The sequence below is a fragment of the Myxine glutinosa genome, chromosome 11 (assembly GCF_964187855.1).
Source record: "Myxine glutinosa chromosome 11, kmMyxGlut1.1, whole genome shotgun sequence".
In the NCBI taxonomy this organism is placed as follows: domain Eukaryota; kingdom Metazoa; phylum Chordata; class Myxini; order Myxiniformes; family Myxinidae; genus Myxine; species Myxine glutinosa.
The window spans coordinates 81,155,481-81,227,569 of NC_136271.1; the positions used below are offsets into that span (position 1 = coordinate 81,155,481).

At 44.8% G+C, this 72,089-nt stretch overlaps 2 long non-coding RNA genes across 2 annotated transcripts; one reads left to right on the top strand and one right to left on the bottom strand.

Moving 5' to 3' along the window:
• Positions 1-15,790: 15,790 nt before the first annotated feature.
• LOC137436246 (uncharacterized) lies at positions 15,791-26,373 on the bottom strand. Its single transcript, XR_010986217.2, has 3 exons — positions 26,361-26,373; positions 20,214-20,265; positions 15,791-17,246 (listed from the first exon to the last, which is right to left on the bottom strand). It is a non-coding gene; the product is annotated as an uncharacterized LOC137436246 (long non-coding RNA).
• Positions 26,374-27,058: 685 nt separating this feature from the next.
• Positions 27,059-30,126, top strand: LOC137436247 (uncharacterized). Its single transcript, XR_010986219.2, has 3 exons — positions 27,059-27,120; positions 27,848-27,994; positions 29,501-30,126. It is a non-coding gene; the product is annotated as an uncharacterized LOC137436247 (long non-coding RNA).
• Positions 30,127-72,089: the final 41,963 nt, after the last annotated feature.

Sequence of the window (72,089 nt, forward strand, 5' to 3'; positions counted from 1 at the left end):
ACATGTTTGACCAGTCTGTGATTTTGTCCAGGTCTTCAGAGAGTGAGGAGGCTGCAGACTGCCGATCTGAGGGAAGAGGAATGGAGCGGCAGAGAGTGGAGTCATCAGCAAAGAGATACAGAGGATTTTCCAGAGAGTCGGAGAGATCATTGATAAAGACCAGAAAAAGCACAGGGCCCAGCACACTGCCTTGGGGAACTCCAGCCTGAACGGGAAGGGGAGATGAGAGAAATCCATTCAGGGCCACACGTTGACTACGACCAGAGAGGAAGTCCGCAAGCCATGCATGGAGATTTCCATGGATACCATAGGAGGAGAGTTTGGTGAGCAGAGCTGGGTGCCAGACCGTATCGAAGGCACGTGATATGTCAAGGGAGACAGCTCTGATTTCCTGTTTGGCATTGAGGACCTCCATCCATTGTTGAGACAGCAGAAGCAGCATGTCCAGAGTAGAGTGACCTGGTCTGAAACCAAATTGATGATCAGAGATCAAGCCATTGGAGAAGAGGAAAGATTTCATATCCGAAGCAATGATGGATTCCATGACTTTGCTGATAATTGGGAGCAGGCTGATTGGTCTGTAGTTGCAAGGATCTGTTTTTGCACCTTTTTTGTGTAATGCGGTAATGTTTGCTGATTTCCAGGATGCTGGCAGATGACCTTGAGCAAAGGATAGGGTGAAAAGAACAGAGAGAGGGTGAGATAAAGCGGCAGAGCAGGATTTTAGGACCCGTGGGCTGATGCCATCTGGTCCAGTTGCAGAATCAGAGTCGAGGTTTGACAAAAACTCCTCCACCTTGTCAGGAGAGAAGGTCACAGAGTCCAGGAGCAGTTTGGTTCGACTGGGAAAGGTTGGAACAGAGAGAGATGGGTTTGGGAATAAGGATTTTGAGGCCAACACAGAGTTGAGGCATTCAGCTTTGTCACGTGCGATGTCAACTGTGTGGCCATTTGAGGTAAGGGAGGGGATGGAGGGGGAACAAACACCAGAAACGGATTTGACCAGACGCCACCAGGATTTGGAGGAAGGAGACAGGTTTGAGAGTTCATTCTTGAGTGAGGAGAGATAGTGCTTCCTGGCACTCCTGAGGGTAGACACACACTTGTTCCGAGCTTGGTGGAAGGAACTGAGATTTCCTTCAGTTGGATTAGCCTTCCAAGAGGCAAAGGCAAGTTGTTTCAGGGCAACTGCCTCACCACAAGATTCAGTGTACCATGGACGGGAGGAAGGGTAAGACAACTGAAGGCGAGATGGGATAAATCTGTGCATGAGAGAGATCAGTTTGCTTTGGAAGAATTCCCAGGAAGAATTGATGTCAGAGGCAGTGGAGATGGGAGACCAATCCAGACGATTGATGGCTGCTTGAAGACCGTCCCAGTCGGCCTGAGTGAAATGCCAGACTCGTCGACGCTGAGGAGGCTCTCTGAGAATGGCCAGAGAGATGTCCACTTTGACAAGCACATGATCAGAAGAACCGATTGGAGCAGAAGAAGAGCAGCAGACATTAGCAGGGAAGTTAGTCATAACCAAGTCTAGAAGAGAAGATACTCCATTGGCTGAGATCCGGGTCGGGAAATTGACAGATTGTGTCAATCCCAGTGAGTCACAGAAGTCCTTTGCTGAGGTGCCATGACTGGTGAGAGAGGAACCCACACCCAACCAGGTGGCATGATGACAATTGAAGTCACCACATATGAGGAAGAGAGAGTTGGGATGAGTGGATAGAAGTTGGTCCATGTTGTCAGACAGTGAAATGTAGATGGAGTCATCACTGTTTGGGGGATGGTACAGAACACATATGAACAAAAGGTGGGAGCGGAGAGGAAGCCGTAGCCAGAGGTACTCCTGGGGGTGAGGAGGAGAGAGGGCAGTGCAAGGAGAGTGAGGAAGAGAGTTTTTGATAAAGATAGCCACCCCACCACCAGGCCGAGGCTCAGGTCTATCATACCGGAGGAGGGAGTAACCAGGAAGAGATACTAAGGAATCAGAGACATCTTGAAGGTGGAAAGTCTCTGTTAAGCAGATCAAGTCTGGATTGTCAGAAGCAACCTGTATGGAGAGATCAGTCAGGTTTGAGCGAAGGCCCCGGATGTTTGAGGTCCATACCGTTAATGAAGAGAGAGGGGGAGCATCGGGTACAGGACAGGGGAGGGGAGGAGTACGGTAAGATGAAGGATGAGAGGGGGAGGTAGGGAGAGCAGTTGTTAGTGTGTCAGCGATTGCAGAAGAGTTCCAAGAAAGGGAAGGATGAGGAGGATGAAAGGTTTGAAGGTGAAGGGATGAGGCACAGAGAGGGGTTGTTTGAGGGGGGGGCAGAGGAAAGAAGAAGGTTGGGGGGGGGGGGTGGAGGTATGAGATAGAAGGGAGACGAAGTGGGGAGGAGGCAGCTTTGAGGAGGAGGGGGGAGGAGGGAGAATTGGAGAGGAATGGTATGGGGGGAGATTTGAATGGGAGGGGTTGGGGGGGAGTTTTGAAGTGGAGGAGTGAGGGGGGAGTTTAGGAGGGGAAGGGCAAGGGGGGAGTTCAGGAGTGGAAGGGCAAGTGGGGAGTTCAGGAGTGGAGGGGTAGGGGGGGAGTTTAAGAGTGGCGGGGCAAGGGGGGAGTTTAGGAGTGTAGGTGCAAGGGGAGGGATTTTTTGATGGGAGGGGCAAGAGGGGAGTTTAGAAAGTGGATGATTAATGAAAGACGAACATTGAAAACAAATTGGGTTTGTTGTGATTTTCAAGTTCGCAATCCGGTTCAGAATGATGGAGGAGGGATGGAATGAATGTGAATTTAGACCATGTAGTGAGGGAGACGTATAAGATATTGAATTTCTTTTTTTTGAGGTGGAATGAGTTGGAGAGGAAATTGAGAAAAGCCTTTTAAATAGGATGAAAAACAGCGTGTTGTAAAATACCACTGAGTAAAACACTGAAGGGGAAAGGTTATACATATTTAAATAATATTTAAACAGAACCGTGAACAATCTTATGTGCACAAAAATACCAACGGGGGGAGAGCCGAGAGGGACCACCACGAGTCACGTGAAGGGCAAACGGTGGATGGCAAGGGTGTTAACGGGTAAGGACGGAAAGTCTAGAAAACCACAAATGGGACGGACAGACAGATGGAGAGAAAACCTACAGTCCCCTCTGGTGAAACTAATAATGTAATGAAGGTTGTACAAGCCAATAACATGCAATTTTAAAGTGTGTATGAGTAGAAAGGATTATATATATAAATAACCACCTTTAGAGGCCATTTTTCCCAAAGCGGGGGTTGGCCTTTTTCGGGAACCGTGGTTGTTGTTGTTTTTCGGTCCCCTTTTTGAAGCAATGTTTTACGGCCGGATGCCCTTCCTGACGCCAACCCTTTTTGCCGCCTTTAACGACAAACAGGGAATTACCAGTGAACTGGTACTCAATTAGCCGACCTCGGAAGGATGACAGGCTGAGTCAACCCCCCTGGCGTTAATTCAGCGATCGACCGGGATTCGTACCCAGGATCCTAGGATCCTAAGCCGGCACCCTAGCCGCTAGCCCAACACCAGGCAATTTTAAAGTGAGCATGAGTAGAAAGGATTGAAGGGAAGAAAAGAGGAAGGGAAAAAGGAAAATACGGCATGGAACTAAATCAACAAGTCTCTGGTCTCGCACTCTTACTCAGCCCTCTGACACTCCCCTGCTCCCACAGGGCTTATTCATTCTTCCAGTAACCTCCTCTGATTAAACTTCAAACATCCAGGCTTTCCACATCCCCGAACTCCTTTTTCCCTCTTCAATCCCATTTGTGGAAACCTCCTTCCTGAGGTTAAATTAGACTTTTTCCAGAGCTTCAAACAAGCAGTAGACTATACCATATCTTGTCATCCCCCATCCTTACCCACAATATATTCTACCCCATTAATCTACTATATAAGAGAGCCGTTGGTCTGTCTGTCTGTCACCATTTTTCTCCGAGATGGCTGAACGGATCTTCGTCAAACTTTCAGAGGTTCATCAGTGATTGCTTGGGAGTGTTTTGGGGGTGGGGGTGGGGGGGGGGGGGGGAATTTTCGTTTTTTGGGATTTTAAAATAATCGCTCGATCGTGCCTAAGCCTTTTTGATTAATGACAGTTATACAGTTATACTTATATTCAAGTACACATTCACATAAATAAATACAAAACAATTCGCAAACATTTGAACACAAATGAATGAAACAATTCGGAAGTGTGCGTAGTTGGCGGGAAGACTTCTTCTTCTTCTTCTAAATTTATAGATTGTTATTTATAGTATTTACAGTATTTATTATTTAGTATTACTGATTTGACATTTGTGCTGGATTCTGCTTTGGATGTAATTGCTTTTCCATTATATTTGCCTTCATTTCAAATATGTTAATGTTTCTTTTTCGCTTGAGCAACGCCACGCACTCCAGCTATAAACACATATACTTTAATCGGGGTACAAATACAAATACAACTTTGTCTGGGGGGTAACACAGGCTATGTGGCCGCAACCTCATTCGGGGGTGTGGGTGACCTGGAGAGGGGCGTCAATTCTCCATGTAAATGTGTACCGTGTCGTGGCACCTGATGATAGTGGCAGGGGGTATTCAAATTTCCTTCTTTACCTGGGAATACCTTTTACTTGGGAATTCCTTTACCTTTTTATCTTTGTCCACTGAGGTTATGAAGCACTCTTTGCAGGGGAAAATTTTTCCTCCTTCCCAACCCCCCCCCTCTCCCCCAAAACGGAGGGGCCTGTCAAAGCCACCCCCCCCCACCCCCACAAAAAGATATATTTGTGGTATGTCTTTCCTCTCCCTCTCCCCTCACCTCTCGCACCCCTCCCCCTTCCACTCCCCCCACTCCCTTCCTCACCCCTCCCTCTCCTGCCTCCTCCCTCCCACACACCCCAAGCCCTCGGCAACGCCGGGTACTCCTGTTAGTCTGCAATAACACAATGTTCTTCTTGCAGGTTACTGTGTCTCCTCTCCTCTGTCTTTTCCTGTCCATTAATCCCCTTGCATCTTGTTTCCAACAGTTTCCCACATTGCCATTTTACCCTCCATTACCTCGCTTATCCATGAGCTTCCGTCATGTATTAAAAGTCCAGGTGCGAAATGGGAAAGTTCGCTGGAAGTAATAAATGATGACCAAGCCCCGAGCTTCAGCCTTTGAGAGGAACATGATGAGGTAGGAATAGAGAGCCAGAGGCAAAGAGATAACACATAAAGAAATGGGGATGATTTTAATTTCCGGCTTCTTCCCATTTGGAGCAACAAACCCCACTCTCCCAAAATAAGTCCCACCCTCTAGCATTATGAACATCTGAATTCAAAATGCTTCTTGGGAATCGCCACAAAAGAATTGTACCTGCTGAGTTGTAACTTCAAAGAAAGAAACTATGATGTAATCAAGCAAATTGTGATTGAGCATTGCCCCAAATTTAAATCGCAGCTTATCATTCATCACATTCACTGGAGGCCTCTTGAGTGCGGCTCTGCAGTAACCCATCCATTGCATGCAGATACTAACGATTGAACTGGTTTAGTTTTCAACATCCTGAAAATTTTGTGGCATAAATGTAAAAGGCCAAGATACTTGCTGGACGAGAAAACAAATCATTCAAAACACCTTGTTTTTGGCAGAAATAACATAATCCGTCCAAGTATGCTCGGCACGCATGAGCAGAAACCCCTCACAGTAGCGATCATCGGCGAATGTTAAGTTAAATTGTGCATGTGAGATAAGGATTGTTACCTAAAATAGCTCACAAAGCTTTTAAAATAAGCCAAAAATACTTGGAAAAGTACCTGAGAAAGGGGCATGCCTCTGCACAATGAAAGAGTTTGAGAACCTTCTGAGTTCACCAACAAGGCTGAGATATTTCAGCTTGTGAATGTACAAGGTAAGTTTAAAATCAACTTTTAAAATGATGATGTCACATCAGAAGGGTCTGTTAACACAAATCGCTTTGAGCCGGATGATCCAAGACCATCTGCGGATCCAAAATGGTTGTTAAACTGTGTTCGACATTACTAGGATTCCCCAAGGTTCACCCAATGTAGCCACAACTTGCGGTGTTCGGGCGGAAAGGCAGGAAAATTAGAAAATGTCATCTTACGATAAAATGGTTTATTTAATGTTTATGGGAAATGAGAGATGAGATGCTACTAATAAATACATGGGACAAACCAGGCACTCAAAGGACAAATGACCTTTGTACAATGAAAAGAACTGAAGCCTAACCTAACTATGGCATCAAAAATGCCTACCAGGACTTGCACAACAATGGGGGAACTAACAAGGTCTTGAGCCAATCAATGCATGAGCTATAGTTGTGGGTCCAATACCGCCCAAGCTGTTTGTGGGTCCATGCAGACTAGTGCTGCACAGGGCTTGTGCAGGGCATTCAAAAAGTCTGTTTTCTGTAGTTGCAGGTTGTTTTACCTATCGGGAATAAATGGCTTCGACCACTCAGCCAAATTAATCATGTTGAGGGCAGGTGGGATCTCTGAGAGCTGTTATAAATATTTTTGTTTGCTTCTGGGGCCACAAGATAAATTATACGAGATATTTGCATCCATTGGTAAAAGGAGAAGCGTGTGTGAATTTGCGTGTTGTTGTTGGTTATTTCCATATTCGGGCCCGGAAGGTGGAATGGAGTTTTCCAGGTCTTGAAGTATCCACCTCCGTTTCAGTAAGGGATCATGATTCATGCACCAAGCTGTGAAGTTTTGTTGTTCTCAAAATTTTGTTCCGAGGGCTCTTCTTCAGGATCGTCATGGAGTCTCGGACAGCCTCTAACTGTAGTTCCTTTGTTGTATTATTTCCAGAGCTGATTTTTAAGATCTCCATAAGATTCTTCTTTATCATTCCTGTTGCTTCAACTATCACTGGTGCAATTTCGGCGCTTTTAAGCTGACAAGATCTTTTGATTTCATTTTTGAGATATTTGTATTTGGTCATTTGGTCATTTTCTTGATTTATTGTGTGTGTGTGTGTGTGTGTGTGTGTGTGTGTGTGTGTGTGTGTGTGTGTGTGTGTGTGTGTGTTTTGTGTGTGTGTTTTGTCTCTGCCACCGTTGGCTTGTATTAATAGAAAATAGTAGGAACTCAACACCTCTCATCCACCAATATTTCTCGTCTTTCCTATATTTTTGTGCATCCGGTTTGCATCCAGGACACGACAAATATCGTCAACCATTTTGAAAGTGCCGCTCTTTTGTATAAATCCAGAATTTCTTTTTTAAAGATTATTTGACTTACAGATTTCGCACTAGCAAGGGCAGGTTAAAAGTCTTGGTGATCCATCAACATCAATGTGTGTGCCATCCCTCCGATGGGTGTTAAACGGGAATTCTGTCTGCTGGCATTAGTTGGTGGTTGTTTTAAAAATCCCATGGTGTCCTTCTTGAAGAGTAGACGAGTGATCATCGACACCCTGAACAAATTACAAATTCCTGCACCTTCAGTGGAACTTCAGGCCTATCCCAGCCAGTTCGTCAAAGATTTTGGCTAAAATCCTTCCCCCGGCCGACCCCACAAGAATGTGGGAATCATTGGGGCTGTTAAAGAAGTTGGAGTATTCATTCACAGAATGAATTGGTTAATTCCAATACAGCACCTCAAAATGGAATTACTTGGTAATTTGTGTCCGTTGAAGCTTGCAGAAACAGAATTGTTGATGCCTGGTTCTTGTGAAATAAGTGGGAATGTGGTTATAAGGAAACTATATTGGTTAAGGTTTTCCAAAGAAAAATGAAATTGTAAATACAAACTGGCAGGTGCAAGTCCTTTTGGGGAAAGATGGATAAGAAAGGTACATTGAGTCTCGTTTTTAGTCGTTTTTTATGCACCATTTTTCACCATGAAACCTTGTTATGTAGCAAGAGCTTATCTACAGTGAGACATCTTATTCAGGAAGCTATCAGGCAATGATATCAGACAGGGATCTTCTTTCGGTGTTTTTTAAAAATCGGAACTGCCAGAGTGGTTTTTACCAGAGTTTAACAGCCAATAAGTAAATGTGAATGGATTATTGGATGGTTTATTATTTGGGTTTTGTTTGGATCTTGCTCTGGGAAAAGGAATACGTTTGCCTGAAGAGATATTGCTGTGAGATGATGCCAGGATACTGCTGAGGATGAGGCTTTGGAAAGGCTGGACGTACCGCTGCTAGTGATCTTGAGCTTATTCCCTTGCAATATCTTTCTATTGCTATCTCTGCATCTATCTCTTTCACTCTCGGTCTCCCTCTGCGCCTCGACAGTGTAGTACATTGATTTTAGTAGATTGACAGGTTGTATCGTTGAATTCGTAGATTCAGAAGATCTAATTACCAAATCGTGTTCGGCAATTTTTTTTGTACAATGCTCAGGTATATACAAAAACAGATATGATAATATTTCTTTATATTTCATGAATAATTTTAATGTTCTACTTTCATTTGTATTGATGTGCAGGAGACAGCAAGTGGTGACTGTTGAAAATGGCATTTTCAAATAACTTGCCATTCCCTAAGTGTCCATGACACGACAAAGTTTTTCATAGTTTTAAGAGGAGGCATAGATTTCATGTGAACTTTGACCTCAACTGGAGGTATCAACCAGGAAACATAAATTCCATGTGGACTTTAACCATGTCTAGATGTATTTTACCATTCTGCGGTGTAATGGACATAATGGTTTAAAAGTGTCCACACTGAGTGTGGGAAGTCAGTGGTTCAATCCCCGGTCAAGTGCTGCTTCCAACTCCAGGATACAAAAGTCACTAACTTGGGCCCAGATTTCTTCCAAAGAACACTCCTTAAATCACTTTGGGGAAGTACCGGGTGAACTTTCTCCAAAGCTGGAGGTGCTCGATAACCTCGGCCCTGAGAGGAGCATCTAGTTCTTTCCTGTGCAACCTCACAAACCGTCCCGAACATTGCGAAGTTACCTAAGTTGGCTTTTCTCCAACAATTCAGAATTGTATTCATGAATGTGTGCAGAGAGTCAATGAAGCGAATCACAGTCGTCCCCTTCCTTACCTTGAGGTTTCAGGTTCAGCTTATTCAGTTGGTTGAAGAGATCAACCAAATGAACTGGTGTGCTTCCGACAATGGGTCTTTGAAAAATAAATCTTGGTTTTCTTGCGTTTATAGAAACGAATTCAGTTCGGCTTGGAGTTTGAAGACTTGATTAATGATGTTGCTTTTCGACAACCAACAACATTTGGAGTAGAAGAGCTCCGTGAAGCCGCAGATTTGACGTAATTCACAATTCTAATGTCTCCATTCATGACCCCTTATGTGCGGAGGGTTTCGGATGCCAGTGAATAATGCAGTGCATCATCGGAGCCCTTGTAGCTACCATTTTACAGATTTTGAGGCCATCATCAGTGCACACTCCACACAACTTCTCCAATGATAAACTTTCCTCGTTGAAGTAATTTATTACCTTCTCCATCCCCTCTTCGGGTTCTGTAGTGGTCTCCAGAAAGGAACAAAAAATAGTTCCTCTTTGAACTTTCCTGCATGAACGTATCGAATAAAGATGAGCAGTGGGGGCAGGATGCAACATCTGTGGACTCGTCTATCTTCAATGACGACAACCCGAATGGAGCAGCTTTGAGCTCATTACTCATCTGCTCCTTGATATCCATGGACATTTCTGAAATGCAACACTGCACAGTGTTATTCGAGAGTGATATCTGTTGAAGTTTTATTTTGCTGTCCACCCTGAGAACGAGGTTAGCCATCTTCAAATCACATGGCTTTATTAGAGTTCTACTGATGGTACATGCCTTTTTCTGATTGGCTATTCCAGGTGACGCTGCATATGAGACTTCAAGTACATTTCTACTTTGCTGTTGAAATGCAACACTGAGATCTAATTTTGATACTTCAGAAATTGGGATTTTTGTCCTTGTGCTTAGGATGAGTCTTCTCTAAATGAATCCCCAGCTTTGAAGGCCTCGGTGAATCATTCCCCAGCACTTTGTGGCACAATACGCATCGTCCCTTCTGAACTCCACCATCGGCTAATGAAGTAAACCGAAAGTTGATATCATCTTCACTGAATGCCCTTTGGTTCGTGACAACCACTGATCAAAGCCTAAATGTAATCCTTGGGAGGAAGACCTTGAATTTAATTGGCAAAAAAGGAATACAGTCCCACATAAAGATGTACATAAACAAAAAGTCCCACATAAAGTCACTCACTCATGTCAGCAAGGTTGAACCAACTTCCACATTATCTTCAATGTCATTCTTCCTTCCAGGTCTTTAAGACAGCTGTTCACCACCATCTCAGATCATCTCTCCTCAAGCCATCCTCCTTCCAAATTTCCAGTTTTTCTTCCTGAAAGTTTCCTTCTTTATTCATCTTGTACCCCGATACATCTTTTGCCTCCCCCATTCCTCCTCACACCCATTGTTTGTCCAAACCTCCCCCTATTTTGGCCTTCAATTCTGCTGTTGGTGCCTCTCCCTCTGCCTCTCTACTGTTCCTTTTGTCCTGTTGCTTCCTGATCCATTCATTGGTCGAGCTCTTCCATTCCATGAGCCTTGACTGTATATAAAAATATTGCACATCAAGTCATCCACTCACTTTTTCAGGTTCAGAAAATAATCAGCCATTTGCGGAAGGTCTTCCTTCTCACAAGTCTGGTGGCAGGTTACTGAGGTCTGGGTCTCAGAGCATGTTATACAGGTATTTGACTCGTGCATCATGGGCCAAACACATCAGGAAACACAAAGTGAAAATGTACCAATGTCTGAAAATCTATCAATCAATGCGTTTCTTGTTGGGTTATGCATGCTTATAGGAAGAAAAATAATAAATCCCATAAATATTCAGAAGTTATTGTATTAATTTGATATTCTAAAATCATCGTTCATGCTCTATCTTATATCATACGTGTGACAAACCTCCAGGGCCCACCTAAGAAATTCGCCATGGCCCACCAGTTGGGAACCATTGTTCTAGGCTATCCTGACAGCCCATTGCCAGGTGTTGATTTGAAGGTTGATTGAAAGGGTCAAAAGGGCAATTAATTGTTTTCACTGCAATTATTGAACATTGGTAGAAATTGAAGTTTGGGCTTATGAATAGGTGGTGATTTGGATTGTGTACCTTGAGGGGTGCTGCCAATTCAGGGTGCCACCAATTCAGGGTGCCACCAACATGCGTTGTTTGAATTTTAGTCTGTCTCAAAAAGTGTCAAAGTATAGCACAAGTTGAAGGGATTCTTCAGATCTCTCACATATCCCTCTTTCAGTCAATTTGGTGGTAAGCTCTGTACCGCCAAAGCCACCTACCGCTAAGGATTACTTTGAGTAGTTTACCAAGCAGTAGTCAGGGCAGAAATTTGTAATTTGTTTAGGGTGCCGCCAACAATCGCCTCTTCGCGAAAGACATTTTTGGATCCTTACCGTCGACCAACTAATGCTCTTACATGCAACACCTTAGCTGCAAATCACCATGGTGGTAGTTTACAAGTCTGGTTGTGAATTGGGCCCACACACAACAGCTCAAAGGCGAGTACGCTACTTCGGAGCTATCGTACCAGCTGTGGATATCTGAGGTTTTCAGCTTCATCATTTTTATGCAGCACAAGGCTGCGGGATGGTATTACTGGATGAGGGTGTGGCTGCGCCGCTGATGCAATGCCCTCTACAGGTTACCCTTTGGCCAAAGTGACAGCGATAGTTTGCCTATGCTTCGCGAAGAACGAGGTTCTCATCTTCAAATTCACTTCGTATTTATCTGTTGCTGCTTCAGTTTGTTTTTATAAATGGCATCCATTCGTCAAGCCCTCTCGGTCTTCAAGAATTTTCTTTCTGTGTATTTGTGTGGGACATGAAATTTGGAGATTTTATTTTTCAAATTATGAAACGCCACATTGAAATTTATTCCGCGAAAATCAAAATCGAATCCCCGGTGAGCAATTTCTAATGCCCCTCGCACTGTTTTAGGTAGAAATACCTCCACGGTGACCTTGCGCTGGGAATTTTGACTTGTCTACATTCATTAGAAACTTCCACCCTTGCCAGCTCTTCATCAAGCTTAAAGTTGGCCATGTGGGGAGTATCTTTGTAGTGGAATCACTGCACCCACTAGACCAAGGACCCTTTGACTGTAGTGGATCGCGGCCTTTCAAGCCATGGCTCTTGGCCGGAGTCCCAGAATCCCGGAGTCCCAGAGTCCTCCCTCCATTGATGTCTGTGTTGCACCTTGTCAATTTGTTGAAGCTTCTTGTTAATGCCTGATGTTCGGCTGCACAGACTTTTAGATAAAACAGCATTGTCATGTCTGACAAGTCACAGCTCCGTCCATCTTCTGCTTCAATAATTGATTTCTTGGTTTTCTTTTTTTCCCCCCACATTGAGTGGCGTCTCTTGGAAATTGTTTTTAGATTGATGTGTAATAATTCTATTCATCCCTCCATGTGTGATGCTGTTAGAAAAGACAGGTGATGTATGCTAATGCATCTGTCAAATGTAGCATTTTCTAAAGGAGAGTCGGAGATTATACTTCCTTGCCTAACCCAATGCCATTTAGAGTTGATTAATGTCAGTTGGTGGGCATGACTGTGACAAGGTCGCTTGCTCACCACGGCATGCCCAGCGCAGGGCCGACAGAGGGCAGCAACGACCCGATCGCCCCACCACCCTCGGATCCCACCCAGCGGATCCAAAGCCACACTTTTGTCAGTTCCTTTTGGACAGGGTGGGTTTTTTTTTCTGCCCACGGCTGAACATGTATTTTATCATTTCCAACTAAGATTAAGTGCACACTGAATAGCTCTGAGGTTTTTGTTCAACAAAGGCATGGTTATAAATGGAAAAGGGTGGGAAGCGTCGTTTGGTTGTTGCTTAAAAAGCTTACAGTAATGTAATTTTGACAGGAATAGAATGTGACTTATGAAATATGATACCTGCAAAGTTTGGGGTATCAATCTTGCTTTGTTTCTCCAAATAGGAAACATCTCGAGAGAACCTTTCGATTGGGAAACAGGCCTGATGGGGCAACGTTTCCCCCGTGGAGCGTTCTGTTGCTGTCGCTTGGTGCTATTATTGATGCCTCTTATTTGCCAAGAGCGCCACCACCGAACATGGTCATTACAGCCCGTGGTAAAGTTTTCAAAACCTGATTCCGAATCGGTCGATATTCCATTATCTGTACCTGGTGCTGTGGACATAAAGCTCATGGACGTCATCACAATTATCCCAACGTCATCTTCGTATTTTTTATATTCGGTTACAGGATCGTTTTTGTCCCCCGCCCCTCTGATAGGGGCGGAAATGGGGGACGTTAAAATGAGCTCCGTCCGACCGACCGATCCATCCGTCCATGATCGAACATCTGTCATAGACTTTTGTGGACGTGATATTTCAAAAACCGTTGAACATTTACCTTTCATATTATAGATATCGATTCCTCATGACTTTATCTCAACCTGATTAACAAAATATCAAAAAAGTTGTGGACGGGTCCATACGAAATTTGGCAGAGATGTAGCGTATGTGACAAGGACGAAATGGTTCGATTTTGGTGAAGATCGGTATTCGGATCCGGCTACTAGAATTACCTCCGCCACCAAATTTCTCAATGGAATATTGTTCTCCCCACTGGGCCATGCTCCTGCCTCACACCTAGCTCGTCTTCACGCTGTTGAAACCAAAGCTTTCAGAATCATTGGAATCTTCCGCGATGAAGCTGATTGTGAGGGTGTTTCACTATATCACCGCAGGCAGGTTGGTGGTCTCTGTCTTCTATCGACTTCTATCCGGCCGAGCTCCTCCATCACTATCTGTGCTCTGTCCCCCAAATATTCCTACAGGTCGCACAAGATCCGCCTGCAACCCTCTTCTGGTGAAATTGCCAAAATCAAGACTCTCTGCTCACCTTCACTCCTTCATTCCCCTTTTCTCCCGCCTCTGGAACAAACTCCCTCGCTCTCTTCTGCCCCATCCTCCCTCCAGGTCTTTAAAACACCTGTTCACCACCATCTCTTATCTTCCCTGATCCAAAACCTTAATCTCTTTTACCCCCGTTAATTCACCACAGATACACTTTTTTTTTTGAAATACCGACTTTTTCCTTTCCTGGAAGTTCCAGCAGTGTCCATGTGTTTTATACTTTCCCACCCCTCCCCCCCCCCCCCCCGCCTTCCCATGCCTCCTCCCCCCAAGCCATCTCCCTCCCACAGATCTCGCTATGTCCCTGTTCCCTTCTGTTGTACTTGTGTGCTTCCCTCACTCTCCCCATCTTGTCTCCCGCTCCCTTTATTGTATGTTTTGTTTGTCCAGGTTTTTTTTTTTTGTGATTGATGTTAGCTCTTGAGCCTCGATCTTGTATACAAAAAAAAAAAAAAAAACGTGGATGGAGGTTATGTTTTCACCCCTGTCTGTCTGTTTGTTTGTGAACAAAATATCTCAAACAATTGTCGACGGATTCGGACTTAATTTGGCAGAGATGTAGCGTATGTGACAAGGACGAAATTATTAGATTTTGGTGAAGATCCGGATTCGGATCCGGCTACGAGAATTTTTAAGTGATTCTTCAGCATTGGGAAGTGCTTCGTGCTACATCAGGTGTATATTCCTCACCACGTGCTATATGTCGGGCCAAAACCGACATATAGCACGATGTCTCAAAAAGTTGTGGACGGATTTGGACGAAACATGTTGGATAGGTTGTGTGTGTGACAAGGAAGAATCGATTTGATTTTGGTGAAGATCTGAATATGGATACGGATATGAGGTTTATTTAATTTTTAAGTGATTCTTCACCATTGAGTGATATGGCAAACCAGGCGTAGGGTATGCTCTCTACTTAGTGCAGTTCTAGTTTTTTAAAAGTGATTCTTCACCATTTGGAGATAGGGCCAAAAACTATACAAAGCAGGGTATCTCAAAAGGTTGTTGACGGATTTGGACGAAACTTGGTGGACCAGTTAGTTGGGTGTCTTACAAGGACGATTGGATTCGATTTTGGCGAAGATCTGAATATGGATTCGGATATGAGGATTATTTAATTTTATAAGTGATTCTTCACCATTGGGAGATAGGGCCGAAAACGATACATTGCAGGATATCTCAAAAAAGTTATGGATGGATTTAGACAAAACTTGTTGGACAGGTTGTGTGTGTGACAAGGAAGAATCGATTCAATATTGGTGAAGATCAAGCTAGAAGTATTTTTAAAGTGATTCTTCACCATTGAGTGATATCCAGGTGGAGGTTTGCTCTCCACTGAGTGCCGTGCTAGTTAAATTGGGTTCAGGGGGATAAAAACTAACCACTCCCTAAACGTATTAGTGAGCTGTCTGGGTTATTGACATTGCAATTCTCCTAAGATGGGGTTGTTTACAGATGTTTCAAATGAAGCAAAATATGCCTGAAGAAGACATTTATTTAAGATACATTCAGCAGGTTCACTGTACTAATATGTTATGGAAATATTGCATAAATGTCAAGTTAAAGTCCCAAATCCTGGAAAATGTAGCAGCTTTACATTAAATGGACATAAAGCCCCCCCCCCCCCCCACCTCCGACCACACCCGTCGTCTTTGATAAAATCCAAAACCTTCTGCCAAAAGTATGTCAGGCCAAAAGTTACATCGACAGCCCTAAAGTTGGGCATGAAGGAGAGAACCGTAAGAACGGTGATATTTGTTCATGGAGAGAATAAAATGCAGACAATATTTAACAGCTAAGGTTAAAGTCCAATTGGCATTTGAAAATGTTACAGGTTGGTGATATATTTGAACAATTAGGCTTATTAGTCCCCTACCGGTGTACACCGGAGGGGACGAGAGGTTTGCACGCCGTCCCTCCGTCTGTCCGTCCGTCAGTCCGTCACGCAAAGAACAGTTTTCCGGACTTTTTTTTCTAAACTCTTAATGCTAATGATTTCAAACTTGGTACATGGTTTCCTCATGATAAGTTACAGATCAAGTTCGAACATCACGACGTTTCGATCATTTTTGACAAAGTTATGGAACTTTGAACTTTGGGAATTCTGATAATTCTGATGATCCTTAACTCAGTGCCATGTTAAGTTTTAATTTCCTTTAAAAAAGATTTTCTCTGCAATAATAGGACCGATTGAGGTCAAATTTTCACCGTAGGGGGGACTCGGTCTGCAGAATATTTTAATGGTAATTATGACGTCACAGGTCACGTGGTTCGGCCGCCATATTGTTTTTCGTGAAAACACGAAAACCCCTTTTTCTCTGCAACGGCTGAACAGATCGAGGCCAAACTTTGCAGGTAGAATCGCATACCCATGACGAACAAAAAAGTCACCCAGCATGACGTCATGCGTCACATGGTTTCAGAGTTATGACGTTTTTAAAAGCATGAACCTTTAAAACCGAGCTCCATTATTTTTGATCCAATCGAGGGGAAACTTCACAGATCTGTTCAGCATGTCAGTCTACTAAAACGTCCTTTTGGAATTTGCGATAGGGCACGTGGTTTGGCAGATATCGTTAATTAAACGAAAAAAAAATAAAAAATGGATATCTCTTGTTTATTCTAGTTCTCCTCAGCCTCGTCTCGCGAACGTCAACAGCGCGACACATCGCGTGCTCTCCGGAGGGGCGGAGCCAAGCCGAGCAACATATATATACACATCGATCATTGATCGTGAACCAGAAAATATAATAAATTACTAATATTTAGCGACTCGAAAGGTTCTTTATCACTTCTTTTCTCGTGCTTCTGCTGACCTTTCTTAAAGGTGTATAAATCGAAGTCCCGAGTGCGAATCACAGGTGAGCCCGTCCTGAGGTAATTAGCTATTGGGAACGATTCAGAACCTGTGGATAAAAAACCCTTGGTAATTTCCCCAACAGTTTTCCGGACGACAGACTGCCGGTAGGGGACATGTATTGCAGCGCAATACTCAGAATGCTTGTTGATTTATGAAAGGCTGGAAGTATGGCGGGCTGAAGGTACACTAACTTACCACTAAGCTGTCTAGCCTGAGTTTGAATATCGACCCAGCTACAAACTGTCATCCTGGTGTTTCACAGGCCCTTCAGGTCCCTCTGATGACCTTTAAACTGCCATTAGTTGCTGGATGTTGAAGATCCCACGGTGTACTTCGCGAAGAGTAGGCTAGCTATCGCCGGCACCGTGGACAAATTCCAAATTACTATGGAAGCCTTTCTGTCATCGTGCTGTATGTTGCATGAATATCAAATGCGAACAAATTGGTTGTTGTTGGTGCGTCGTTGAATGCCTTGTCACCACCAGCAAGTTATGAACTAGATGTGTCCAGACTGTAACACAAAAAAACGTGCACATTGTGATACAAGCATGTAACAATGAAACATGCATGGCAGTGATGTTCTGATAAAGATACCCTTTGAATCATGTGGATTGGTCAACTCAAAATTCGACATGGCAGCCATTTTCTTAAAAACAAAAATTGAATTAATTAAATCGTTAAAATCTTAATTTGGTAAATTGAAAATTTCAACAACCTCTTATAGATAATATGTATTTGTGTGATTTTGTATTGATACTCGTACATTCTAAATAAAATATTAACTACTGTATAAAGCATCTGAAAATGCAAAGCCCGTCCACGTACATTTGTATTTCTGCGTCCGTTTGTATTCAGACGTATTCTTTTTCCATATGCTAAAAATAACGAAAACGGTTTAAAAGTAAAACGGCATTCTTAGAGCGTATACCTCCTCCAGGCCGAGTAGCTTATCCGCAATCCGCAATCGGCCCTGAATCAAAATCGAATCGGCTTGTTCTTGTCACCGAACCAACTCATCCACCAAGTTTAGTCATAACTCGTCCATAACGTTTTCAGATATCGTGCTATGTATCGGTTTTAGCCATATCACTCAATGGTGAAGAATCACTTAAAAATTATACGAGCCGGATCTGGATCTTCACCCAAATTGAACCAATTCTTCCTTGTCAGACACCCAACCTCTCCACCAAGTTTCGTCCGAATCCGTCCACAACCTTTTTAGATATCCTGCTATATGTCGGTTTTTGGCCCTATTCCCCAATGGTGAAGAATCACTTAAATTCTAGTAGCCGGATCCGAATCTAGATCTTCACCAAAATCGAATCATTTCATCCTTGCCACATACCAAACCTCTCTGCCAAATTTTGTCCGAATCCGTCCACAACCTTTTGAGATATCTTGTTCACAGACCGGCAAACAGACAAACAAACAGACAGACAGACAGGGGTGAAAATATAACTTCCACCCACCTTTGGTGGCGGAGGTAAAAACTACAAAATTAAAATTGATGATTTTATGCAGCATGCACCTTTATTTTATGCACCTTTGAGCTTTAAATTAGATCTAAAAAATAATCGGCTTCGAGCTTTTGATTGGTGAACCAATTCAGAGTTCAAAGCAAATTCTTCAAATTTTAGGTTAATCCGAAGAAAAGTGATGATCTTATGTGACGCTGACCTTTGACCTTTTGACAAAATTATCAATTTTCCTTCTCTGTATTATCATAATAAAGCTTTGGTGAAAATTTGATGACAATAGCTCAAATGGTAAAAGAGTTATGGCCCAGACAGACACAGACACCCATATACACACAGACACACATATACACAGACATACATTCAACTAATAATTCTGTGTCTGTGTGTATATGTGTACATATACAGTACACATATACACACAGACACACACACACACACACACACACAGACACAGAAGTGATTACAAAAACCCATCTCTTGCTGTGCAGGGGACGGGATAAAAAGTTTATGGCACATTTTAGCAACTTTGGCGGCCATTTTGAAAAAGATGGTGGCCATGTTGAAAGAAATGGCCGCTATGTTGATCGAGTTGGCTAATCGACTGTTCTTAAAGGGTATCTATAAAAGAGCCCAACGGCCAAATTCCATGGTTGTATCACAATGTGAACAATTCACCCTAATAAATGGTGTTGGCTGCCAAGCTATTTGTAGAATGGTGTCATGAGATTATTCTGAACCCGAAAACTCTCTTCCAAACCTGCCGGACCATCCGAGCCTTTAATAATGGGAAACGTAGAGCTTGGATCTATTTTGAACCTATTCCCGGCCTGAAATAATGCATAACTTCTTGGTGGAGACCAGGTATCACTATCAGCGACACATAATTCCCCATTTAAATGTTCCAGAATTAATTCATCCTGTTGTTCAATCATTCTGTCAACGAGGATTTACGAATGAATTATTCAGAAATAGTTTGTTCATTGTGCAAGTGTCTCTTACATTCTCTGTGGAATACATTTCCTAATGACATCAAGTTGTGATTTTCCAGGCTAACACCTGTTTTACTGCAAGTCTTTCCACCTCTGACAGGCGAATGGCACAATTGTATCAGGTAAGGTGGCGATCACCTATTGGTAAGGATACGAAAATGGTATCCCAGAGGTTGCGGATTGAAATCCGGCCGAAAGCAGCAGTTTTTGAAGGGTTTGGATTCGAAGCTGCTGGAAACTGTACCAGTCTCAGGAGAAATTCCATGTCACTTTTGGATTATTGGCACAAACAACAACAACAACAACAACAACGCAGGCTCCTATTCACAAATGGGATTAATATGACTGTCCTGATTGGTATGGTCTATATCTGGTGCCTTTCCATTTTCTGGTTGACTGTTTGCTATATGTGGTACCAGGATTGGGCACTACATGAAATACCGGTAGGTACATTGCGAAACCAATAGGTGTTTCAAAGATATCCAGGAAGAGGCCATCAGCCAATCATAACTATGTTGCATCCACATCGCATTTACTTGAATTCTTAATTACACCCATTACCAAAAGTTTTGGGACTCCTAAACTTGATCTGAACACTTTCAACTGGCATGCATTTGTGCAATGACCTCAATGGCAATTTTGCATTAGGCTTTGTTACCAAAAGCCACAACCAGGTTAATAATCTGCAGAGGTGAGTGTGACCTTAACAATTAATTATCTTAAAGGATTAGAGATTATTTTCTTAATGCTGTTTTACTATATTAATTTGATTCCTTTGCTGATACAAAGGAGATTTGATTTGTATAAGAGATTAGTCTTTTTTTTTTTGCATCACTAATTGTGTGTGTGTGTGTGTGTGTGTGTGTGTGTGTGTGTGTGTGTGTGTGTGTGTGTGTGTGTGTGTGTGTGTGTGTGTGTGTGTGTGTGTGTGTGTGTGTGTGTGTGTGTGTGTGTGTGTGTGTGTGTGTGTGTGTGTGTGTGTGTGTGTGTGTGAGTGATCCATTTTTGCACCTTTTATGTAATGCTGTGATGTTGGCCGATTTCCAAGCAGATGGAAGATGACCTAAGGTACATGACAGGGTGAAAAGGTCAGAGAGAGGAAGAGCAAGAGCAGCAGCACAGGATTTTAGGACACGTGAGCTAACGCCGAGTTGCAGAGTCAGAGTCGAGGGTTGTCAGAAACTTCTCCACATTCTCATTTTCAACAGACACAGAGTCCAGGAGCAGTTGGGTGCGACTGGGAAGGATGGCTACAGCGGGTGAGGGGTTGGGGACACAAGATTCCGAAGCAGACACATTCGGCCTTCTCAAGAGTAGAGGCGGCTGTGGTGCCATTTGAGGGAATGGATAGAGAGGAAGCATACGCTAAGTTTTCCCAACGTATGAATTATAACGTGTGACTTCCCAACATGAATTGCATGTGAATTCCAAACAACAGCCACCAGGTTTAAGAGGAGGGAGACAAGCTTGACAGTTCAATATTGAGGTCATCAGGTGCCATCAATTTGCTATATATTTATATGGTGCCAGTGGCACTTGTAAGTAACCTTGGTTTAAATTTAGTTTGCTGAAAACAGTGGAGCCATGGAAATGTGTAGTGAGTTCTTCTGCAGTGGGCAGGGGATATTTAAATGGTGGAATGTTGATCACTCATCCCACCTACCATGTCCCCATATACTTCCATATCCTCACTGATCCAAAACCAATTATTTTGTGTCGTCATGAGGTTCGTATGAATTATGATGGCTAGTTGACCCCCTCAAGTAGGATGACCTGTCACCATTAGGTACAGGTCCCTAAATCCAGACTCACTGTGCAATTCCAGTCATTTGTTCCTCTTTTTGCCCACCTGTGGAACCAACCTTCTCAGTCTGTTCAATCTCACTCCTCCCTCCAGCGCTTCAAGATGACTGTTCACCTCATTCTCAGGTCACCCTATCCTTCCCTTCTGACAATCTTTTCTACCCTCATCAATCCTCCCCAAACTCGCCTCCTCCTTTTCAGATTTTTGTGCGAAATCCCCTCTCCCTCAACCATCCCTTCTGTTTTTCGTTGCATTGCTGCCTCATCCCTGGTTTTTCCTTCCCTTTCTTTCAGCATTGACCTCCTCCTGCCCCACGATCCCTCCCTTTAATTTCATTTTTCACCCAAGTCTCCCTATGGTGTGTCCCTCTACCCTGCTATTTGTGTGTTTCCCCACTTTCCACAATGTCCTTTCTTTTGTACACCGCTCCTTTCCTATTACATCTCCAGGCGCTGCATAACGTCATTGCCGGGCACCAAAGGGGGCTCGGCAATGACGCACGCTGAAAGAGAGTACTCAGTTTTCACTCCGTTTTGTTTGTTTCTCCGGGGCTAATCTCAGCCATCCTTTGAGCTAGGAAGTTGAAATTTGGGCACAATAGTGAGCAAGTGCTTTGGAAAAAACTTTATTTTTATTTTTTAATTTATCAGTTAATTGATTAATTATTTCATTATTATCGTTTTATTAAGTCTTTCTCATCTGGGAAATATCTCGGGCACCTTTTGAGCTAGGAAGCTGATATTTGGACACGACAATGACCAAGTGATTTGGCTGTAAATGGTATTTTTGATTTATTGATTAATCAATTAATCCATTCATTATTTATTTATTTGATTAATTCATTCATTCATTTTCAAAAAGTTACACATTCGGATGAAACGGTGGTGGTTTGGGTATGCTTTAAGCCAATTGATTAATACATTAATTATTTTACGATTTTTTTTTTCCCATTATTAATCACTTTTTTTTTTCTCATCTGGGCAATACCTCAGACACCTTTTGAACTAAGAAGCAGATATTTGGACATGACAGGGACCAAGTGATTTGGCTCTAATGTATATATTTTTGTTAATTAATCGATTGATCACTTAATTGATTTTTTTAAAGTTACCGATTCAGATGAAACGGTAGTGGTTTAGGTATGCTCTTAGCCAAATGATCAATAATTTAATTATTTTACGATTATTATTTATTTATTTTCATTATTAACGACTGATTTATTTTCTTTCTCATCTGGACAATATCTCAGGCACCTTTTGAGCTAAGAAGCTGATATTTGGACACAACAATGACAAAGTTATTTGGCTATAAAGGATATTTTGATTTATTGATTCATCAGTTTATCGATTAATTATTTATTGATTAATCAATTAATTATTTTTGATATTTTTTTTTCGATTAATGAAGTATTTAATTAGCTTTTAAAGTTTCTACTTCGGATGGAACACTGATGGTTTCGATGCTATTAGCCAATTGATTAAGAAATTAATTATTTTATTATCATTATTTATTTATTTAAATTGGATAATTAATCAATCAATTATTGTACACCTCTCCCTCCCAATACCATCTCGTCTCTATGTGCTGCATGGTGGCATTGCCAGGCGCTGGAGGATATGTTATTTATTTATTTGGCATGGAGGTGGTGTCCTTTGAATGTAGGTCTCCCTATTTATTTATTTCTTTGCGGATTTCAAGCAATTGTGATATTGCCTGACCATTGTTATCTGACATCTATAATACGTATATACAGTTTAAGACCCTGGAATAATTATATCGCCTGGAATACTAAGCCTGGAAAGCTTAAATATATGGGTTAGCCTAAAAAGGAGTTGACATGAATGCAGCTGCATTTACAAAACCAGTACGCTCACTAAATCAGTGCTCTACGTTGTGTACATTTACTAACCTGACAAAATTGATTAACGAAAAACAAAGGAATTAATTTTACAATGACTCGATAACATTTAAAGACAATCCTAAACTCGCTGAACCAACTATAAAAAGCTGATCTTTTGTCAACGCTCAAAGGGAAGTAATTACGCAACTACTAATTCCAATTACAATACGAGTCATCCCCTCTTTTTTTAACACAACTGGATAATTTTTAACCATCCGTCTTGTTCTCCCGCTCCCTTTATCATATGTTTTATGTGTCAGTTTGTCTTTTTTGTGATCAATGTTCACTCTTACACGAGCCTCGACCTTATATACAGAAATAAATAAAAATAAATGTTATATCAGCCCTGTATCTAATCAATTCAAGATCAGCAGAGTGTGATGCAGTTACTGCCTGCCTGTTGGTGGTGTGGAGTAATGGACATCTCAATGTGGAGTCATCTCCCAATAGGAAGACGGGCTTTCCAAATCATGGGAGAGGTAGATGAGGCCCAATAAATTTCCTTTCAAGCCATTCCAGTCTTTACTGAGAGAGGGAAATAAAGGATTCAATTTATAGCAATGCATCGACTGCGAATTCTGCGAGAGTGAAAGAAGTGAGAAAGCCAGCTGTGAAGGCGGCCTTTTCTGCCATTAGGCAGTGAACTTGGCAAACCGGGAAGGAAGCCAAACTGTGTTGAATGCCTGGGATATATATCCAGGGCATCCGTCGTAGCCCCATGTTTGAGATTTAGCACCTCCCTCCATCATTACCCCTTGTGCATAGTGCGATGCGGGGGGAGGGGAGGGAGAGGACCTTTTCAAATAGTCGGTAATGCTGTTTAACAAAGAACTTCAATATATTTGTAGATCTACTGCAGTCTATATACCCCCAAAGGGTTAATAACACGACCCTTCCTGCCGCTTCCATGGAGTTCTTCCAAGGCCTTTTCATGGCGTTTTTCCAAAGCTGCTTATCATTACAAAAGTAATAACAATACATGATAATAGAATAGTATTAATGATATTATGAAACAATATCCCCACTCCTCAAGGGGTTTTGTGGATTGCGATATTGCCCCCTCCCCGACAACCTTACTGAAGTCAATATTACTATCAGGAATTTAGAATCGTGAGGCACGGTCTGATCCTTTCAATGACCTGATCGAACATAATGTATGATAATATCATGCATGGTGGGATCCTTTCAATGACCTGATCTAACACGTTATCATGTCATGCATGGTCTGATCCTTTCAATGTCCTGATCTAACATGTTATAATGTCATGCATGGTCTGATCCTTCCTGATCTAACATTATAATATCATGTATGGTCTGTTCCTTTCAATGAGATGATCTAGCACGTTTTCATATCATGCATGGTCTGATCCTTTCAATGACCTGATCTAACATGTTATAATATCATGCACGTTCTGATCTTTTCAATTCCGTGATCTAACATGTTATTATATGCACGGTGGGATCCTTTCAATGACCTGATCCTACATGTTGTAATGTCATGCATGGTCTGATCCTTTCAATGTCCTGATCTAACATGTTATAATGTCATGCACGGTCTGATACTTCCTGATCTAACATGTTACAATGTCATGCATGCTGTGATCCTTTCAATGGCCTGATCTAATATGTCATGTCATTCATGTTCTGATCCTTTCAATAACCTGATCTAACGTGTTATAATACCATGCATGTTCTGATCCTTTCAATGACCTGATCTCACATATATTATATTTATATTTATTAATATAATAAAACAATGTGTGTGTGTTTGTCCCCCTTCAAAAGGCTAGGTTTTTTAATTTAAAGGCTTTGAGTTGTCCTTTAGGAGGGATTTGAGTGGGGAAGGGGGGTGGGGGGGGGGGGGAGTTAAGGGGCAGTCTTTGAACACGACTGTGTCCACCGGTTAAAAGACCTAGAAGACGACCCAAAAGACCCCAAGGACCCCAAAGACCCAATGGACCCCAAACGCTCAAAATACCCAAAGACCCAAAATACTCTGTAGACTGTTAAAGACACTAAAGAAAATGAAGACCTAGAAGACCCCAAGGACCCAGAAGACCCCAAGGACTCTGAAGACCCCAAAGACACTTAAATACCCAAAAGAACACAGAGACCCAAAAGTCCCCAAGACCCAAAAGGCCAAGAAGACCCTTAAATACCTTGAAGACCCAAAATACCCAAAGACCAAAAATACCCCAAAGACCCAAAAGTATGAAAACCCTGTAGACCCAAAAGACCCTGAGGATCCAAAAGACCCAAACAACCCCAATGACCCAAATGACAAAGAGGACCCCAAAATACCACAATGCCTCAGCAGACCCCCAAGGACTCTGAAAATCCAAAATATGCCAAAGACCCAAATGGGCCCCAAACACAAAATACCCCAAAGTGCCAAAATACACGAAAGACCCAAAAGACTGAAAATACCCTAAATACCCAATGGACCCCAAATACCCAACATTTTGGGAAGACCCTAAGACCTCAAGGACCCAGAAGACCAAATAGACCCTAAACACCCAAAATACCCAAAGACCCTAAATACCCTGTAGACTGTTAAAGACACAAAAGGCCATGAAGACCCAGAAGTCCCCAAAGGCCCAAAAGACAGAAAAGTAATTGACCCCAAACACCCAAAATACCCCGAAGACCCAAAAGACCCCGGAGACTTTTAAATATCCAAAAAACCACAAATGCCCCAATTATCCAAAAGACCTCAAAGACCCTTAAATATCCAGAATACTCCAAAGACCACAAGATGCTTAAAGACCCAAAAGACAACAAAAACCCAAAAGGCCCTGAAGACCCAAAATTCCCCAAAGACCCATGAAGACACCAAAGACCCAAAACACTGAAAAGACCCCAAGATCCTTAAAAACCCATGAACACCCCAAATACCCAAAACACTGAAAAGACCCCAAGACCCTTAAATACCCAAAACACCACTGATACCCCAAAGACCCAAAATGACCCTGAAGATTCAAAGACCCTTAAATACCCAGAAGACCCAAAAGACCATGAAAACTAAAAAAAATACCCCAAAGATCCAAAAGACCCAGAAGACCCTTAAATACTTCAAAGACCCTTAAAGACACAGAAGACTGAAAAGACCCCAGAGACCCAAAATATGCCAAAGACCCGAAAAAAATCGAAAAGACCCAGAAGACCAAAAAGTCCCTGAAAATCCAAAATACCCAGAAGACCCTTAACAACCCTACAGAACCAAACAATCCAAAACACCAAAAAGACCCTTAAAGACCATGAGGACCCAGTGGAACCCAAAGACCCAAATTAACCCAAAAATCCAAAATACCAAGATGACTGAAAAGACCCGAGGACCTCAAAGAGGCAGAGGACCCAAATTACCTAAAATACCCCAAAGACCCAAATGAACCAGGAGATCCCAAGGATGCAAAAGAGCTTGAGCACCCAAAAGAAGAGTAATTATCTCTCTTACATTGGAATTGTAGACGGAGGCTTGCAAACCGATCCTTGAGGTCGGTGTATGGAAGCGTTTTTTTTTTTTTAAATCACAATAAATACACGGCATAGAGAGGTGAAATTCGCTGAACGTGACGTGCAAAGTGCGCAGAGTAAAACGAGTGTTCATTTATGTCTGAAGGATGTCTAATAAATAAAGATGATAAAAGCACTCCTGACACTAGGCCCAGACTTCGGCATGCTCACGTCGCTGTACCGTCAAAAACTGTTCCAACCCGTCAAAGGGCTTTATACTCGTTATAATGTAATGCATGTGTAGAAGCTGACAAATGGTAATTGCCATTTCTGTCCAATCAAAGCCAAGGGAAAATAAGGCATATCATGTGTAGTTGATTACAAGGGAAAATGATATGCATTCTGGGTTGGACAGCAGTTGTTATTGTGACTTTCTGGCTTGTGGGATTATCATGTAACCTTGTAGCTGATTGTTGAAGATCAGCTTTGGGTCAGGGGGGGTTGTTGTGGTGCTGAGGAAGACTTGCATGGAGCTTATTGAAACGTGGCTCACTGGAGTAGGGCAAATGGTGAACTTTTAAACTCTGTTTATGGAAGGGCTGGGGGAGTCATTTCTAGGAATTGTAGCTGCCACGTCGTCAGCCCACGATCTCATTAGGGGAGATAACATGCTGTGCTGTTCCTCTTGAAATGTATAAATACCACTAACTCGACCCTTGCGTTTTCAGAGAACCGTAGGGGTACTTGCGTATGCTCATCTTGTATGATTACTTTCTCTCCGTGTACACATACTTCATTAAATTTCCTTGTTACAGTCTGAAGTGGTTGGTGATACATTTTGTGGTTCGAGTGGTTCCAACAACTTGGCTTCCACACATGTTTTAATACTTTAAATTACCTGATCTAACATGTTATATTAATGCATGGTCTGATCCTTTCAATGACCCGATCAAACATGTTATAATGTCATGCATATGCATGTTCTGATCCTTTCAATGACCTGATCTAACATGTTATAACATGCATGTTATGAATCTTTCAATTACCTGATATAACATTGTATAATGTCATGCATGTTCTGAATCTTTCAATAACCTGATCATAATAATAAGGATAATAACATGACTCCCCCTGCCGCTCCTGTCGTGAGCGGGTGTACTCGTCATTCAAAACAGGAAACTTACTGTTTTTAGGGATGGCATAAAGGACACAGATAACACGCATGAAGAACTAATTTAAAGTGTCAACTAAGGTGGTGGAAAGCACGGTGTATCCCAAATGCATTAACTGCGGGAAACTTCTGATTCAATTGTTTCTTTTTTTTTTCAAGACTTCAAAACGACTTTTATTTAAATTGCTTCAAAACTTTGTATGTAGCACATGACCTGTAGAACACAAATTGTCTTCTTTGCACTTCTAAAACCTTTCAGTTTAGCAGTACTTTGGCAAAATTGTACGCCGTTTCGACCAATCAAATTTGTCTCTCAGGGCGGAGGAACATCGATGTTCAGACAAAATGGCGGCGTCCAGGGACGCAATGCTTGAGCTAACTTCAACCAAATCATCTGTCTGTTTCATGCATCTTTTTCTCAAAGTTCATTCCAAAATCATCAAAACGAAAGGAGATGGCAGAAGGTTTGTGATCGCTTAAATGTGTTTGCAAATATCCACATGGTAAAGTTCCCATACTTCCTGCTTATGCTTCCTGCTTCCATATGCTTATACGCTTCTGCTTATCCATGCTTCCTGCTGTTGGACCTATTTTAAGTCTTTATAATACATGAGATTTCAACATTTTTGGGGCTGTCAACCAGTCTGCCAGAAGCTCCACATCTTAGCGATGTAAATGGAGGGGTAACCCTCCCTATGTCTTTTTTCTCAACACTGCACAGTGCACACGGTAAGGTGTTCCATGAACTCTATAGTTGGAAAAGTAACAGCAGTATGTCCGGAGTTGAGAGACCGGTACTGAATCCAAGCTGATTCGCAGAGATTAGGCTGTTTGAAAAGACTTCATTTGCAGGCAGTTTAAAACCCTCAATCACAAATACGAAAGGGTCGTCTCCGTTTTTTATTGCAATCAGAAACACAAAGTTCAGGAGAACATCGTGACATTCCAACTTAGAACAGCAGATTGTGCAAGCCAGTTGGGAGCATGAGTTTGCTGGCATCGAAATAGATAGAAAGCCAATTTGGCTTCTGTGCAGGAGATCATTTGTCTGAAAATCGAATATTGTGATGAATCACTACAAATCGACACACAAATCTCAAAGAAAAGCTCAGCTTTCACTAGAAATTTCCTCCAAGATCAGGATTACAGAAATCCCAAATTGCTTGCCTGAAAACCCATCTTCAAAAGGAGAGGTCAAGGTTTGGTTGGACAATTTACACATTTCACCTCATTATATACATCGCCAGAGTCAGTATGTCCAGTTGACAAGTTACATGTGGTGAAAGTTGTCAACCCGATTCGTTCCAAGATCCTGCATTATCGGCAGTTTTGCTCTTTGCTGGAAGAAATCAAAGTAACGTTTTGTGATATTCATCATATCTAAAATGTCAGATGGCTGAATGGTGGTGCAGTTTTTCAGGAATTTGCTTATCTCCTGCAATTTCTATTGAAATAAAAAGGAAAGAAGGATCGGTTGGAGAAATTGGAAAATCAAACATGGCTGTGTGACCTTTTCTTCCTGAATGACCTGTATATTTCTGGCAGGAATAAAATCATGAGGATAAAACCAAAGATGGTATGCGAGATTTTCTGCCAATGTTTCATTGTTGTTGACTTGACTTTCTGCTAAAAACATTAATTCAATGGAGATATTTTATGAATGGACCAGTATGCGGACTTTCCTTGTGATTTAAAACATATTTTGCCCACAGATTCACCGGTTTAAAAAAAAAATTGAAAGTGTTTTTTTGATTTCTTGAGAAATCCATTCCATTTTGATTTTACAAGGACGCTGGATTTGGTAGGAGTTTTTGGCCCTCGGTTGCGACAGTTTTGAGGTGGAACGTATGCCACTGAAAGATGCTCAAAAAGATTCTCTCTTTACTATGTTTACTATAAGCTTACACAATTATGGCAGAAAATATTTTCACATCCTGATTAACCTGAACGGGTCCTTCTTTTGTATGCAGCACATGGACACGATAGTAGCATCAGCAGCTGAGGGAGATGGAGAAGGGCATTCGCGCGTCTGTGCCACTTGTCCAGTTGCCCCACCCCAGTCTGTTAAATCAGGAATTCGGAATTTGTGCATGGTGCCACCGACAGCTCGCCAACTCTTCACAAAGGACACCGTGGGATCTTCAACATCTATCAACTAATGCCAGTTTAAAGTCCATCAGAGGTACGATACACATATTGCCCTGATGTGTAACTATCAACATTTGATTCAACTTAAATTGTGTGAGACATTTTCTGCATTTAACCTGCTGAAAACAAAGCCAAAGGACAGGAATGTTGAGATGAAACTTGAAGCTCATCTGAGAATTATGAGTTTCCCGGTCATTTGAATCTCATTTCTCTCATTTGCTGATTGAAAGAGAAGCTCAGATTTCCATTTCAATTCAATCATAAACGATTGCTTTTTTTTTGCCTTTTTGTGGGGTGAATGTGAATTTTTGTGAATGTGAACACACCTTTTTGTGGTGTGAATCACCACATTCTTTGTTTTGCCGTTCGTAAATTCTCATAAAATCAAGGGAGGCACAAAGTGCCGGGGCGCCCTACATCTGGCAAATAAAATACATTTACTTCTTCATGCAGCTGTATGAATCAAATTGGCGCCTCTTTATATGAACTTTTCGAGAGCATTACTTGGTTCCTCCTAAGAACACAAGGGTAGTCCACCATGCACACGAGATTTTTTGAATGTCCCTTATTTTGTATTGTTGGGCATTTTCTACAAGCTATGGAATGTCCCTTCTTTTCTATACTTTGCCATATGATGCATACCATATAAAGGGGCCTTTTCTATGCCCCTGGCATTTTCCCCAAGAATCACAAGTTTAATGTACATAGATAGTTAGCACGTGTGCAATAATTTCCTTTTAAATTTATATAAATAAAACCTTTGCTTCCTTTGGTTGCTTTAGTTGGCCTTCCATGGTGCAAAGTTAATCAGCACCTGCTATATAGCACCTGTCATACTTACAGGTATGAATTTTGGATTTCCATCCTACATTATTGTATTATTTGTTTCTTAAATGCCTCCACGGCAGCATTGGTGTCTCACAATGTTAACTACATTGCAATATCTTGTGTAAACAAGGTTTTCCATAAGCCTCATGAGTTCACCAAAAAAAATAAAAATTGTGCAACCATTTGTTGCTTAATGGATAGGAAGATTCAGGTGAAAAAGACAATATACATAATCATGCATGTACAGAATGCAAGGTAGATATAAAAATGGGGTTGGGGGGGAGCTTTGCATTGTAAAAATGAAATAAGAGAGCAGAGAAAAAAGGCTAAAAAGTTGGAGAGGCAGACAATTTGTTGAGAAAGAGAGGACATTGAAATAATGTGGCAACATTTATTCTTTTTCTTTCATATGTAGCCTGTGGCTGCATCATTTTCTGTGCCACTGATGAAGTGACCTCCATTACCAGTCCGCTGTACTCATTTTGCTGACCTCGGAAAGATGACAGGCTGAATCAACCCAGCTGGTGTTAATTCAATGACATGACAGGGTCTCAAACTCAGGACCCTAGGATCTCAAGCCAGCCACCTTGACCGTTAAGTCAACACCAGGGTTAGTGGTTTGGTGATAGATCGCCTAATCTTTGCGAAGGACACCATGGCATATTTAATGTCCAGCAATGTATGCCGGCATATGTGATATCCAGTTTGACCGTCCATCCGAGGGATGGCACACACATTGACGATTCTCCCTGCCTGTTAGACACTAGGATGACAGTTTATAGCTGAGCTGAGATTTGAAACCCAGGCTAGACAGCTCAGAGGTGCGTGTGCGTACCTCTCAGCGATTTTGCGAATGTAACATGTAAATCTCCCATTTTCTGTCTGTTCTTGAAAAATGCGTGGAAAAAAAACACTGGTCAAATGCACAGCAAAATATTGTTGCGGATATGGGATTTGCATCCATCCATATCCGCTTGTAAATATTCCCCTATTTCCTCAATACTTCCCAACTATCCCCAATCCCCCATTCCCTAGTCCCATTTTCTGTAAACAACACTCTGTAGACCCGACCTCCCCCTATTTCCCCCATTAAATGTCGTGCCCAGGTCCACCGCATCTCACGTAGACAACTATAGGACATCTTGCTAGTTATTCTTAGTCTATGTCAGTTAAGGACTCGTTTCCATTAATTCTGACCCTTCGTTGCACCAGAATGTGATTGTATGGCACCGTTAGGAAGTTTAGGACCTCCCAATACCTCCCCGCAGCTCTTCCTCACGGTTCAGCAACAACAACAACAACAACAACAACAGCAACGGCAGTGGCGGGCGCGGGAAGTGCGCGTCCTCACTCCGGCTTGGTTGGTAGGGGGTGTTGGGAGGGCATCAGGCCTTCCCAACGAGCCGCCATCGAACATGTGCTCGACGGGGTTACCAAATAGGGGCTCCCTGTCAGCTCCTCGTCAAGGGCGGAGCCTGGTAACCCCCGCACCCAATGGAAGCGGCGGACCGGCCCCAGTGGGGCGGAGCCAACCAGCCGAGGGCGTGTCACTCCCCGCTGAGCATGCGCAGGGAGAGGGAGGTGACGTCAGATGCGCGCTGAGCTTGGAGCAAGCAAGACGTACCCTCCGAGCGCTGTGAGGCCTCCCCGCATCTTCTGGACTGGACCGTGCTTTATCCTGTCCCGAGCCAAGGTGCACCTTGTGCCATCGAACTACCTGTCCCTCCCTGCCATCAATCCCTGTGTAAGTCAGCCTTGTTCCGTTTGTCTGTGGTCTGTCCGGGAATAGATAAGATTGTATTTAAGTGCCCATCTCTTCTGTGTCTTTTACCTCACTCTGCCGTGTAATCTACCCCCTTTTCTCCACCACTGTAATTATACCCTCCTCCGGAGGTCTTGAGAACTGTACCCCTTGCGTCGTTTCCTCTTTCCCAGTCGTCGCGTCCTTTCCATCATTGATTTGGCATAGCGCGATTTGGTCAACGTCTGGGTGGAATCGGGGTCTAGTCGGGGAATAACTGTTCGGTCGCGGCAATACCACCGCTCGGTAAATAACATCTAAACCGCATCCATAACAATTGGTGTCGGGAGTGAGATACGGACCCGAAGCGCGCTTAACGCGCTCAAAATTACAAGTCACCGAAATTTGATTTTGTTTTACAAAAAACCCGAATTTTGAAAGTCGCGCTATGGGAGATCAAGACGGCTGGGTTCCGGTAGAGGAGAGTGAGGCAGGGTCGATCCAGGACCAAATTGAGGGACATGAGGAGAGCGAAGCAGTGAGGGCGGCAGGTTCGCAAAATGGCGTCCTCGCGCACGAGGTTACGGGCGCGCAAAATGGCACCTCGCACATGGCTACGGCGACCGCGCCCGTGACCGTAGCAGCGCCGCTGGTGGATTCGAACCTTTTTTTCCTGCAAATGAGGGCCCTTATGGGACAAATGGGAGACCAAATTGGAGGTTTGAAAAACAGTATAGAGGCTCAGAGTGAGCAAATGGGGGTAATGGGGTCCAATAGCGAGAAATTGAGGGAGGACATGGGGGCCAATAGCCAACGGTTAGAACAAAGGATGGGGTCCAATAGCGAGAAATTGAGGGAGGACATGGGGGCCAATAGCCAACGGTTAGAACAAAGGATGGGGTCCAATAGCGAGAAATTGAGGGAGGACATGGGGGCCCAGATCGGAGGGTTAGGGAGTAGAATAGAGGGATTAGACAATAGATTAGGGGAAATACAGGAGGGGTTAACGGGGGTAGAAAACAGAATGGCCGCTCAAGAGAATCAAATGGAAGGGATGAAAAAGGGGTTAGAGGGGTTAGAAAACAGTATGGAAGGCAAATTGAGGGACATGAGGGACCAAGCGGAAAGGGAAGTTTAAAAAATGGGGCAGCAGATAGAGGGGGTCAGAATGGGGGTAGAAACTAAATTGGATGCTCACAGGGAGGAAATGGAGCAGATGAGGGTGGCATCTGGGCAGGAGATGCAAGTGATGGGAGAGGAGATCAGAAGAGGTGTGAGTGAGGAGGTCGGAGGAGTGCGCGAGGAGGTGAGGCACTGTGAGGAGCGCATGGAGAAGGAGGTGAGAAAGGGGACTGTAAAATTGCAAGGGGGTATAGAGGAGTTGACGCTGGGAGTAGAACAACTGACAGTGGGACAAAAGGAGTTGGGGGACCAGGTAAAGAAGAACACAACGGTAATAGAGGGTTTAAAATCGACACAGAAGGAGATGAAAAAGGACGTAGGGGTAATTAAAAAAGAGTGTCAGACGGTACATGAGGACCTGACGAGGAAAATGAACAAGGTGGTAGAGGTGATGGAGGTTAAAGAGCGGGAGGTGCGGGAGCACATAGAAAAAAATAAGGTGGAGTTAGAGGAAGAACTTAAGGGGGCGCACGAGGAGATGAAGGAGGTGAAGCAGAAATTAGAAGAAGTGGAAGAAGGGGTAAGCGAAATTAAGAAGCGACGGAGAGGGGATAAGAAAGAGATCAAAGAGGAAGTAAAAGAATTGGTCCAAAGTCTGTGTTCGGATCGTGATGATGTGCTCATTAACCGGATGAGGGATTCGCAGGTGATGGAGGAGAAGCGAAGAGAAAGAGGACCCGGTGTAAGTGGTGACCAATATGGTCGTGCTTATGATGCGCCAGGTGATTTAATAAGCTTGGGGGTCGAGATGGACCCGGGTGTTCGTGAGAGGCCGTTGGTGAAGTGTGCGACAGGTCTGGTGTGCGAAAAAGGAGGTGTGCGAGAATGTCCGACCATGGGGTGTGTGAGGAAAAAGTGCACGCCAAGGAGTGAGTGTGCTGTCGAGAGTGAGTCGGTCGTAGCGCGTGTGCGAGGGAGCACATGGAAGCGCGTAGTGATGAGTGTTACAGAGGATGTAACGGGAGAGTGTGCCGTCAAGAGTGAGTTGGTCGAAGTGCGTGTGCGAGGGGGTACATGGAAGCGCGGTGTGGTAAGTGTTACGGAGGAAGTAACGAAAGAGTGTGCGCAAGAGGATGCGCGAGAAAGGTGTGTAACGGAAAGGTGCATGGGGAAAGAGTGCGCTGTCAAGAGTAAGGGGGAATGCACGCCTGTGGTGAGTGTTACAGAGGATGTAACGAGAAAGTGTACGCCTGTGGTGAGTGTTACAGAGGATGTAACGGGAGAGTGTGCGCAAGAGTGTGCGTGAGAAAGGTGTGTAACGGACGGGTGCATGAGGAAAGAGTGTGCTGTCGAGAGTAAGGGTGAGTGCGCTGTCAAGAATGGAGGTGAAAGTAGTGAAAGTGACACGGAGCATGAGTTGGTTGTGACAGGTGAGCGAGGTTGTACACCTGGAATGGAAGGATGCACACCTGGAATGGTAGAGCGTGTGTGGGAATGCACACTTGAGTTGGTCGTGAGGCACGTGGTTGGGTGTGCGAGTGAGAGCACACCTGTGATAGTCACAGAGGAGGTGACCGAGAAGGGGGCGCGAAGAGGTGTGTTGGTGAGGTGTGCGAGCGACGAGTGTGTGCAAAGGTGTTCGGTGGTCAGGTGTGTGACCAAGTCTGTGAGCGGAATGAGTGTACCTGGGTGTGTAAGAGAAGGTGCAATGACCAAGAGCAGGGAAACGGCTGGATGTATGAGCAAGAAAGGGGTAGCGTATGCGTGTAAGCATGCAGGTGAGGCATCGACGGTAACCGGGTTAGCAGTTAGAGCGACTTATAGCCGAATCGGGCCCTCGGTGCGTGCCGGGCTTCGCATGCTGCGAGAACCAGCGGGGATCCGAGCCACGGCGGGTTCGAAAGGACCGCCGTACGCGATCCACGCTGGGCCTCGCTTTGAACGGCCGCGTCCGTGCTCCACTAGGCAGAGCGGGCAGCCCGATAGGAAGGGTCGTCATGGCGACCACTTTTTGTTGAGGCATTCCGGCAGGTCGAGATCGGGCCATGGGATGGCTCCGTGCCGAGATGGTGCGTGGGACCTCGGCCCGGGTAAACCTCCTTCCCTGCACCGAATGCGGGACGTATCCAGCCGCTGGCACCAAACAACCCGCATTCATGGCTTGGCTGTACGAAGCCGAGCTTTAGAAGTGAATTGGCGCACCGAGAGGCATTAGTAAGTAGACTGTAATGACGAGGATAGTGTTTTGGCCCCGAAATTAGAAAAACAAAATTTGATGATTGGCAAAGGATTGGCAGTAATGATTGGCAGATGATGGGTAGTGATTGGCAAATTTTTGATTTGTTGAAATTTGATGTGCAAAATTGGTAGTGGGAGATGCCCGATGTGGTGGGATGGCAACTCTGTCATCCCTCACAAACTGGGGGCAGATGCGCTATAGTTTATGGGGTGTATGGCAGTGAAAACTAGCCCGGGTGGGTTAGGATATTGTGTGTAGGGATCTAGCGAAGATGACATTAGGTAACGTTAAGGTTAGTTAGTGACAAGGATACCTGTAGAGGGGACGCAGGTAGATTAGAGTGGATGATAATGACGAGGGAGCGCAATAGTTTAAAGGGACGACTGGGAAGCGCAAGTTTCAGAGGGGAGTAGTTAGATGAGATGATGCTGTGTGAGAACTGGACAGGTGTGTGGAGCAGTGTATGAGTAGTGAGTGTTGTGGATCAGCGCGAATGCGCTTGGGGGAGAGAAGGGTGCAGGCGGAACCAAGTATGAGAGCACAGGTGTGCAAGTACAGGTGTGTGGAATATATGGAGCAGAGAATGAGTGGTGTGGAGAGAGTTGGAGTAAGTGGTACGGAGTGGTGTGCATGGTGCGAAGGTGTGGATGGGGGAAGAGTGGACCCCTTTTCACAAGTACCCGGGGAGGGTAGTTTAAAGAATAGTTAGAAGGTATAGGTAAATTGTGGTTGGATATTGGCATTTGTGGTTCGGTTGCAGAATGGTATTGTGGATGGGTGCATTGGTGTGGTGAAATTGGCTGGTCGTGTGGCCTGTTAGTATGAGTGTGAATGGTTGGGCACTCCGCCACTGTTAGATGTCGGCCAGGTGAGGCCGCAGGTGGGCTCTGGGAGCCGTTAGTGTCAGTGGGTGCCTGAGGATCCCGGGTGTGGATCGGGCAGCCCGTGCCAGAGAGGGCACTGAGGGGGTGAGAGTGCGAGAGGGCCTTCCCCAGTTAGTTAGGTTAGGGTGAGGAGCAGGTAAGCTCGGAGGCAACTGCAGTGGTGGAGGTGTGCAGGTGGGCGGACCAGCTGGGAGCGTCACACGACCCAGCCACCGAAATTGTGCGGGGGCACCGAGTGTTGAATCGGGGAGTGAGACCCAAATTGATGGTGTGCACCACAGATGGTCGATGGGATTTTGGTTCTTCGAACCACATAGAGTAATGAGGGCCAATGGTTTGGCAGGAGAAAGGCAGGAGTCATTTAGGAAATAGTTAGGATTGATGAACCTGTCGCACCATACGCAGCCACTTACCTGAGGTGATGCTGATGACTCCACACCTGTGTTATCTTTGTTTTGTGTTGCAGGAAAGGAGAATTGCTGTTTGGATTTGTGAGACGCATCACGACGTGGATGAGACATTGGGGTGATTCCATCTCTCCCTCCTTAGGAGGGACTGATGATGAATTAGTGATGGCAAATTTTGATGTTGAGTTGGAGATGGCAGATTTTGATGAGAGTTGGAAATGGCAAATTTGATTGGTTAGGAGGGAGAGAAGACGAATTTGGTTTATGGGAGGAACGGGGAAGACAGTAGGGACGTCGTTGATGTGTAAAGTAGATGTTTATGGGTAGTGTTGTGTTTTGTGGATACAGTAAGGGGTAAGGGAGGGGCAATGTAGGTTACCTGGTGGGGGGAGGGGGGCGTACGGTAGGAACGTACCTGTCTCACCTGGTTCCCATGTGCCCCCAGTGTGCATTACCTTGTATTGCGTGCACTTTTGCGCCCTTACCACCTTACTCACTTGTCTTCTTTTGTCTCCCACCTCCGAGGATCTGGCTTTGGGGCAGAGAGAGAGGAGAGAGAGGTGCTGGCTCCGCAGTTGTGGGCCTGTACTTCCGCTGCTTGCTGCCTGGATCGATACACCATATGGACCGCAATTTTTGTGGCCACCCACAATGGACCGCAGTTCTTTTGCGGTCAAGCACCACCCGTGGATGGACCTCTGGGTCAACGTGGCACCTATGCCATACAGGTGAACCACTTTTAGTTCGCCCCCTGACGGCCACAATTAAGAAATGGACGCGGTTGGCACCTTTCTTTATTTCTAAAGAAGCCAGAAGGCCAAGTGCACTCCATGAAGGCAAGACCAGCGGCAGATCATCGGCCGGCTGCGACACCACCGGTGACCATGGACACTTAATTGTGCATTTTTATGAACACTTTATTGGTGCACCGGATGGTGCTGACTGTGCGTAATGGGGTGGTGCTTTTGGTGCTTGGACGGGGTGCTCTGCACATTATTAAAGGCCGTAGGGCCACAGGGCACTCGTGGGTTGGTGTATCGATGCTGGCATGCGTGCTCTCCCTATGCATAACATCTGCATGTGTTCCTCAAAGAACAGGTCCTGGATCGTTGTGTAAATATCAGTGTAGTCTTGTATAAATGATGCTCCCTACCGGCTGTATGTTTAGTTTGAGGATGCTTTCCGCGATTCGGTTATCCTGTGGGTGTGTTTCTGTTAGGAGAAGGGTGCAACGTCGCAGGGGGACATATTTACTCATTTGTGAATATCTGTAAAACTGTCGCACTCAGAGTTGAGTTAATAATAGAGGGAACTACATCTGAGTGCCACACTAAAGTAGGTAAAAATTTATCGGGTCAGGACGCCCCGAGGTAGAGAAGGGTGCAGTGTTGCGGATATGGGATTTGCATCCATCCATATCCGCTTGTAAATATTCCCCTATTTCCTCAATACTTCCCAACTATCCCCAATCCCCCATTCCCTAGTCCCATTTTCTGTAAACAACACTCTGTAGACCCGACCTCCCCCTATTTCCCCCATTAAATGTCGTGCCCAGGTCCACCGCATCTCACATAGACAACTATAGGACATCTTGCTAGTTATTCTTAGTCTATGTCAGTTAAGGACTCGTTTCCATTAATTCTGACCCTTCGTTGCACCAGAATGTGATTGTATGGCACCGTTAGGAAGTTTAGGACCTCCCAATACCTCCCCGCAGCTCTTCCTCACGGTTCAGCAACAACAACAACAACAACAGCAATGGCAGCGGCAGGCGCGGGAAGTGCGCGTCCTCACTCCGGCTTGGTTGGTAGGGGGTGTTGGGAGGGCATCAGGCCTTCCCAACGTGCCGCCATCGAACATGTGCTCGATGGGGTTACCAAATAGGGGCTCCCTGTCAGCTCCTCGTCAAGGGCGGAGCCCGGTAACCCCCGCACCCAATGGAGGCGGCGGACCGGCCCCAGTGGGGCGGAGCCAACCAGCCGAGGGCGTGTCACTCCCCGCTGAGCATGCGCAGGGAGAGGGAGGTGACGTCAGATGTGCGCTGAGCTTGGAGCAAGCAAGACGTACCCTCCGAGCGCTGTGAGGCCTCCCCGCATCTTCTGGACTGGACCGTGCTTTATCCTGTCCCCGAGCCAAGGTGCACCTTGCGCCATCGAACTACCTGTCCCTCCCTGCCATCAATCCCTGTGTAAGTCAGCCTTGTTCCGTTTGTCTGTGGTCTGTCCAGGAATAGATAAGATTGTATTTAAGTGCCCATCTCTTCTGTGTCTTTTACCTCACTCTGCCGTGTAATCTACCCCCTTTTCTCCACCACTGTAATTATACCCTCCTCCGGAGGTCTTGAGAACTGTACCCCTTGCGTCGTTTCCTCTTTCCCAGTCATCGCGTCCTTTCCATCATTGATTTGGCATAGCGCGATTTGGTCAACGTCTGGGTGGAATCGGGGTCTAGTCGGGGAATAACTGTTCGGTCGCGGCAATACCACCGCTCGGTAAATAACATCTAAACCGCGTCCGTAACAATATACATATGATTTTTTTTTCACACTCTTCAAATTCGTCATGTAAATAAATGGCTTGAATATTGCTGCAGTAAAAAAACACAAATCACTTCACTTATACATCACAGACAATTGCTTCAAAAGTTACTGTTGAGGTTCCAAACCATTGCCAATCTGCGGTGCTTTGCACTCGGTTTGCACTTCACTTAAACTTGCATTTCGAATCCAAGCAATCCCACTGGAGGTCACCAAATAACCCTTCATGGTGTTTCACACCATGGGAACAATGATACATTATTATTTGGATGCCTTGTGAGGCAAATGCTGCTCCATCGAGAGGAATAGACAATGAATCTGTGGATAAAATTGCCAATTCGTTGGGATCATTTCATGCGGAGACGATTGCTCCTTCCTCATGAGAACCTCACTTTTCAGAGCAAATACAAATGAAAACTATCAAATTTCCTGGTTCTTTTTCTGCGTCCTCCGCATGATTCCATGAGATCGAGAATAAAATACGATGTTAAAAACCAACATTACATTCAGGTATGTGCATCTTCCAGCAAATTTGTCCACTTGATAATCCTGCAAGGATGTTTACCAGATTTACCACGTGTGCAAACCGACTTCATGCAAAGCTTGTTATCACGTTGACTTGAGAACAGGCCTCACATTGTCGTGGCCTTACATGAGTTGCTTTAGAAGTAGAACTGAAATATAAATCAGAGAAACATTCACCTGTTATGCTTGACGAGGCAGATATCTACTCCATATATTCTGAGCTTTGGAATTTGCTCTCACAACTTGTCTCTTATTATTTTTTATTATGGTGATAGAGTCTTCAAAGTACGTTCTGATGGATAAATTAATGTCTGGAATGCAGGAGGTGAAATGAGTTTTTAGGCAAATTTGGCACCTTGTACATCCAGAGGTCAAGACCAGCAGCACAGGTGATGTCTGGAGGGCAAACAAGGTTGGAGGAGCAGAAACAGATAGAAGGTGACAAAATAATGCCAGAAAACCAACCTTTCTTTAGGCAGAAGAGTGGGATCTTGCTACATGGGTGTTTACCAAACTTCAAGAATGGTGAAAAACAGATTTCTGTCATACTATGTTGTGATCACAAGGACTTTATCAGTAATGCAGGTGTTTCTAAAAGGTCTAAACCAGCTGCTCTCTTATGTGCACAGGCCTCTGTGCACACCACAAAAATCATCCCCCAAAAGACTTGTTTAACTTTTCAAAGTTGTGGCAAAACTACTCCACAGGGTCTCGCGATAGTACTTGTATAGACAACTCTTCAAAACAAAGCTTTGTTATACACAAAAATGCTGGAATTGTGCTCGAGCAGAACATCGACAGTATATACAACAATTTTGTGAACGGATTGCCATAAGACCACAAAATAGATCGAATGAAGTGCAGATCAGTAATGTCGACCATCAAGTCCTGTTATGATTGCCATCTCTGAGACAGTTGTGCCAATTCACCACCTTGGTGCTTTAAAAATCCGCATTCCTCTCCCTGCTGTTGGATTCTGGCATCCACACATGTGGGATGTTCACCCAGGCCATCTTTAAAGAAACATTTCCTCTCTTGTGCACAAAATTCATTCACATCATTTCTTCCTTTATTTGTGTAGGAAGTACTGTGCTGTGCATAGGAAGGGTGTCGGAGTGAACTCCATTCAATGTACAATGTGCGCTGAGTGGGTTCATCAAAAATGTAGTGGTCTGAGAGGGTCATTAACCAGTGTGGCAGCTACATTCAAATGTAAGGTGTGCACAGAGGGAGCTGCAGATGAAGGAAATGTTGAGTTGGATCTTGGAGACGGCGTGAAGCTTGAAGGTGTGAAAACATTTTGCTACCTCGGAGACATGCTGAATGGAGAAGGTGGATCAGACTCGGCAACGGTTGCTAGAGTGAGATGTGCATGGAAGAAGTTTCGGGAACTGAGTGGCGTGCTGATGATGAGGGGAGTGTCGTTGAAGCTGAAGGGAAAGGTGTATGTTGTATGTGTGAGAAGTGTTATGATTTATGAGAGCGAGACATGGGTAATGAACGTAGAGCAGAAACGAAGGTTGGAAAGTGTGGAAATGCGAATGGTTCTGTGGATGTGCGGAGTATCGTTGAGAGAGAGGAAGACAAATGATGAATTGCGAAAGATGATGGGAATAGAGCCTGTGATTGATGCTGTGAAGAGGAACAGGTTGAGATGGTTTGGTCATGTGTTGAGGAAGGATGAAAGTGACTGGTTGAGAAGAGTGATGGAAATGAATGTAGAAGGAAATAGAGGATGGGGAAGACCGAGAAAGACTTGGCTAAAGGTGGTGGAAGAAGAAATGCGGGCAAGGGGGTTAACAAGGAGAGATGCAGAAAATAGGGCAAAATGGAGAAGATTTTCATGGGGACCGCAAGGCTAACCCCCGCTCTCGTAGGGAAAATGGCCTTTAAAATGCATGTTGTTGTTGTATTTCTTCCTTTATTTCATTCATTTGTTCTCTTTGGGCTCCCATTTCTTCAGTTTCGGCTTATATTTTTTATTTCGGGCATCCATTCCATCATTCATTCCCTTAATCATCCCTATTATTCCATCAATTTCGTTTTCCAATTGTTTACCATGCTCATTCTGAGCATTCATTTTGTCCTTCAATCCATTCGTTTGGGTATTCATTTGTTCTTTCATTCCATTTATTTCATTCAATATTTGTAACAAGACCTGGTCAGTCATCGCACCTGTTCCCTGTGTCTCATTTTCTGCTATTGTGGAGGAAGAGGGGTGGACGCTCGGGACAGGGGAAGTTCCAATCCTATCCTCATAAAAATCTACCCCCGACTCACTTCCTTCCACTCCGGTCCCTTCCAGCCACTCAGCCATTTCGTGCACGTCCGCCATTACGTGACGAGCAGCTTTCCCAGCGCGCACGTAATCTCCTCAGAAACAAAATTAAATTTCCCTTAAATTTGGTAACACACTATTTTGCGTTCTTTCCCGACACCAATTAATTATAAAATTTAGACCTGGGTCGCTATGATCGAACCTCCCTCCGAGAGAGAGACGATCGTTAAAATTTGGATTTCAAAAGCTGAGCGCAATTTGCGCTCAGTGAGTATCGCACTCGCACCCCGGACACTGAGTGTCCGACGGGATTTGAAATACTAGTTGGCCAGCCAAGGGACGTAAAAAACTTTTGATGGCATGGCGTGTTAAAAGCAGTCATCCATGCTTAATCAACTCTACATGTGATGGAGATAAAGATGTGACCGGATGACATCCTCAGTTTTGACCTTAAAGGTTATTTTTTTTTAGGTCATAAAGGTCACGTGAGGCCTATATTACGCCGGGAGCTTATGTTACGCATTATAAGTAATATTTATCTGGTTTTTGCAATATATTTGGGACGAAAACAATTGAGGCCCCAAACGAGGAGAGATTCGATAGGCCATTGTACTGGGCTTTTTTCAATCAATTTCCATAAATCATAGATACAAAGCATCATGGGAAAATTCAACATGGCTGCCAATTGAGGTATTAAAAAAGTCGCTCTAAAGTAGAGTAATGCTGTGTTTTTTTTATCTAACTTCTATACCATTCAATATTTTAATATGAAACTTCACAACTCTATAGCTCAACACCTGCTTCCATTTCAAATCTGATCTGCATAAGAATCTATGCAAAGGATCATGGGAAATTTAAAGGGAAACCATGTAGCATCCTCAGAGATCGTGTTTGTGTTGTTCGTGGTCATTGTCGGCAATACAGAATAGCCATACAGAATATGGCATTCTAATGTTGATCCTTTGGTCAATCGTAATAATAGGTCATTCTAAGTGTCTTTTTGGGATCTTTAAGTGTCTGTATGGCAACTGACAGAACAAAAATACGAAACATCGTTATCACATAGCTGGTCATATCAGATACAAGTTACATTGTCATATTTGAAAATCATCGGGCATATATTTCAATTCTTTAATATTTCTCTGGTGGATCCACATGTTGATGGTTTCCCACAAATCTTAAAGCATCGTAGCATATCTGATTGCCAGAAATAGTGCTTTAACTACAGAATTAAAGAATGTAACTAGAGGAACAAGAATCATCACTCCGTCCCGTCCTCCATCCCTGATATCTCTTCTGAGATCAACTATCGAACTAGAGAATTTACACGAGTCAATCTATTGTCCTGCAGGGTTGCTACAATGCTACAGTCCTCTGCAGCACAACCACAAGCAGGAGTGCATCTCAAGTTTTTCATGAAGCACTACACCTTGCAGAGCCACATTTCGCCTTGCAACCACACGTGATCAATTCCAGACATGCATCTGGTACAGAAGGAAGTCTCTTCCATCCAACTTGAAGGGCACCATCGTCAGCTGCTGTCCATGCCTCTGTGCTAACAGGGTCCTGGATCTCCATTAATTCCTTGTCGGCCTGTAGCCAGATTTTCGCCTGGTGATTAACTCTAGTGATATGAAGATATAGAGCATCCTTGGTCGGTGGAAGTTTCTCCAGGTCCTTATTGCCCCTTGTGAAGAAATTGTATCTAACTTTATCAATGTCCTCCTCGCCAGCTGAACCATACAGCTGGCAGACAAACTTCTCGGTTTCAGTATCTGCCCCACCACGACCGACACCGCTCAGAAGACCAGGCTTCTCTTTGAAATAGTGTCCAGCAGGTCTTCTTTCCATATCCAATGAAGGAGGAGGTCGTATCACAACCTGTCAACGCATGAAATCCAATGATGTTATCTTTCACATTTCGTGGCAAGTTATTGGCGATGAGATGTACTGGGTAGCACTGTCTGCTCTTGGCTGTACCTGAAACCATCCATACCTCTGCGGCCTGATCAGCAAGGAAATGTAGCAGCATGACAAGAACATCGGTATCTGAACAGATGACAATGACTCTTGTAGTCACAATTTCCAGCCTCGTGTGCATGCAGAATCAATCTCCTGTCAGCCTCTTCATGATTGACATCGAGACGAATGTCATCTCTCCTCGCTGACTAAGCATCTGTCGGGTCCGCTGCCACAAGTTCCCATGGCTGCGGCAATTCACGTCCTCTTTCATCCAGAAATTCAGACAAGAATCTGGCAAGGTCAGCTTTGTTATCATTCATAGCTAGGAACTGGTCCCATACCACAGGGAGTGGCATATGTGGACCGTCAATCATCCTTCGTATGGGTGTTTTCTTCCCAACACGCTTCTTTCGTGTGAATGCCTTGATAGAGCTGGTGCCCAAATACCTGTCGAATACAACGTCCACTCGAGTTGTGTGATCTCCAAAGTGGCGTACCACTGATTTGACGAAAACATCCGCATATTCACCAAACGTTTTACATCCATGTGGCTTGCCTAATTGCTGAATAAGAGCATGTCCGTCAATACAAACGCAGGTCTGAAGATTTGAGTTCGGTACTTCCTTGGGAGTCTGAACAATTTCTGTTAGCAGACTGACAAGCGCAGATTTTGGAGTCGAGTTCATTTCGCCGCCAGCTTTTGCCAGTGCAGGTGGGAAGAAGAACTACGTCTCTGGATGGGTTCAGTATGTGATGAAGTTGCAGCAACAGGAGGGTTAACAGGACTGACAAGCGATTCAAGTCGTTTTTTAAGCCTGTTGATCTGGCTCTCGGACGTAAATGTACTGCAACATGCCTTGTGCCATTTCACTTCTTCTGCAATAAAATTTGCTTGACACAATATCCAATCTATCTAGCACATCTAGATTGTTTGTATCATTAAGTTTTCTTCTCTGTGAAGCAACAATGAGAGTTCGGCGTTTTCCTTCGATAGACGCTGTCCGCAGATCGACAGATGTTGCTGTACATTCCTGGCAGAAGAAACAACGTGTGTAGTGCGATTGATTCTGGCTTTTGCGCTTAATCACAGCTACTGGATCCATAATCCTGATCTCTGTTCTGACGAGAAGCTAGTGAAATCTGCAACGAGAAGATAAAATATCATTGTAAAGACGCTTCCACAAGAACATGTACGCAACATTCAATGTTATATAGTAAAAGAGCAACACAAATCTGTGACAACACTGTGTGGCCACAACTTTGAATTTCCCATGATCCTTTTCTCGCACTGTCAAGCAAATAGTCTTCTGAATAGCCCAATAGTGTAAGCTACATACTTGATAAGTTTAATGTTCTTGGTTTGGGGAGTTTATGGGTTAAAGAAAGACATGTTGTACATTACTCTACACCAGAGACAGGTTTGGCGGCCATTTTGTGGACGCCATATTGAATTTTCCCATGATGCTTTTTACCTATGCGTATGCAAATGACCTTAAAATAAGCCCAATACAATGCGCTATCTAGTGCCAAAGTTTGAACATGCAGGTATATTCCATTCATGAGTTATTGCAAAATTTAGATACATTGTCCTTATTTGACCCCACGTGGCCTTTGTGACCTCAGAAATGACCTTAAAAGTCAAATTTGAGAATGTCATCCGGGCACTTTCTAATCCCCATGCCATGTAGAGCAGATTGAACATGGATGACTGCTTTTAACACGCCATGCCATCAAAACTTTTTCTAGCGCTCTTTTAGCTAGGTGGCTGGTCCACTATACCGCTCCTGACACCACTTATCAAGTGTCAGAAAGTTCATATCCCACTCCTGAACACCATTTGTCAAGTCCGTGGCCGATGAAAACCAGCCTTGGACGGATAGCCGGTTGGTCTTACTCCAAGGCGATCAAGCTGAAAATTGGCGGAACGGAACCAAAGTGCTTACCTGCTCACGGGGTTTTATCAGAAACCCACAAAGCGAATAAACAATGCAACAAATGAAATGCACAATAATGAATTTAATGAAATAAAGCACGGCAATAAAATTGAAGGGTGAGGTAAACAAAAGCCTAATCGAGGTACCTCCACATGCAGACTCAAACAGACAAGGGAATGATAATGAAAATAAAATGATGTTCTTTTTATATCGGCCGGCACTCAGCTTCGTTGAATTGAGATCGTTGAATGTGGTGTCGGAAGCACCAGGCGGCCTTAAGCCGCTCATGCGGGAAATGCACAAGATGGCGCGCAGTTCCTCTTCACTGCGCCACGAATGTGAGGCAATTCATGCGGCTGGTCCAACTTCGCTCTCCACTCCCTCCGAAATGTGACATGGCTCCAGCTCCCCTGAAAAACACCACTGTCGAACAACGCCCCTGGCTCCAACCTTGCAAAGGTTATCTGAGCCCCAAACAGTCCTCCCCAAAAAAGCGCACACGAGCCAGCCGCAGCCGAGAGCCAGAGACAAAAGCGTCCGCCCACCACGAAGCCAGCACGAGAGAGAGACTGCAATTCTTGCTCTTCTCCTAATAAACATTATCCAAACCACTCTCTCTCAGCACCAACACATCGAGCCCGAAGAGCCAGCTACCAGAGAGACCAAGACAAAAGCGACCGCCCGGTACGACAGCCAGAACGAGAGACAAAACGTCCACCCCAGACGAAAAGCCAGCACCAGAGAGAGATAGAGAGAGCGATTCTTCTTCTTCTCCTCCTTGAACCTTCCCCGCCCTGATGTCACACCGATGTCCCCCCGACCAATTGCCGAGCTCCACCGCATTGCCCCATGGTCGAGTTCAACCAATGACGAACTTCGGGCGTGGCCTTTTTCCTTGCTCAATTGGTGGGTGTGGTTAATTGTCTCGAACGTTTGGCTCTGCTCGGGAATGTTCGAGTTTCTGTCGCGGTTATGTCGGTTGGTGTGGTTTAATGGAGTGTTTTTATGGCCGGCTTGTTATAATTGTAAAAACATAGGGAAAATCACAGGAGGTAATCACATACTGGGAGAAACTAATGTTAACACCCTCCGCCCCCCGCGTGAAGAAGCGTAAACGATCTTAAGTTCACAGTTTTTATACTTGCATACATCGAGAGTGGCTTCTTACTGGCACGAGGTCCATGCTACCCTACACAGTTCTATTCCACCTATTATATGGCAATTCATCCTCTACCCCCACAAACGTAACAATATATTAGTCTGCATATGGGAACGAAATCCAGGAAACTCAGAGGTGAGTACACTATCAATCACTCTGACCAGTCGTCCCATATTTTCTGTGATCGGCGACTTCCTTGCTTGACGCTCAGCATTTAAGGGATGGAGCATAGAAAACCCCCATAGGTTGGAATTCATGAGGAGTATGAAATTCCTCCTTGATTGCCCCGCTGAGTACGGAAAGAAAAGCGATGTCATAGAGATGACATCACTGGTACCCATAGTGATCTGGGAAGTGACATCACTGCCCCAATTCTCAGTGGCTCTATTTGTTTGAAAGTCAAGTGTTGTGTCGTCTTGTGCATCTTTCTGCATGTGTGCGTGATTTGTCACAGCTTCTCCAAGAGCTTCAGAGCCTGTAAAACAAAAAAGTGCTGTTATTGCAAACGTCCCTTGAAGGCATTCTGTGGTCAATAGCAAATTGAGCTTTTGTTCTGTTAGTTAAATGGTGAGGATATTTTTGTTTTTCAATTAATCCTGGTTGCGGAACAAATCAGCCGTTCAATGACAGTTTAACTGCAAATGTGAGGTGAGAGGCATGACCGGACACAGATGTAATTATTTCTCAACTGAGATGCTTTCTAAACCAAAGAAAATTCTGCCTTGAGAAAACTTCGACTAAAGCCAGGAGGCATTTACATGACTTTATTGACTACATTGCCACTTGCAGTGTCTGCATTGTCTTCTACATTTCTGTCGGTAAGAGCAGGGGGCTGGTTTCAATCACTACATCAAACATTTAATTATGACGGTTCATTCTACTTCAATATGGTGGTGAGTTATTGTCTACACTTTGGGCCGGTGCAATTTTCACGAGCGCCATAATGAACCCATTTGTTTCAGGATGTCTGAGGCTTGCAAAGGTCATTCGTCTCCCACTCCATTACCCGGTGCTAACTGATAAGGACGTGCATTATAAATCCATCCTCGCACTTGTGCATCAAACCTGTCCAATGAAGGTGCACGTCATAAAGGTTCATCGTCGATTGTAGGTAATTGATAAATCGACTCGTTATTTGTTTCCATAATGGCTGTATGACAAATAATTCGGTTAAAAGGATCAATGCATTGTCTTTCCAATAAACAACAACAAATTTAATCTTGTACAGATGTCTCATGTTTGTCTGATGACAATTCATCAGGTTCGTTTGTATTATCACAGTAATATAAATGGCTATCAATAAAATGGCTATCAAATTAACCAGATGCTTAGAGGGCCTGGCGCTTGGTATGGGAGATCATCAGTTTGAACCCTGGGGCAAATACTTTTAAACGGGTGTGTGCTGCTTCTTTGCTTGGCACTGATAAGCATTTAGAAGGATAGAGCATGGACAAAATGCTGGAAAGGCAATGGCAAACCACCCAGTGTAACTTGTCAATAAATTGTTTCGGCAGCACCCACCCTTAGAAAGAGTATTGTTCACCAAATCAATAAAATGATTTAACCTCCAAATAAATGCATTTCTTGTTAACGCCTCACAGTTTTGTTATAATTCGATATAGGCCGAATGGTCCCTTCTTTCTTTTCAAGGCGAGTCTTCCTATATCCGAAGGATGATAATCATGAAACTCCATTCTTCTCTGCCTCCCTGGTCGGTGCTCGTTTTCCTTCGGTGTTACGTTCCATTTTGTTAAGAAACATATTGGCACAGGATCCTCTTGTTACATGTCCAAATTACATGCCCATGTCTTGCTATGCTACTCAGCAATGTTGGTTTCTCTCGTACCCTTCTGTACCTCTTTGTTGCCCACTCTACTCTGCCAGGTAATCTTTAATATCCACTCATCTCAAACACGTTTAAGCTAGTGGTTCTGAGGAGGACATCTTGCTAGTGGTTGTGAGGAGGGGAACTGCGGATGGAAAGCTGCAGTTTCCGTGCACGTGCAATCCTGAGGACAAGCACGGCTGGAAGAGCGAGCTGCATGCCAAGCTTGTTCGCTTCGTGCAGGAGGCCTCCTTCGCGCCAACGAGCGCGTTTCGCGCGCAAAGATGCCAAGGCCTCAGACGATCTTTGACGATTCCTGACGAGATACACCAGCTGATTTGAGCGAAGTGCCTACAAATAACACGTATTTATTTTCAGTTATTTTATCCCATTGTTTGTATTCGAGTCTGTCTGTGGGGACGTCCCGTTTAGGAATTATAGTTTTATTTGGCCGTGCTTTACTTTGTCACTGGCATATTGGTTAATAAAGCTGGCATTTTCTTTTACATTTTAAACCTGTGTCAGTTGCATTAATTATTGCAGGTTTGAGGACTGCCGGTGGGATCTGTTAAGGTAAGTGCTCTTCGGTCTACCCCCCCCCCCCCCAACCCCCCATGGGTATTCTTTTGACTGAACATCGTATTCGATTTTGACTGAACGCCTTGGAGTTAAAGCTCGTTCGGAAATCCGTTCCCTTGGAAGATTTTAATCACCAGGAATACAGACTTGGCATTTAATATGGAATATTTTTTTTGTGGGGGTGAACTTACTTTTCAAGATGACTTAGAACCAAAAGTTCATTGGAATTATGTTGAAATTATTCTAGATTTTGTTAATGTGACCTTTAAAAGAAACAAAAAGCACATTTGACATTTCGAAGCAAATAAATTGATCCTTGAAAGTGATGTAAACTGATATCGAACTCAATTCACGGACAGTACTGTGTTAAATTTCTGTACGTTTTCCAGAAGTATCTCTTTATTTTGCACATTAGCCAAAAAAAAATTCAACAAAAACAAAAGCGAAATTATGACTGGGATTACGGACAGTAAAATTACAGTTCAGTACTTCGAGTAACCCCCACGAGCATTCAGGAGAGCACGTACACGTCGAGGCATGCTGTTCACGAGATTTGACAAGGTTTGGACAGGAATCGCTTGCCATGCAGCGACAATAGTCTGCTGCAATTCACGCACAGAGGTAGCCTGCTTGTCCAAGTTGTCGATTTGACGCGTTAATTCTGCCCACAAGTTCTCTATCGGATTCATATCCGGGGACATGGCATGCCACTCCATATGCTCTAAACCACGGTCAGCAAGAAAGTGTTGGATCATGCGAGCACGATGAGGCCGTGCATTGTCATCTTGGAAGACAAAGTTTCCTCGAAAGGCTGCACGAGCAAATGGAAGCAATGTTTCTTCCAGAATGACCCTGTACTTGAACTGGTTCAGGTTTCCATTCAGAACAACCAGGTCAGTTTTGCCCCCTGCATGAAAAGCAGCCTAAACGGTCACCCCACCACCTCCAGCTTGGACTCTTGGCACTATACAATCTTCGTTGTGGGCTTCTTGCACTTGTCTGCACACTCCGACGTGGCCATCTTGACGATAGACCAGAAATCTAGACTCGTCACTGAAGGTCACGTGATTCCAGTGTCCTGGCTGCCATTGACGGTGCTCTCTGGCCCACTGCAATCGGCGCTGGCTGTGTTGTCTGGTCAGGCCGGGCTTTCTCAGGGGATGCCTGGCACGATAGCCTGCTTGAACCAGTCGTTGGTTGACTAGCTTTCTGGATACAGGCACATTTGTCAGTTGCTGCCACTCAGCCCGAAGCCGATTAGATGACTTGGTACGGCCATTGCAGACTAACAGGTGTAGCTGGCGATCATCTCTCCTTGTGGTTCTGCGTGGACGTCCTGGCCTCGGTATTGGAGTAGGGACACCCCTCTGAGCATTTCGTTTCAGGATCTTTGACACCTGACCTTGAGTGATGCCATACTGCCGAGCAATAGCACGCTGTTTCATGCCAGAATTTCGTAAAGCCACCACTCCATGACAAACAGCATTGTCAAGTTGACGGACCATCTCCAGAGGAAGCGGCAATAACTTTTGTAGACGTGCAGCAGTTATTTTCCACTAATACAGAAAGCAACAACCCTTATATACCCGATTGTGAAGCCAATCGTCAAATGTACCTGTCCTTACATTTTGTCACGCCACCTGTGATATAATCATGTTATTGACTTCTTGCTGCGAAAGACAATCAGTGACATGGTTCTTTCAACAAAGACATCACCGAAGGGTAAAAGAAACTCACCAGATTGATATACTGAGTTCAGAAAGTAAAGCCAAGTCAAGAAAAAAAAAAATTCCATATTAAATGCCAAGTCTGTATATATATATACAGTCACGTGAAAAAGTAAGTGCACCCAATGTAAAGTTTTGACTTTTTCAACATATTTAAACATACAGCTGTTTGATTTTCATTTCAACAATATTGATAGATAAAGGTGATATAATATAACAAATATCATGAAACATTTACATTTTGTAGTCCATTGTATAATTTAAATAAACATAAATGCAAATTTCGCATGTGGAAAAAATAAGTACACCCTTGGCTCGAATAGGTGGTATTGCCCCCTTTGGCAGAAAACCTCAAGTAGGTGTTTCTTATAACTGTGTACCAGTCTCTGACATCGACTGGGAGAAATTTTTGCCCACTCCTCCATGCAGAATTCTTTCAGCTGTGAGATGTTTGAGTGGTTTCTTGCATGCACAGCACGTTTCAAATCCCCCCACAACATCTCGATGGGATTTAGATCTGGGCTTTGACTTGGCCATTCCAGAACCCTCCATTTCTTTCTTTTCAGCCATTCCTTGGTGGATTTACTGGTATGGTTCGGGTCATTGTCATGTTGCAAGGTCCACCTTCGGTTGAGCTTCAACTCTCTGACAGATGGCCTCACATTATCCTCAAGCACCCTCTGGTACAATGAAGAATTCATAGTGGATTCTATGATGGTGAGCTGCCCAGGCCCTGATGCAGCAAAGCTGTCCCAAACCATAATATTTCCACCACCATGCTTTACAGTTGGTAGCAGGTTCTTGTGGTCAAATGCTGTCTTTGGTTTTCGCCAAACATGTCTTCTGGTACTGTGGCCAAATATCTCTACCTTTGACTCATCTGTCCAGAGCACATTGTTCCAGAAGTGCTGGTCTTTGCCAAGGTGTTCATTGGCAAACTTTAGTCTTGCCCTGATGTTCTTTCTGGACAGCAAAGGTTTCCTCCTGGCACACCTCCCATGTAGATCAAATTTGTGCAGCCTCTTTCTAATGGTAGACTCGTGCACTTTGACATAAACAGTTGCAAGAGCTACCTGTAGGTCCCGTGATGACATTCTGGGGTTCTTCGAGACTTCTTTCAGCATCTTGCGGTCTGCTCTCGGGCTGAACTTGCTGGGGCGGTCTGGCCTGAACAAGTTGGCAGTTGTTTGGAATCTTATCCACTTGTACATGATCTTCCGGATAGTCGAATGATTGATTTCAAATTGTTTGGAGATCTTTTTAAATCCCTTCCCAGACTCGTAGGCATCTATAACCTTCTTTCTGAAGGCCTCAGAGAGCTCTTTTGATCTTGGCATGGTGACGCCGCACACTTCAACAACAAAGAGCAATCCAACTAAATGTCTGAGGTTTAAATAAGACAGGTTCCTCCAAGATCCTCTCTAACGATGTTCCAATCATTTGCACTTGAGCTGGTGCACCTAATTCTAATTTTAGGTATTTAAAGTAGTGATAAATGTAAGGGTGTACTTACTTTTTCCACATGTGAAATTTGCATTTATGTTTATTTAAATTATACAATGGACTACAAAATGTAAATGTTTCATGATATTTGTTGTATTACATCACCTTTATTTATCAATATTGTTGAAATGAAGATCAAATATAGATCTGTATGTTGAAATATGTTGAAAAAGTCAAAACTTTACACGGGGTGTACTTACTCTTTCACGTGACTGTATATATATATATATATATATATATTTATTTCAATATATATATATATATATATATGTGTGTGTGTGTGGGGGGGGGGGGTGAAGGTTGGGGGGGGGGGGGGATAATAAAGCAGAACATACCATTGTCTTTGCTAACTCCCCCTCCTCTCTCTCTCTCTCTCTCTCCACTTCTCGCTCCCCCCTTCCTCCTAATAAAGTGCAGCACTCTCCTCCCACACGTCTCTCTCCCCCATCCCCCTCCTCACACCGCTTCCTCCTGGATGCGACATCTGGTGAGGTGTCGCTCTCCTCTCCATCCTTTCTCTCTCCTCCTCCTCCTCACTCTCCCCTCCTCTCTCTCCCCCTAACTCTCTTGTTCTCACCTTTGCTCTTTGATTCCAGTAGAGATTTGTGATCAACGAAATTCCCTCTAAAAGTATTATCTCTATTAGTTTGGCATTTATTGAATGCTTTTGTGTAATCTATAAAACATACAAATAACTTTCTATTATTTTGTGCCATTCTTTTGATTAACTGCATCCTCAGTTGGCATGTACCATCTCTTGTGCCCTTTCCCTCTCTGAATCCCACATGGTTGTCGCTCAGACACTTTCTATTTATGGTGTTGTTTTTCAGGTGTAGTAATACCTTTGATACATGTGAGATTAAGCTATTTGATCGATGCCCACTACATTCTGCAGTGTTACTAACTTTGAGGGTTTTCAGAAAAGATAGAGATTCCAAAATCCTCGGGCATCTCTCCTGCATTGTAGCATCTATTAATTATGCCTGTCAGTATTTCTACACCCTTGTCTCCCATGTATTGTAACACTTCAGTTGGAATTTTGACATCCGCTGTGGCCTTACCTGTCGGATGTTTTTTTGAGTACCTCCATCACCTTCTCTTCTGATATGTTTACATTTTGGTGAATATTTCCCATTGTTTGACCTTTCATCTCAATATAATTCCTTAACATATCCAGCCCATCTGTATATTATTTGTTTCATCGAACAGTAGTTTTCCATCTTTATTCCTTGTTGTGTAGTGTAATTCTTGTGTTTTACCTGTTTGATTCTCTGATACATAATTGGATTATTCCAGTTCAATCTCAGCACACTTCGTATTGTAGGTCTCTACTTTGTTTTTCGACACATTTTTCGGATCGCTCTGGAGATTTCTCTGTTTCGCAGTGCTGTATTTTTTCTTAACCTATCTTCTTTCTTCCATTTTTCAAGTATTTCTGTTGTCATGCCAGTTTAAAAGCACATATGGACAGATTCCAAAGGGAAACAATTTGGAGAACAAGGGTGTGGGAATGGTAGGAGTGTGGACGTAAAATAATTAATTCATAATGTTCAATTATATGCTTCTTGTTGAAAAGAGAATTTATAACCATATAAGGTAGTACAGAGCTCTATAAATCATGTGACTGCCCTAAAGCATCTTGGGCTAATACCAGTGTGGCAAAAGTTAAAGTGATGACTACTTGTTTTTCATGTCTCTGTTTCAAATTGTTGCAATGCCAAGGCCACTCATAGAAGATTGCAGAAGTTAGAGCTTCTTGTTTGCTAATCTACTCACCAGCATCTATTGTTTGTCCCTTGGACAAGATCACGACCTTGAGATGATCCACTTCATATAAGGAGCTTTATTCGAAGCATTTAAGCAAAGAGAGGGGACAACGCATGATAATGATTATCTTGTATTGTTTTAACATCTCTCTCTCTCCGTGTGTACATAATTAATAAATGATTCAACCAACCTGTGAACTGGTATGGCTTGATTGAGGTTCCAGTTATTCCACCACAGGGGCTTAAACACGCACATAATGGCAGGAAGGGTTTGGATTTCTGCGAATATAATCTTCGACACGTGATCTATCATTTCACAAAAATACCAAACACTTACGCTATGTATTTATTATTGAAATATCTATTCTATCTTACTCCCATTAACTCCCATAGCTGGCCCCTATAACATTGCTTACATACATACATGCATACATACATACAAAAGCTTACAGTGCAGTAGAGTGTCACTAGTTGCAAACTGAAAAATATACCTTTTGCAATACAGGCAGTCCCTGGGTTACGAACGAAATCCGTTTTTAAGTCTGTCTGTAAGTCGAATTTGTATGTAAGTTGGAACAGTTGCGTACGGTTCACATCTAGCTTCAATTAGTCAAATGTTTGTCCTAGTATATAGTATATATTTTACCTAAAACATCTATAGTTATAAAAAAAACATGAAAGAAACATTTCTTAAACTGTTTAGATAGAAAAGAAAAGATAATGATTAAAGGTTAACACTTACTCTCGTTCCAATTGATGTCTTGCAAACCTTGAAACTATCATACCTTGATATATCTCTCCGATATGATGGGCCTGGTGTTGGAGATGATGGACCTGGTGCTGGAGAGGATGGACCTGGTGCTGGAGAGGATGGACCTGGTGCTGGTCAATTTTCTTAAAGTAAACATCAAGGGTGGCTTGAACAGAGCTTTTCTCATACTAGGACGTGCCCGTACGTGGGTGCCCGTACGTGCGTGCAAAAAAGCATGCGTGCAAACAACAACAACAAAAGAGTGTCTTGATTTTGGCAGTTTAACCATAAGAGGGTTGCAGGCAGATCTTGTGTGACCTGAAGGAATATTTGGGGGACAGAGCACAGAGAGCTGGGGGAGCGAGGCTGGAGAGGAGTCGGCAGAAGACGGAAAGACCACCAACCCGCCTGCGGTGAGTGAGTGAAAGGCCCTCGGAGTTAACTTCATCGTGGGAGATTCCAATGGGCACTCGGTAGAGCGCATACCTTCGCCGCAGCTACTGTTCTGTACTTGGCATGGGAGTGTAGGGAACAGAACAACAAAAATACGATTTTGACCTTTTCGTGACCTTGACCTTTGACCCGATTGCTCCCAAAATCTAATCAAATGTGTCCCGTATAATAACCAATCATCCCACCAAATTTCATGCAATTCGGTTGAATACTTTTTGAGTTATGCGAATAACATACACACACACACACAGACATACAAATAAATACACAGCGATCAAAACATAACCTTCCGCTTTTGCGAAGGTAAAAAACTTTGAAACCACGTGGCAGTAACGACCACAGAACCCCCCCCCCCCCTCTATTTACATGAAATGGTTTGGTCCATTCGCAACGACCACAGAACCCCCCCCTCTATTTACATGAAATGGTTTGGTCCATTCGCAAAGCCAAAGCGAACGGCGAACGGCTAAATCGCCATAGCTCGGTAACTACTTGTCCGATTAATATGAAACCTTGAAAAGGCACATCCTCGGGTCCCCAGCAATATATCTGGCAAGTTTCAAGTATATCGGACCCGTGGTTGTCGAGAAACAGCGGTCACAGACACACAGACACACAGACATACACACAGAGATTACTGGAATTATAGATAGATTTCTCTTTTCTACCGCTCCCCTTATTATATACTTTGTGTGTCTGTTTGATTTTTTGTGTGATCAATGTTAGCTCTTTCACGAGCCTCGATTCTGTATACAACAAAAAAAAACGAAAAAAAAAAAAACGAAAAAAAAAAAAACTGTTTTTTTAATAATAGGCTTTACGGAGGTCGGTACGTAAGTACGGGCGTTCGTAAGTCGGGCGTTCGTAACCCGGGGACTGCCTGCAATTGCAATCCTTTTCACAATTTGACTGGAGATTGAAGATCATTTGGATTGGATATTATCTGATGTTCATATAATGCCAAATGCAACAGGATTTGCCAGAAGATACTTTGAAAAGAGGATTGTAATATAAAGCACTATGTAAGGAAATTGCTTTGGACAGGACTTAGCAAGGAAAGTTAAATATATTTATTTGAAGAAAGTTACCGTAATTTTGTCGAAAAAGTTGCATTGTGAATACAACAGTATTAAACTAAAGCACAACGGATAAAAAATCACGAGTCAGAAGAGATAACTCATCAAAGCAACAAGAATCGCATTTGGTGGCAAAGCAAAGAGTCATTTGAAGTTGAGAATAAATAAGCTGTTAGTTTGTAGAAAATTACATGGAGGTTGTGCTAATCCTCAGATAGTCGAATTAATATAAGGAGTTATTATTTTCCACACCATGTTCCATTTCCCTCACAAAAAGGATTGTAAAGGATCTCATTAGAGTGTTTCATACCATGAGAAAGATAAACAAAGTACCATAGGTCCAAAACAGTTATTTATCGATGGAAACAGTGCAAAGCTTTGATGTACGACTTAAGGAATTTCATTTCTCAGAAATTATTTTGAGGGATTAAATAGTTCCTTGATATTCAACACCACATGTGCAGTTGCCCATTTCAGGTGGCAATGACTATATCAACATCACTTTTGACAAACACTTTAGTGGACACCTGTCGTCTGAGCACTCCGGCCATCCCATATACTGTGTTAATTTCTCCATTGCCAATTAATTATTGCTTCATTAGGTGCATGGAGGTTATGTTTTCACCCCTATCTGTTTGTTTGTCTGTTTGTGAACAAGATATCTCAAAATGCTGTGGATGGTTTTGGCCGAAATTTGGTAGAGAGGTTGTGTATGTGATAAGGACGAAATAATTAGATTTTGCTGAAAATTTGAATCTGGATCAGGACCAGAGTATTTTTGAAATGATTCTTCACCATTGATTTATAGGGCTAAAACCTATATATATATATATATATACTGTATATACAGTGCATTCAGAAAGTATTCAGACCCCTTCACTTTTTTCACATTTTGTTATGTTGCTGCCTTATGCTGAAATCGTTTATATTCCTTTTTTTCCCTCATCAATCTACACTCAATACCCCATAATGACAAAGAGAAAACAGGATTTTAGAAAGTTTTGCAAATTTATTAAAAATAAAAAACTGAAATATCACATTTACATAAGTATTCAGACCCTTTGATATGACACTTGAAATTTAGCTCAGGTCCCTCCCATTTCTCTTGATCATCTTTGAGATGTTTCTACACCTTGATTGGAGGTGTTGGATCCATGTTGGATTGGATTGGATCCATGTTGAAATCCGATAAAAATTGGGCTTTTTATAAAGCTTTGTATATGTGAATTAAACCTTGGAGATCATGGCGACAGGTGGCAGCTCGGATGTCTATAAATTATGAATTGTGAGAAAATAACTGTTTTAAACCCCTATTTAGGTGCAGGGTGGTAAAATATGTTATCCTATAAAGTTTTGTGGCGATTAACCTTGGCAGTTCAGAGGAGTAGATTCACAAACAAACAAACAAACATTTTGCTTTTACATATATATATATTGTTACAGACGTGGCTTGGATGTTATTTACCGAGCGGTTTTATGGTATGACCACGTCTGCACAAGTTACCCGATTGTGCCCGAACGTTGACTAATCGCGCTATGCTAGACCAATGAAGGAAAAAGAAGACACACGGCTGGAATTAATACGACACGACACCAGGGATACGGTTCTCAAAGGTTGTTATTACAATAATGCGGAAGGTTTAGATTACAGGGACAAGAGGGAAACATAGGAAGGTGGGCACTTAAACACACTTATATTAACCCCAACAGACGACAGATAAACGGGACAAGGCTCACTCACACGGGGATTGATGGAAAGGACAGGCGGGTAGCGATCGCTCCAGGTGCACCTGGGCTCAGGGCAGGATCACGTACGGTCCAGTTTAAGAGATGCGGTGGAGGTATTGCAGCGCTCGAGGGGTGGCGACTTCTCTCTCCAGGCTGGGGGCGCATCTCTCGTCACATCCGGCGCGTGGCCGCGTATATCCGGCGGGGAGTGACACGCCCTCGGCTCGTTAGCTCCGCCTCGTGGAATCGGCATGGTGTTTCTCATTGGGTGCGTGCGGGGGGTTTACCAGGCTCCGCCCTTGACGAGGAGCTGACAAGGAGCCCCTTCGTGGTAACCCCGTGGAGCGCATGGTCTGGAGCTAATCGAGCCGGTGTGAGGACGCATCCTCCCCCGCTCCGCCGCCATCTCTGTTGTTGTTGTAATTGTTGGGGAAGAAGATGGAAGGAGGTATGGGAAAGGTCCTAAACTCACTACTGATGCCATATAATCACATTCTGGTGCAACGAAGAGTCATAATTAATGGAGACGAGGCCTTAACTGACATAGAATAAGAATAACTAGGAAGATGTCCGAAAGTTGTCTACGTGTGGTGCGGTGGACCTGGGCACGACATTTAATGGGGGAATAAGGGGAAGGTCGGCTCTACTGATTGTTATTTACATGCAATGGGACTAGGGAATGGGGGATTGGGGAAAGTTGGGGAGTATTGGAGAAAATAGGGGAATATTTACAAGCGGATATGGAGGCCAAATTCCATATTCGCAACAATATATATATATATATATATATATATATATATATATATATATATATATATATATATATACATACATACATATATATATTGTTACTGATCGCGGTTTAGATGTTACTTGCCGAGCGAAGGCTCCGCGACCGAACAGTTGTTCCCCGATTCACCCAGAACTTTGGCCGTATCGCACCGCAGCTGCCCAATCTGGGAAAAGACTAAAACGACGAAATGCAAAGAGGAAAAGGAATAAGACGAGAAGACGGACAGAAGAGTAATTGGATTTATTGTACACACACAAGCAAAAAGGAGCAATCAAGTTTATTTACAACACATAAGACGCAGGTGACACAGTGCAAATACTAGCTTATACAGACTTAATTAACCCAGGGACAGAACAAACAAAACAAACTCACGTACACAAGAAGGGTGGAAAGGCAGGAGGTGGATGGCTGGAGGGAGAGGAAGGTCCAAGGGGGTCCTGCAGCACGATCGGCGCGTTTAGCAGCCGCCGTTCCTTCACGGCCTTGCTCAAAACCGCCGTCCAGGCCCCAAGCTGCTGTTGTGGCTGCTGTGGACGTCGCGTGCTTTCCCAGGACTTGTCCGACTCGTCTGGTCCAAACCCTCAACTCTTTCTTGGTCCACTCACTCTTTACCACCGACTCCTCACCGCAACCAAAGCAACCACTGACCACCACCACCGACTCCTCACCGCAACCAATGCAACCAACTGACCACCGACTCCACTGACTGACTCTGACTCACTACTTGCGCGCGCGCCTTTATAGCGCCTCCGGCGATCAAGCCGCCGGCCTTCAGGACACGCCCATCGGTGTGCTCACCTCGGCCCTGGTTGGTCATGCGACCCTCTGGCTCCGCCCTTGATGACGGGCGGGCACGCCCCTCTTCCCCGACCCGAGCACTCGTTCAATGGTGGTTTTGGAGGGGAGGTAATTGGCAATCGAGGCTCGGCAATGACGAAAGGGGATCTATTCTCTTTCACTGGTGCAATGGAGTACTTCAATTAATGGGAGACACAGCCTTACCCTAAAACACAGAATAAGAGATAACTATCAAACAGGGGTATTCTATTATTTGGCTGACGTGTATGCTTGTGGACTAATTATGGGATGCCCTTTCACCTTTACACAGCTCCGGAGGCAGGGGGGCGCAGAATAAACAATAATAATAATAATAAAGCACACAATCAAAAAAAATATACAGTCCTCATATCCGCAACAATATATATATATATATACATATATATATATATACATATATATATATATATTGTTGCGAATATGGAATTTGGCCTCCATATCCGCTTGTAAATATTCCCCTATTTTCTCCAATACTCCCCAACTTTCCCCAATCCCCCATTCCCTAGTCCCATTGCATGTAAATAACAATCAGTAGAGCCGACCTTCCCCTTATTCCCCCATTAAATGTCGTGCCCAGGTCCACCGCACCACACGTAGACAACTTTCGGACATCTTCCGAGTTATTCTTATTCTATGTCAGTTAAGGCCTCGTCTCCATTAATTATGACTCTTCGTTGCACCAGAATGTGATTATATGGCATCAGTAGTGAGTTTAGGACCTTTTCCATACCTCCTTCCATCTTCTTCCCCAACCAACTATGGCTGCAGCAACGGAGGGGATGGGGGCGTCGCGGCGGCGCGGGGGAGGATGCGTCCTCACACCGGCTCGATTAGCGCCATTGACCACGCGCTCCACGGGGTTACCACGGAGGGGCTGGCTGTCAGCTCCTCCTCAAGGGCGGAGCCTGGTAACCCCCCGCACCCAATCAGAAGGGCGGACCGATTCCATCTGGGGCGGCGCTAGCGAGCCGAGGGCGTGTCACTCCCCGCCGGATATACGCGGCCACGTAGCGGACGTGACGTCAGATGCGCCTCAGCTTGGAGAGAGAGAAGCCACCGCCACCCCCAGCGCGACGATACCTCCCCGCATCTTTGGACCGGACCGGACCGTACTGTACCCTGCCCCGAGCCCAGGAGGACCTGGAGCCATCGATACCCGCTTTCCTGTCATCAACCCCCGTGTGAGTCAGCCGTTGTCCCGTTTGTCTGTCGTCTGTCCGGGGTTAATATAAGAGTGTGTCTAAGTGCCTGTCTTTCTGTGATTATACCTCTAGCCCCTGTAATCTGACCTTTCCGTACGAATATAATCTCCTCCGGAGGTCTTGAGAATTGAAACATTGGTGTCGTATTGTGTTATTGTAATCCAGCCGGGTGTCTTCTTTTTCTTATTGAGCCAGCATCGCGCGACTAGTCAACGTTCGGGTATAATATCGAGCATAATCTTGTGCAGACGTGGTCATCCCAAAACCGCTCGGTGAATAACATCCAAGCCACGTCTGTAACAATTGGTTGTCAGGAGTTGGATTCGAACCCGGGACTAAATTAGTTAGGCCCAAATTTTGGGAGGGAAAATCGAGCCGGAGCGCGTACGGCGCTCGACCGAATCGATTCGGAGCGCGTTTCCCGCGCGAAATTATAACGGCGAAATTTGAATTTGTTTTACGAAAATAAAAATAAAAACCGAATTTTGAAAGTCGCGCTATGGCGGATCAAGACAGCTGGGGTCCGGTAAAGGAGAGTGAGGTAGGGTCGATCCAGGACCAAAATGAGGGACAGGAGGAGAGCGAAGCAGTGAGGGCGGCAGGTTCGCAAAATAGCGCCGTCACGCACGAAGAAGCGGGCGCGCAAAATGGCGCCTCGCTGATCACCGCGCCAGCGACCGTGGCAGCGCCCCCGATGGATTGGGGCCTTTTTTTCATACAAATGAAGGCCCTTATGGCCCAGAATAGCGAGAAAATGAGGGAGGAAACGAGGGCTGATAATGAGCGATTGGGTGAGCGGTTGGGAAACCGGATGGATGCTCAGGGTGAGCGATTGGAGGACCAAATGGGGGTAATGGGGAACCGGATGGATGCTCAGGGTGAGCGATTGGAGGGCCAAATGAGGGGTACCGGTGAGGGATTAGAAAAGAAATTTGAGGGGTTAGACAACGGGATAAAAGAAGTAAAGAATGGGTTAACGGGGGTAGAAAACAGAATGGCCGCTCAAGAGAATCAGATAGAGGGAGTGAAACATGGGTTAACGGGGGTAGAAAACAGAATGGCCGCTCAAGAGAATCAAATAGAGGGAGTGAAAAATGGGTTAGAGGGGTTAGAAAACAGTATGGAAGGCAAATTGAGGGACATGAGGGACCAAGCGGAAAGGGAAGTTAAACAAATGGAGCAGCAGATAGAGGGGGTCAGAATGGGGGTAGAAACCAAACTGGATGCTCACAGGGAGGAAATGGAGCAGATGAGGGTGGCATCTGGGCAGGAGATGCAAGTGATGGGAGAGGAGATCAGAAGAGGAGTGAGTGAGGAGGTCGGAGGAGTGCGCGAGGAGGTGAGGCACTGTAAGGAGCACATGGAGAAGGAGGTGAGAAAGGGGACTGTAAAGTTACAAGGGGGCATAGAGGACCTGACGCAGGAGGTGGAACAGCTGACGGTGGGACAAACGGAGTTAGTGGAGCAGGTTCAAAGGAACACTGCGGTATTAGGAGGTTTAAAAGCGACACAAAACGACATAAAAAACGACTTGATAGCGACGAAGAGGGAATGTCAGATCGTACGTGAGGGACTGACAACGAGGCTGGACGAGGTGATAGAGGTAATGGAGACGAAGGACCGGCAGGTGAGGACGCACATGGAAACGGTCAAGGTAGCCTTAGAGGATGAGCTTGAGGAGACGTACCGGGGAATGAAAGAGGTGAAGCAGAAACTAGAAGAAGTGGAAGAAGGGATGAGCGAAATTAAGAAGCGACGGAGAGGGGATAAGAAAGAGATAAAAGAGGAGATAAAAGAATTGGTCCAAAGTCTGTGTTCGGATCGTGATGATGTGCTCATTAACCGGATGAGGGATTCGCAGGTGATGGAGGAGAAGCGAAGAGGAGGAGGACCCGGTGTAAGTGGTGACCAATATGGTCGTGCGTATGATGCGCCAGGGGATTTAAGAAGCTTGGGGGTCGAGATAGACCCGGGTGTTCGTGAGAGGCCGTTGGTGAAGTGTGCGACAGGTCTGGTGTGCGAAAAAGGAGGTGTGCGAGAAAGTCCGACTCTGGGGTGTGTGAGGAAAAAGTGCGTGCCAAGGAGTAGTGAGGGTGCTGGCGAGAATGAGTCGGTCGTAGCGCGTGTGCGAGGGGGCACATGGAAGCGCGGTGTGGTGAGTGTTGCAGAGGGTGTGACGGGAGAGTGTGCGCGAGAGAGGTGTGTAACGGACGGGTGCATGAGGAAAGAGTGCGCTGTCAAAGGCAAGGAAGAATGCACACCTGTGGTGAGTGTTACAGAGGGTGTAACGGGAGAGTGTGCGCGAGAAAGGTGTGTGACGGACAGGTGCATGAGGAAAGAGTGCGCTGTCAGAAGTAAGGAAGAGTGTCCACCTGTGGTGAGTGTTACAGAGGGTGTAACGGGAGAGTGTGCGCGAGAAAGGTGTGTGACGGACAGGTGCACGAGGAAAGAGTGCGCTGTCAAGAGTAAGGGTGAGTGCGCTGTCAAGAATGGAGGTGAGAGTAGTGAGAGTGACATGGAGCGTGAGTTAGTTGTGACAGGTGAGAGAGGATGTACACCTGGGATGGAAGGATGCACACCTGGAATGGTAGAGCGTGAGTGGGAATGCACGCTGGAGTTGGTGGTGAGGCACGTGGTTGGGTGTGTGAATGAGGGCACACCTGTGATTGTCACAGAGGAGGTGACCGAGGAGGGGGCGCGAAGAGGTGTTTTGGTGAGGTGTGCTACGAACGAATGTGTGCCAAAATGTTCGGTGGTCAGGTGTGTGACCAAGGCTGTGAGTGGAATGAGTGTACCTGGGTGTGTAAGGAAAGGTACGAGGAGCATGGGCACGGCTGGATGTGTGAGCAAGGAACGGGCTGCGGGATGTAAGAATCCAGGTGAAGCATCGACGTTAGACGGGGTAGAGTTTAGAACGACTTATAGCCGAATCGGGCCCTCGGTGCGTGCCAGGCCTCGCTTTGAACGGCCGCGTCCGTGCTCCACTAGGCGGAGCGGGCGGCTGGATAGGAAGGGTCGTCATGGCGACCACGTTTTGTTGAGACGTGCCGGCAGGTCGAGATCGGGACATTGGATGGCTCCACGCCGAGGTGATGCGTGGGATCTCGGCCCGGGTAAGCCCCCGTCCCTGCACCGAGTGCCGGACGCATCCAGCCGCTGGCACAAAACAACCAGCATCCATTGCTTGGCTTTACGAAGCCGGGCTTTGGACAGGGATTGGCGCACCGAGAGGTATTAGTGAGTAGACTGGGTGATGAGGTTAGTGTTTTGGACCCAAAATTAGAGAAAAACAAAATTTGATGATTGGCAAAGGATTGGCAGTAGTGATTGGCAGATGATGGGCAGTGATTGGCAAATTTTTAATTTGTTGAAATTTGATGTGCAAAATTGGTAGTGAGAGACCCCCGATGTGGTGGGATGGCATCCCTGCCACCCTTCCCATGTGGGGGGCAAAGGAGCTATAGTTTATGGGGTGTATGGCAGTGAAAACTAGCCCGGGTGGGTTAGGATATGGTGTGTAGGGATCTAGCGAGGATTGACATTAGGTGACGATAAGGTTAGGTAGTGACTGATACCTGTAGTGGGGACGCAGGTAGATTGGTGTGGATGATAATGACGTGGGAGCGCAATAGTTTAAAGGGACGACTGGGAAGCGCAAGTTTCAGAAGGGAGTAGTTAGCTGAGATGATGCCGTGTTTGTGAGAATGGAACAGGTGTGATTGCCCAGGTGTGCAACTGAACAGGTGTGATTGCACAGGTGTGCAACTGGACAGGTGTGAGGAACAGTGTGTGAGTAATGAGTGTTGTGGATCAGCGCGAATGCGCTTGGGGAGAGAAGGGTGCAGGTGGCACCAGGTGTGAGAGCACAGGTGTGCAAATACAGGTGTGTGGAGAGAGTTGGAGTAAGTGGTACGGAGTGGTGTGCATGGTGCGAAGGTGTGGATGGGGGAAGAGTAGACCCCTTTCACGAGTACCCGGGGCGGGTAGTGTAAGTGTTAGGTAGAGGCTACAGGTAAATTGTGGTTGGATATTGGCATCTGTGGTGCGGTTGCAGAATGGTGTTGTGGATGGGTGCATTAGTGTTGTGGAAATGGCTGGGCGTGTAGCCTGTTAGTGTGTGTAGTTGGTTGGGCACTCCACCACTGTGAGGATGTCGGCCAGGTGAGGCCGCAGGTGGGCTCTGGGAGCCGGTAGAGTTGTGGATGGGGCCCGAGGATCCGGAGGACGGACCCGGGTAGCCCAGTGCCAGAGAGGGCACCGAGTGGGGAGAGTGCCAGAGGGCCTTCCCCAGGTAGTTAGGTTAGGGTAAGGAGCAGGTAAGCTCGGAGGCAACTGCAGTGGTGGAGGTGTGCAGGTGGGTAGACCCGCTGGGAGAGGTACACGCCACAGCCCAGAAATTGTGCGAGGGCACCGGGAGATGAATCGGGGGAGTGAGACCCCAAATTGAAAAGCACCACAGTTTGGCCAATGGGAATTGGTTTTTAGAACCCATAGTGTAAGAGGGCCAATGGTTTGGCCGGAGAAAGACCCCGGGTAGTGTAAAGTTGTTAAAGTCATTTAGGAGATAGTTAGGATTGATGAACCTGTCGCACCATACGCAGCCACTTACCTGTGGTGATGATGATGACTCCACACCTGTGTGTTCTTTGTTTTGTTGCAGGAAATGAGATTGCTGTGTGGATTTGTGAGACGCATCACGACGTGGATGAGACATTGGGGTGATTCCATCTCTCCCTCCCTAGGAGGGACTGATGATGAATTGGTAATGGCAAATTTTGATGTGCAATTGGTAATGGCAAATTTTGATGTGCAGTTGGTAATGGCAAATTTTGATGAGAGTTGAAAATGGCAAATTTGATTGGTTAGGAGGGAGAGAAGATGAATTTGGTTTATGGGAGGAACGGGGAAGACAGTAGGGATGTTTGTTGATTTGTAAAGTAGATGTTTATGGGTAGTGTTGTGTTTTGTGGATACAGTAAGGGGTAAGGGAGGGGCCATGTAGGTTACCTGGTGGGGGGGGGGGGGGGGGCGTACGATAGGAACGTACCTGTCTCACCTGGTTCCCATGTGCCCCCAGTGTGCATCACCTTACATTGCGTGCACTTTTGCGCCCTTACCACCTTACTCACTTGTCTGCTTCTTTTGTCTCCCACCTCCGAGGATCTGGCTTTGGGGTAGAGAGAGAGGAGAGAGAGGTGCTGGCTACGCAGTTGTGGGCCTGCACTTTCGCTGTTCGCTGCCTGGATCGGTACACCATATGGACCGCAATGTTTGTGGCCACCCACAATGGACCGCAGTTCGTTTGCGGCCAAGCACCACCCGTTGGTGGACCTATGGGTCAACGTGGCACCTATGCCATAAAGGTGAACCACTGTTAATTAACACCACTGAAGGCCACACGAAGAGCAAGAGACACCTGCAGGGTTAGGGGTTGTCGAATTTATTTTTATTCCAATGAACAATGGTGACTGCACCGATTGGTGGTGGGGTGGTGCTTTTGATGCTCGGGAAGGGTGCTCTGCACGTTATTAAAGGCCGTCGGCCACAGAGCACTCGTGGGTTGGTGTATCGATGTTGGCAAGCGCGCTCTCTCTATGCATAACATCTGCATGTGTTCCTCCAAAAACAGGTCCTGGATCGTAGTGTAAATAGCAGCGTAGTCTTGTAAATAATGCTCCCTACCGGCTGTATGTGTAGTTTGAGAATTCTTTCCGGATTCGGTTATCCTGTGGGTGTGTTTCTGTGAGGAGAAGGGTGCAACGTCGCAGGGGGATATATTTACTCATTTGTGAATATCTGTAAAACTGTCGCACTCAGGGTAGAGTTAATAGTAGAGGGAACTACATTGCGTGCCACACTAAAGTAGGTAAAAATTTATCGGGTCGGGACGCCCCGAGGGTAGAGAAGGGTGCAATGTTGCGAATATGGAATTTGGCCTCCATATCCGCTTGTAAATATTCCCCTATTTTCTCCAATACTCCCCAACTTTCCCCAATCCCCCATTCCCTAGTCCCATTGCATGTAAATAACAATCAGTAGAGCCGACCTTCCCCTTATTCCCCCATTAAATGTCGTGCCCAGGTCCACCGCACCACACGTAGACAACTTTCGGACATCTTCCTAGTTATTCTTATTCTATGTCAGTTAAGGCCTCGTCTCCATTAATTATGACTCTTCGTTGCACCAGAATGTGATTATATGGCATCAGTAGTGAGTTTAGGACCTTTTCCATACCTCCTTCCATCTTCTTCCCCAACCAACTATGGCTGCAGCAACGGAGGGGATGGGGGCGTCGCGGCGGCGCGGGGGAGGATGCGTCCTCACACCGGCTCGATTAGCGCCATTGACCACGCGCTCCACGGGGTTACCACGGAGGGGCTGGCTGTCAGCTCCTCCTCAAGGGCGGAGCCTGGTAACCCCCCGCACCCAATCAGAAGGGCGGACCGATTCCATCTGGGGCGGCGCTAGCGAGCCGAGGGCGTGTCACTCCCCGCCGGATATACGCGGCCACGTAGCGGACGTGACGTCAGATGCGCCTCAGCTTGGAGAGAGAAGCCACCGCCACCCCCAGCGCGACGATACCTCCCCGCATCTTTGGACCGGACCGGACCGTACTGTACCCTGCCCCGAGCCCAGGAGGACCTGGAGCCATCGATACCCGCTTTCCTGTCATCAACCCCCGTGTGAGTCAGCCGTTGTCCCGTTTGTCTGTCCGGGGTTAATATAAGAGTGTGTCTAAGTGCCTGTCTTTCTGTGATTATACCTCTAGCCCCTGTAATCTGACCTTTCCGTACGAATATAATCTCCTCCGGAGGTCTTGAGAATTGAAACATTGGTGTCGTATTGTGTTATTGTAATCCAGCCGGGTGTCTTCTTTTTCTTATTGAGCCAGCATCGCGCGACTAGTCAACGTTCGGGTATAATATCGAGCATAATCTTGTGCAGACGTGGTCATCCCAAAACCGCTCGGTGAATAACATCCAAGCCACGTCTGTAACAATATATATATATATATATATATATATATATATATATATATATATATATATATATATATATATATATATATATATATATATATATATATATGCACTCAGTGTAAAAAAAACATGAGGATCACCTTCCTAATATTGAGTTGAACTCCCTTTTGTCCTCAGAACAGCCTCAATTTGTCAGGGCATGGACTCAACAAGGTGTAAAAATCGTTCCACAGGAATGTTGGCCCATATTGACGCCAATGCTTCCCACAGTTGTATCAAGTTGACTGGTAGTGGATCTCTATTCTGAATAGCTCGTTCCATCTCATCCCACAGATGCTCAATTGGATTGAGATCTGGTGACTGGGCAGGCCACTGCAGTAAGTTGAATTCACCATCATCTCTGTGGAACCATTCCTGGAGAATCCTAGCTTTGTGGCATGGGGCATTATCCTGCTGAAGAAATCCATTCACTGATGGATACACTGCTGCCCTGAAGGGATGCACCTGATTGGCCATGATGTTCAGATGTCCTGTGGCATTCAAACATTGCTCCACTTTTATCAAGGGGCCCAATGTGTGCCATGAAAACACACCCCACACCATCACACCACCAACACCAGCCTGCAATGTTGACACACGGTATAATGGATTTTTTTTTTGTATACAAGATCGAGGCTCGTGGAAGAGCTAACATTAATCACAAAAAAAAAATGGACACATAAAACATATAATAAAAGGAGCGGGTGACAAGATGGGGAGAAAGAGGGAAGCACACAAGTACAACAGTAGAAAACAGGGACATCGGTAGATCTGTGGGAGGGAGAGGGCTTGGGGGGGGGGAGCATGGGAAAGGGGTGAGGGGGGGGGGGCGGGAGAGGTATAAAACACATGGACACTGCTCGGACTTCCAGGAAAGAAGTTCATATTTCAAAAAAGTAGCTTTGGGGTGAATTAATGGGGGTAGAAAAGATCAAGGTTTTGGATGGGGGAAGATAAGAGATGGTGGTGAACAGTTGCTTTAAATACCTGGAGGGAGGAGTGGGATTGAAGGAGAGTGATGGAGTTTGTTTCAGAGGCGGGAGAAAAGACGAATGAAGGAGTGAAGGTGCGAGAGTCTTGATTTTAGCAGTTTCACCTGAACAGGGTTGCTGGCAGATCTTGTGCGACCTGTCGGAATATTTGTGGGACAGAGCACAAATAGAGCTGGGTGAGCAAGGCCAGAGAGGAGTTGGTAGAAGACAGAAAGACCACCAACCTGCCTGCGGTGAGTGAGTGAAAGGCCCTCGGAGTTAGCTTCATCGCAGGAGATTCCAATGATTCTGAAAGCTTTGGTTTCAACAGCGTGAAGCCGAGCTAGGTGTGAGGCAGGTGCACCGGCCCAGAGGGGAGAACAGTATTCCATTGAGCTGCGGATGAAAGCCTTGTATGTGGTGAGGAGCTCAGGTGTGCCAAGGAAGGGCTTCACACGGCGGAGGATGCCCAGTCGGCGACTGACTTTGGAGGCCAGCTTGGAAATGTGGTTTTCCCAGGAAAGGTCATGGCAGATAGTGAGACCCAAGAGCTTGAATGACAGAACTTCTTGGAGAGGATTTTGAGAAAGTAGATTGGAGGGTTGTCCAGTCGGTCCTTTCGGAGAGACATAGTAAGAGTGTGAGATTTGTCAGGAATAAAAGACATGTTCCACTTGTTTGCCCAGTCTGTGATTTTGTCTAGGTCTGCAAAGAGTGAGGAGGCTGCGGACTGCCCATCTGAGGGATGAGGAATGGAGCGGCAGAGAGTGGAGTCATCAGCAAAGAGATAGAGAGTCAGTCATTTTCCAGAGGATGCATGTACTCATGTGGTTTTCTCCATATCCTAGTCCTCCCAGCAGCATGAAACAGCAGGAACCGGGATTCATCAGCCCAGGCAATATTTTTTCAATCTTCCAGTGTCCAGTGTTTTCCTTCCTTAGCCCACTGCAATGGCAGGTTCTTGTTTGTTGCTGAAATAAGTGGACTCTGTACGGTTGTCGGCTGCCATACCCCATTCGTGTCAAGGTACGACGAGTTGTACATTATTTTATGGATCTTTCGGCACCAATGTTGTACTGGACTGCCAGGTGACTAACTGTAGCCCGTGTGTTGCTCTGCACAATTCGTGTCAGCGTCCTTTGGCCTCTTTCATCAATGAGCCGTTTTTGACCACTAGCCTGCCGTTGGCTGGATCTCCTTTGGGTGGTGGACCATTCTTGATACACACGGGAAACTGTTGAGCGTGAAAAACCCAGCTGCGTTGCAGTTCTTGACACACTCAAACCGGTGCACCTGGCACTTACCCCGTTCAAAGGCACTTCCATCTATTGTCTTTCCCATTCACCCTCTGAATGGCGAACACACACAATCCATGTCTCAATCGTCTCGAGGCTTAAAATCCTTCTTTAACCTGTGTCCCCTCCTTCATCTACACTGATTGAAGTGGATTTAACAGGTGTTATCAATAAGGGATCATAGCTTTCACCTAGATTCACCTGATCAGTTTATTTCATGGAAAGAGCAGGTGTTCCTCATGTTTTGCATACTGAATGTATATATATATCCTGGTGGAAAACTTTCGTGTGTATCATTTACACTTGTGTGTATTGTAAATAACATCGAAGCTGTAAGCTGTAAACATCGAGCTATACTGTTTCGTGTAAATTGTCTTTGCGAGTTTGAAGCTCTGAATGTTGTTAAGGTTTAGAATTAGTTTCAGAACGTTCCATTTGACCGAGTTGGCACACCTGCAGAAAAATGAAAATGGTTTTGATCACGTGGTTAACCTGCGAGAAAATGTATTATGTGGTGGTTGTGAAATAGTTTGAGATAAACACTTGGCCACGGCACCTCATTGGGTTGGGCCAATTGGGCCACTGTCCCTGGCTGGTTTTGAAAATGGTGCAATCATCGTCACATTTCATCCCACACATGGCCTATGGCAGAAAGATCAGGCCAAACAGGCAGGCAAGTGTTGCTCTGTTGTTCTGTCATGCGTTGACGTCGATGACCACTGACTTGACGTCAGAGCACGTGTTATCTATCCTGTTGAAGCGTGAGTGATGTCCATGAACCTACAGGGACGGGAGGACGGATAATTTAATGACGGTACTGAATCTCTGCCATATTGCCATTAATGAAGTCCAGCTGGGTAATGTGATGTGGTTATGTGATGTGCAGTGATTCCTCCCCACACCATCACTCTTCCACCGCCGAACGGTCAGCATAACGTTCCATTCCTGTCGCAAAACACGACGACAGCCATCGCTACTGTCAAGATGGAACATCAGCTCGTTTGTAAAGAGGATAGCAGCCCAATATTGTCCCCTGAACATCAGACGTTGTCGACACCAAGCTAGGTGCGCATGTCTATGACGTGGCAACAAAATCGGATGTACTGCTTGCTGGTTCTTGGTCTGGGATCGTTCACCGAATCGTGCTGCGTTGCAATTTCCTCAGTACAACATGTAGCACTGTCAAATGACTCGGTACAGGTGCATGGCAATTTGTGCAAATTGTAGAAAAAAATTAAATAAATTAGAAACCACCTTTAGAGGACATTTTT